Consider the following 72,089-nt stretch of genomic DNA (forward strand, 5'->3'; position numbering starts at 1 on the left):
TCTCTCTCTGTCTCTCTCTCTGCTCGAGTCTCTCTCTCTCTCTCTATGGTCATCTCTCATCGTCTCTAATCATCGCTCTGTCCTATCTCTCTCTTTCTCTCTCTCGTCTCTCTCGGTCTCTCTCTCTCTGTCTCTCTCTCTCTCTGGCTCATCCTCTCTCGTCTGTCTCTCTCTCTACGGTCTCTCTCTCTCTCTCGTGTCTCTCTCTCTCGTGTCGCTCTCACTCTCTCTAGGTCTTGTCTATCTCTCTCTCGCTCTCTGTCCTATCATCCTCTACTCTCTCTCACGGTCTGCCCTCCCATGCCTCTCTGCTCTCCCTCTTCCCCCCCATCTCTCTCTCTCTCTGCCAGCTAAGCTGTTTCAGCCCAACATCTCTGTGTCCTCCTCCATGTACGGGGTCTCCGGGACCCAGCAGCAGGGTTTCCAGGTGTTCAGAGGCTCCACTTTCAGCATCAGTTGCTCCATCCAGCCTCAGTACCCAGGAGGCTCCTTCCAGCTCAACTTCACCTCCATCAACTCAGCAAACAACTACTACTCAGAGCCAGCTGTCAATCACTCTGCCCACTTCCTGTTCCCGGCTGCAGAGCCCGCCCACCAGGGAAACTACAGCTGTATTTATCACGTCTCTGCTTTTTCTCAGGACTTCTCCTCTGAGAGCCGTCTGCTCTCCGTCACCGTCACAGGTGAGCTGTTAAGAGTTTACTGTAGGACAGAGCGTGATGCTCCCCAGGAGAACGCTGGTGAGGACTGAGTGTTTTACTGTGAGCCCTGAAGCAGTCACACCCTTACATCACATGTAGCTTTCCAGAGCAACGTACAATAAGTGCAATGAACCCTGAAGACATGAATCCAGAACAGCAATCCTCCAGTCAGCTGTAGTTTACATTGGAGTATTGCCATGAGTACTGACTGTTTAACAGATACAGCTAGCAGCTTCTCCCTACAGTCCTACTGTCTGCTATGAACAGGAAAAAGGGTTGGGGTTGAATGAAGATCTTAAGAAGATGTAGTTTATTGTAATATAACTGTAGAGAGGAGTCTCCATGCTGAAGTGGGTTCAGGTCTCTGTGTGTTTGCTGACTCTTGATGTGATGCTGTCCATGTGTTCGATCAGATCCAGAACCTTTTATCATCCGAGCCGTCGTCCTGCCACTGACTCTGCTGCTGGTGCTGCTGGTGACCGTCGGCCTTTACTTCTACTGCAAGGTACGGAAACATGTTGTTGTTCCACCACTGACTGAATGATAAGGTGCTGAAACATGTTGTTGTTCCACTGACTGAATGATAAGGTACTGAAACATGTTGTTGTTCCACTGACTGAATGATAAGGTACTGAAACATGTTGTTGTTCCACCACTGACTGAATGAAAAGGTACTGAAACATGTTGTTGTTCCACTGACTGAATGATAAGGGACTGAAACATGTTGTTGTTCCACCACTGACAGAATGATGAGGTACTGAAACATGTTGTTGTTTAACCACTGACTGAATGAAAAGGTACTGAAACATGTTGTTGTTCCACTGACTGAATGATAAGGGACTGAAACATGTTGTTGTTCCACCACTGACTGAATGATGAGGTACTGAAACTTGTTGTTGTTCCACTGACTGAATGATAAGGTACTGAAACATGTTGTTGTTCCACCACTGACTGAATGAAAAGGTACTGAAACATGTTGTTGTTCCACTGACTGAATGATAAGGTACTGAAACATGTTGTTGTTCCACCACTGACAGAATGATGAGGTACTGAAACATGTTGTTGTTCCACTGACTGAATGATAAGGTACTGAAACATGTTGTTGTTCCACCACTGACTGAATGATAAGGTACTGAAACATGTTGTTGTTCCACCACTGACTGAATGAAACAGTGTGTGTTATCGAACAGGAGTGATGCAGGAAGTCTCACTGCGTGCTGTCATGTCTCTCCAGGCCACCAGGGGGCGGAGGCCGAGCCGACAGGAGGACATTGAGCTGGATTACCTGGGTGTTCCTGCTGAAGAGGAAGGAGCTCAGGGAGCAGAGTAGCAGCTCCAAGGAGCTCCTCTCACACACATGGGTTTATCAGCTCTTATAGCTTTTAACCAACGTTAGAAAATATAGCTTTCACTCTGAAAGTCACCAGCAATGTGTTAGTGCCTCATGTTTCCTGACTTCCTGTCAGCTCCAAGCCCATTGGTTCCCACTGAAGATGAAGATCTTTAAAAAACATCACAAGTTAGTTTTATTTAGAAAAGTCAATGCAGTCGGTGCAGTTTGAAACCACAGACACACCAACCCAGGCCGCTCAGGAACTAAGTTGGCTAATGAATGCCATATATTAATGTTCAAATATCCTCTAAAAACAGTGTTACAATACCCAGTGTTTGAATCTAATGTAGTGATTCCTGAGATAACAGGAGGAACGCGTTACAGCGCCACCTAGTGTTGGATTTGTAGACCTCGAGCACAACAACGTTTTTTTATATTTTTATATCAACAAATAAGAAAAAGTGCAGTTTATAAAATGTTACGTTTTTCACAACAATTCATTGATCAGCGAGATGGGATATTTGATCCCCTTGTGGGTCACATGGGTTATTTTAGCAGCAGGACCAGATTTAGCTGAACAATATACAAATAGGAATTGAACAGAAGTAAATAATCCATACACTTCTTATTTCATAACAATGCTGATTTTATATTGAAAAATGTTATTTCAGAAGAATTCAGCTTGATTTTGGTCTGAAGAGATTGTTTGTAAAAAAAGAGAAATCCAATTTTTTTTTAGAGAAATCCGATTATATTTGTAATTTGCCAAAATGTATAAGATTTTAACTTTTCTTTAATTTTCTTATTTCACGTGTACTGAGCTCAGTTTTGTAATCATTTTCAATCATTCAGTATTTTTCTTACTTTATAAGAATTTTAATTACATTTTTGATGGTATTTGTCTGTATTTTGTAGTAATTTAGCTGTGTTTAAGAACTCCACCTATTGGAGAGCATTCCCAAATTCATAAGATATTAAATACTAACATGTTGTAATTAAAAATGTACATAATTTTGTAGAAGTTTCCTTTTTAATAGGTAATGTGCTTTGTTATGTGATCAAGAAATGTGCTTGTTTTTGTATTATTGAGGATTGTACTTATTTCACAAGATGATCAATAATATGTAATCATTACTTTTTGGACTTTTATGAAACATTTTAATTTCTTTAGAATTTCACTTTTTTCAAAGAACTCAGATTATTTTTGTGATTTAGGATTTTCCCAAATTCAGGAGACTAATTATATGGTACTTAAAATGTTAACATTGTCCGTAAACAAGTGTTGTGATTTTGGAACCGAGAAATGTTTTTGCTTCATAAGAATTTTGATTGATTTTGATTTTGTTGAGACTTGGTATTTTTTATAAGAATTTTGTTTTCGATTTTAGAAAAATATTGACCATTATTTCGTAATTTTCTTGATTTTGTTATGAAGAATGTTGCTTTTTTTAACACATTTTTTTGTTGAAGATTTTTCTTGATTTCTTGATGATTTTTGCATCACAAATTCTACTTGAAAAAATTAAGAGTTTTGACCAATTTGGTTTCCATGAGATTACGATGAAGCAAATCGTCTTAAATTCTGAACACAGCAGAATCCTCCAGAAATCATGACGATGTTCAACATCGTCATGCTGTAAAGCATGCGTAAATGCTGTCATTTGCTATGTACCAAAAAAATAATAAAACTTCTTTAATAATCCATGAAACTCTGAGAGTGAGCTGATTTCAAAAGTGTTTCTCCTGGTTGGAAAATGATGTGTTTGCTTTGTTTCTGTGTTATAACTAAACCTCAAGGCTTTAGTTATAACAGGTTAGTATTGAAGTCATCTCTGTGTCAAACAAACGTTTATGATTCTTACACGTTTAGTTCAGCAGAATAATCTCCACATATTAAAACCACTTTAGGATTTCTGAAGTAAAAAGCTAATGTTGGAACTACAGCACGGTCACATGACTTCACGTCACCACCGCTAAGCTAAAGGTGGCTAATGTTGGGCAATAAAGGAACTACAGCACGGTCACATGACTTCACGTCACCACCGCTAAGCTAAAGGTGGCTAATGTTGGGCTATAAAGGAACTACAGCACGGTCACATGACTTCACGTCACCACCGCTAAGCTAAAGGTGGCTAATGTTGGGCTATAAAGGCAACCTGGTCTCACCAGAATACGTGAAATGACCACGACTCCTTAACACCACATTACGTGGTGGAGTCACGGACTCTGCTACATTTACGTGTCTGCATCACGGAAACAACCCCAATGTAAAGTGAATGAGGCTCCTTTGTCGTGGTGGACACACACATTTCTACAACATCCCGCAGTGAGCTTTCTACTCTATAAAACGTTTTTAAAATCTACTTTATAGCCTGTAGTAACTCACGGGAGGCTTCTTTTATTTTATTATTTTTCATAATAATTTTTATTTTTCGTCAGAATGTATTATGGTGCATTAGTTACGAACTTATGTTCTCTAAAAACAGTGCATTGTTTGTAATACAACTGTGGTTTTTATGAAATGAGTTTTTAAGGAAGGCCAGAGCTTCAGCTGTGTCAAATAGATTGTTCCCTTTAGTTTACGTTATTTAAAAGACAATTATATTCCTATTTGATCATGTCCCCCTTATTGTAGGCTAATATTAGTCATTTAAAAATAAATAATGATGATAATGATGGTGAAAACCACTCCCCCCACATCGGAATGACGATGGTTACTGACTGTATTTCAAATGCTTTTTATTATCACAATGAACCAGAAGAAGATTCCGTCGTTACCACGGCAACGTTACGTCGCACTTGACGGCAATGTGACGTCACGTACGCTTCTTACCCACTATCACCTCACTTTCATTAATTTGATCTGACACCGGACTACAGTAAGTATCTCAACCCAAGGGGAGTTTATTTCTTTAAAACACTAAATAATGTTGCTTTTATTTCTTCCACTGTAGCACAGTCTCTATATCGTTTCATTCCTGGATATTAGGTTGAGTTTTGTAGTGTGTTTAGCTTTTACATACGCGCAAGCTATCGTCCAGCTAGCGGCCTCCGGCCTTCCGGTCAAAGTTTTTAGCTGGATAGCATTTATAGTTTATACAGCTACATGGCATTAGCTGTCCCCGGCACAGTTGGATAGTGGAGGTGCCTGCTAGAACAAATCTGTTTAAATGCATGTATTTGCCCATGTGTTGTGAAGACAGTCTTCAACACAGAGTTGTAATAGTGGCTAAAGCGCATCGGCGATGGAGTGGAATAAAAATGTGGAACTGGAGTTTTTCCAGAGGATGTGACTGGCCAGTGGGGACCACCCAATGTCCCACTCTGAATCAGAAATACTTCATTGGTCTCAGGGGGAAATTGGGATTGTTACATTGTAGAATTAAAATATATAGTAGAAGATATAAGAAAAACAAGTATGTAAAAAGATGTGCATAATATTACAATATGCACAGTATAAATGCATAATGTATGCCAGAGTATTGCTCAGATTAGTTATTAGTACATAGAGTATTGCTCAGATGAGTTATTATTACATAGAGTATTGATCAGATTAGTTATTATTACATAGAGTATTGATCAGATGAATTATTATTACATAGAGTATTGCACAGATTAGTTATTATTATTACATAGAGTATTGATCAGATTAGTTATTATTACATAGAGTATTGATCAGATTAGTTATTATTTAAACTTTACTCGTCGTATTTTATATTTGATTATTCCGACAGTTTTCCTAAAATGTTGGAATTGTCTCAAATGTCTTTATCTCCATGATATTGTTCTCCTCCTCTCTCAGCAGAAATCTCTTACAGAAACCAAAGCGTCCACATTCCTTCCTCTCTATATTCTGAAGCTTTCTACACACACACCGTTCACACACTCATTTATTAACAATTTATTGCAAAAAATGTGCAGAAAAAACATCTTTGAATTCAAACATAGCACGTACACAAATTATAAAGAAACCCAATTATAAATAAATCAACAGAAACTAAAGTGTGACTCCCAACCTGAACATGATTTCTGGTATATTAACTTTAATAAATAACAATGTAATAAATATGAAACATACAGGTCAATATCACCTTGCTATTGGTAGTTGAACTGTCAACACCCCAAAACATATTCTTAGATAGAAATACCTCATTTTGAGTTATTTAGACTTAATTAACACTTATAGTTTCATGTCTTGTTACATAAGAATAGATCAGATCTGTTAAGTGTTATTATGGGAGAATTACTATTCTTGTGGTACTGCTGCCTTATTAGGCCCATATTGAGCATATTAAGACTCATGTACTGTATATGCTTTAGTTTTGATCAAAGCGTTCCTACCTGCAGCTGTTAATGTTTAATTCTCATTTTATTTTTCCCTTTGTTTCTCCGTCACTGACATTATGTTTGACGGTTCTTTGATTTTAGGTAAATTATTCTCATGCCAAAGCCTTCACAACATGTACTGGTGGAGGGGGGGGAGAGTCTCTGAACAATAACACAGACTATTAAAAACTCATTAATAATCAAAGTTAAGAAAAATAAATTAAAAGTCCTCCTGAAGTAGAAAAGTATTGGCTTCAAAGTTCACTGACAGACCTAAAAATAACAAATCATTTAAATATGTGAAGCAGTGAGATGCTAACAAATTAAAAGCTCATAATTGATCTCCCTCTTCCTCTTCCTCTTCCTCCAGGACCCCATACCCTCCTCTGTGCTCCCAGAGAAGGGTCCAGCTGCCGGGGGGACGGTGATCACCATCAAGGGGGAAGACCTGGACACCGCCACGAAAGACGATGTCTCTGTTTCTGTCGGAGGAGTTCCCTGTGAAGTGTAAGCAGCTCCTTTTTAAACCTTTACACAGAGGTGGGAAGTAGTGGAGTGCAAATACTTTGTTGCTACTTTTACAATTTTCTAGTAACCTTCTTAAATACTTTAGGGATATTTAAACGTTTTCATTTCTCCCTTTCAGGCTAAAGTTCAGCTCTGAGATCTCGTGTAAAACGGGGAAATATCGGGGGCAGAAAGTTCCCTCGGAGTGGTTAGTGGTGGCGGTGAAATATGGGACAAACACGACGAAGGAAATTCCATCCGCTTACCAGTACTCGGAAAACCCCAAGATCACAGATTTTAACCCCAAGAGCAGCTTCCTATGGTGAGTGTGTGCTTAAAAGCTGGTTTGATTTTATTGAATAAAGGTGATGGTTTATTAGAGCTATTGTAGGATAAAATAAATGGAAAATATAAAGCCAAGGGAGGGGGACAATGTTCCATGAAAAAAATTTGGAATTTCCAAGAAAAAATTACTTCAAAAATAAATAATACAATGTATTTGCTGTGCTGAGATGAGGCTGCTCCAACCTTGCACTATTTGACTAACACTATTTAAATATTTTGTAATCTTTATTATTATTATTTTTCTCCTCGTGTGTGTGTGTGTGTGTGTGTGTGTGTGTGTGTGTGTGTGTGTGTGTGTGTGCGTGTGTGTGTGTGTGTGTGTGTGTGTGTGTGTGTGTGTAGCGGTGGTCGGAGGATTGTGGTGTTGGGAAGCGGTTTCGATCTGATCCAGAGAGCCACCATGGAAGTCCTGTCCGCTAACGACGAGTTCTCACAGAACACCGCACCTGTACAGGTGTGTGTGTGTGTGTGTGTGTGTGTGTGTGTGTGTGTGTGTGTGTGTGTGTGTGTGTGTCTCTCTTTTTAAAGTAGAGACACTACATACTGATATACACCTGAACATCAGCAGGAGAGGACTCTTTAAAGTAGAGACACTACATACTGATATACACCTGAACATCAGCAGGAGAGGACTCTTTAAAGTAGAGACACTACATACTGATATACACCTGAACATCAGCAGGAGAGGACTCTTTAAAGTAGAGACACTACATACTGATATACACCTGTTTTCTTCTGTGCAGTTTGTTCAGGAGCATGTGAGTAAGAACGACACGGTGCTTCAGTTTCTCTCTCCGGCGGTGAACTGCTCCGTCGACAGCACGGCGTTGAGATCTGTCCTCTGGTTGGACGACGAGAAGGAGGAGCTGAAAGGCTTCGACTATCATCCCGACCCCTCCTTCAACCAGCTGCTGAAGAACGTCATCACCGAGACCAGCATCATCATCGTCCACGTGAGCTTTTATTCTGAAAATACATCAATGTGGCGCTACCCATATTCTATTTACATGTATATAGACTCTTTGCACTACTTTTTATTTTGTATTTTATTACATATGTTGCGTTGTTGGAGGAGCTCAGGTCAGAAGAATTTCATTGCCATTTGTAGCTTTGTGCATATGACGATAAAACCTTTGAATCTTTGAATCTTGAATAAACTATACCACAAAGGGACAAAACGTACTAGAAAAGACAAGTAACTACAAAGAGGACCAAATATGACTGAAAAGAGACACAAAAACAACCACAAAGAGACTCAAAGTCACCATATAGAGACACAACTATAACTGGATAACATATCAAACAGTGATAAGGACACACAAAATGACTGCAAAAACACAACTCATAACAAAAAAAAGGACAAAAATAATTACAAAGAGGCTCAAAATGACCACAGAGATGCACAAATTGACTACAAATGGACACAAAACAACTAAAAAAGGGGGGAAACCGACCAAAAATAACAACATTATGCATATGTTGTCTTCACTCTACTCTTCTTCTTCGTGTGTTTTCAGGGTCGAGGTTTCTCTAAAGCCATGACGGCCAAAGAGGCGCAGGCGTTCGTTGGAGACGCCTCCTGTCCCGTCAACATCCTGTGTGTGTGTGTGTGTGTGTGTGTGTGTGTGTGTGTGTGTGTGTGTGTGTGTGTGTGTGTGTCTCTCTTTTTAAAGTAGAGACACTACATACTGATATACACCTGAACATCAGCAGGAGAGGACTCTTTAAAGTAGAGACACTACATACTGATATACACCTGAACATCAGCAGGAGAGGACTCTTTAAAGTAGAGACACTACATACTGATATACACCTGAACATCAGCAGGAGAGGACTCTTTAAAGTAGAGACACTACATACTGATATACACCTGAACATCAGCAGGAGAGGACTCTTTAAAGTAGAGACACTGCATACTGATATACACCTGAACATCAGCAGAATAGAAACGTTGTCTCACAGCTGGATGTTTTCTTCTGTGCAGTTTGTTCAGGAGCATGTGAGTAAGAACGACACGGTGCTTCAGTTTCTCTCTCCGGCGGTGAACTGCTCCGTCGACAGCACGGCGTTGAGATCTGTCCTCTGGTTGGACGACGAGAAGGAGGAGCTGAAAGGCTTCGACTATCATCCCGACCCCTCCTTCAACCAGCTGCTGAAGAACGTCATCACCGAGACCAGCATCATCATCGTCCACGTGAGCTTTTATTCTGAAAATACATCAATGTGGCGCTACCCATATTCTATTTACATGTATATAGACTCTTTGCACTACTTTTTATTTTGTATTTTATTACATATGTTGCGTTGTTGGAGGAGCTCAGGTCAGAAGAATTTCATTGCCATTTGTAGCTTTGTGCATATGACGATAAAACCTTTGAATCTTTGAATCTTGAAAAAACTATACCACAAAGGGACAAAACGTACTAGAAAAGACAAGTAACTACAAAGAGGACCAAATATGACTGAAAAGAGACACAAAAACAACCACAAAGAGACTCAAAGTCACCATATAGAGACAAAACAATAACCAGATAAGATATCAAACAGTGATAAAGACACACAAAATGACTGCAAAAACACAACTCATAACAAAATAAAGGACAAAAATAATTACAAAGAGGCTCAAAATGACCACAGAGATGCACAAAATGACTACAAATGGACACAAAACAACTTAAAAAGGGGGGAAACCGACCAAAAATAACTACATTATGCATATGTTGTCTTCACTCTACTCTTCTTCTTCGTGTTTTCAGGGTCGAGGTTTCTCTAAAGCCATGACGGCCAAAGAGGCGCAGGCGTTCGTTGGAGACGCCTCCTGTCCCGTCAACATCCTGTGTGTGTGTGTATGTGTGTGTGTGTGTGTGTGTGTGTGTTGTGTGTGTGTGTGTGTGTGTGTGTGTGTGTGTGTGTGTGTGTGTGTGTGTGTGTGTGTGTGTGTGTGTGTGTGTGTGTGTGTGTGTGTGTGTAGGATGATAAGTTGATCTTGGAGGCTCCCTCCTCTCAGCCCAGATCTGGATCTAAACGTCAGCGCAGAGACACGACCAACGACCTGCTGGACCTCGTGGTAAACACAAACTTACCTTCATATATATGTGTTGAGTTCATTCAGATCAAACAGAGCTGCAGAATTACAGTTTCCTTCACCATATTTTAGAAGGGTTCAACATGACTTGATTCTGCTGCTGTGGGGTTCAAACTATCATTAGTATCACAACGATTGAACCAGTGGGAAAGTTGCATGTTATTGTCTTGAAAAGCTGAAAAAAATAATCAAATGTTTTACATATAGGACAACGTTCTTAAAACATACTCTTCATGTTTCTGTTTGATTTATTTTATGATTTATTATTTTACTTTTTTGCATTATTATGTCTCTAGATTAGTTTTCGTTTTTTAATATTCTTTAAATGTTGTACTTTTTAAAATTGTATTTTTTTATTCTTATTAGTTTTTCATTTTCATTTTTTTAATATATATTTTTGATGATATATATATTTTTTAAATGTTTTTTTTACTTAATATTTGTATAACTAGCATTCTGTCTCTCTTTAGGTGAAGTTCGGTCACGGGGAGTGGACGGTGGGCTCCGTTTACTACGCTCAGAGTAAAGACATCCCTCTGGAGATCATCATCCCCTCAGTGATCATCCCCATGCTCTTCTTCATCGCCATCTCCGTCTACTGCTACAGGTCAGAGATAAACATCAATTAGACGTGTGTAGACGTGTGTTGGGGTGTGTAGACATGTGTTGGGGTGTGTAGACGTGTGTTGGAGTGTGTAGACGTGTGTAGACATGTGTTGGGGTGTGTAGACGTGTGTAGACGTGTGTTGGGGTGTGTAGGGGTTTGTAGGGGTGTGTAGACGTGTGTAGGGGTGTGTGTGTAATATATCTAATTGTGTGTGTGTAACAGGAGTAAGAGCCAGCAGGCGGAGCGGGAATACGAGAAGGTGAAACACCAGCTGGAGAATCTGGAGGAGAGCGTCCGGGACCGCTGCAAGAAGGAGTTCACAGGTACTCAAATATACACAAATATTACATTATTACTCCAGTTTTTTACAACCTGAGACGACCTTTAGGTGCTTCTCCCATCAGGCTATGATACATTCTGCTCAAAAGATACATTGAAGACATGAAAATCTAATCAAATATCAAATTATGTTTTATTTATCTGTAATTTTAAATGTGTTTTCATTTTTAAATGTTATATTGTGAAAAACCTGAATTATCTTTTAAATTATTTGTTTTTTAAGTTTAAATATTATTTAACGTATACATATATACAACTTATATCTTGGTAACTTTATTCAACATTTCACAGCAAAAAACGGTGAATGCAAAAGAAAATGTTTTACATTTGAAGAATTTCTAAACAAAAGAAACATGTTATAAAAAAAAAGAATAATAAAAAAGAATTTATAATAATAATATTATAAATTACAATAACACAATATTAATAAAAATAAAAATAATAATGATTTGCTGTTTTCCCTCTGTTCCCGTCAGACCTGATGATAGAGATGGAGGCAGGCGCGCCGGATTCATTTTAGAAGTGGGGGGGCCAAAAAAGTGCGTGTGTATGGCCCAATCCCAAACCACGCCCTACACCTACACACTCCCCCTCCGTGACGGAGTGAACTCCGTGGAGTGACACATGAGGCTCCCTCCTGTCAGATGGAGGGAGTAAATACAGCAGCAAGCTTTGGGGCAAACTCCCCTCTCTCCGGCAGAAACAGGAAATGCCGTAACTGTATCAACGGTATCAAATCAGCATCTCTTTGACAAAAAATGTAAATTAATAACTAAAATAAAACTCCAAACATCTCTAATTGTGTTACTTTTTTGTAAAGCTCTTTTAGTTTTAAACCTGATGTTTATAAGTTTCTTAGTTTTTGCAACAGTCTGTAAATATACACAACTTTATAATAAAATGCACACATTTACCTTTTTCTAGACAAAACACAGGTAGATCCTCAGTTAAAAAAATATGAGGTTATCATGAGGTTGTTAACATCGCAGTTTATCAGTGGATGTTTGCTGGAAGCACAATAACTGCATGTTTTGCATTGCTTTTAAATTTCAGTTAATATAGTGGTGAGAGACTCCCGATACATTAGATTTATAAGTTCATTAATTGTCTCATGATGCATATTTCCCGGTGAGCATGAAGCTTTTCAGAGTGGGGTTTTTCTCAGCTACGAGTTCTTTTGGAAATTGCTCTCCTTATCCGCCCTGATTATGCCCCCTGATTGCTAGGCCCTGTCGGGTTAGAAACTGCAGACAGCGCAGTTGCTCCATCATTCCATCTCTTCTTTTTTCCTGCTCAATACGCTGTTGTTTGACAAGCTGTATGTTGACTGGTGTTTGACTGAAGAAAGCGCACTTTTTTTTAATACACTCTCTGTGGAAATGAGACTTTTCGTGGCTGTCCAGGAGGCTTGGGCACTTTTTCCAGTTATTAACTCCGATATTAACAATCATCTCCACATTTTGAGAAAGTTACAAGCCGTTTGACAGCAGCAAATCTGCATATTTCACAGAAGGCCCGTTTAGTGGTTTTGCAAAGAATTAACCACTCTCTGTTTTTGTACCATTCTGCGTTGAAGTACCTTTCTCTTTGCCCAAATAATCTAGCGGTCAGTTAGCTGCAGCTTTACCCGTCTCAATGTCCCGACAACAAACCTCCATGCAGTCGGAACCAGCCTGTTTCGGTTCAACGACGGCTGTGGCGGCGGTTTTGACAGTCTCTGCGGCCGCAGAGCTGCTGCTTTTGGGTTCATCTGGCTTCGCTGTTTCTATGATTGATGAAGGTCCAGGCTCCGGAGACGTGGATGTCAGGGATGTGACCTTCCAGTTGTTAATTTAAGTTTAGATTGACTGTATAGTTTTCTTCTGCGCTGGTTCTTCTGACGTGTTTGCAAGTGTATATTTTTTCTATCTAGGTCAGGGGTCGGCAACCCCTGGCACCGTAACCAGTGGCACACTAGGAATAAGTGGAATAAGTGTACAAAATATTTATTTTATTTTCGGATCCTGAACGAGACCGCCGCCAGAGCGCGTCTCCCCGTTACCTGCAGAAGGAAGCCATGCGCGCAACGCAGCCCCACTCAAAAAGGCCGATCGCGAGACGTAACATACATGACACTTTTCTCTGTGTGCGGCAAAACAAGCTCGCCAAAATCGCTTCACCAGTCTGGCAGTATTTTAAGGTGTCCGAAAAAGACAATAAAATAGCGGTATGCAACGTGTGTGAAGCAGAAATCCTGCAGCTCCACCCGCTGTGACGGACCGGTGAGCGGAGCAGAACACACAAGAGTTAGACCTAACACACTTAGCTATTTGATCTACCTTTGGAACTAGTTATAAATATATTTATTCTTCACTGTCACTCATTACTGGATCAGTGAGCTGCATGAGATACTGACAGGCTGTCAGGAGAGAGAGAGAGAGGGGGAGAGAGGAAAAGAGAGCGCTTCCGCTCATTTCCCCCGTGTTATTATCCAAAGTTAATGTAAACTTGAATAATATAGGCTACTTCATTTGAATGTAACAATTATGTTGGTTGTTGTTTGTGGAAGCGCCAGTGAATGAGCCCCATTAACTGAGTTTTAAACATCACTTTTCACGAGTGTTTTCGTCGAGCTCTTCAACACCCTCTCCCCCCCCCCCCCCCCCCCGTTGATAATTCACGATCGTCGGCACGCTGATAAATATTTTTTTTTAGAATGGCACTTCATATCAAAAAGGTTGCCGACCCCTGATCTAGGTTAACGGCTGACACACACAGAACAACGTAACAAATAAAGTAAACAACGTAACGAATAAATAAATCTAAGCTTTTTTATTGGTTGTAATTTACATGGATACATTTGAATGGTGTTGGAACAGAACACCTCTGCTACGCGCCGTTCGTTGGATGAGGCTGGATCTCTATTAAATTAAGAAAGGAATTGAAAACACCGGAATCAAAGTTATAACAAATTATCTGAGTTTACTTCTAGTAGGAAACCAAACACATATACAAGTTATACAGAGTACTCGAGCACTCCGGACTTTCAGATTTGTGATGCGATGCGGATAAAGGCGTCAGGACCATCAAACTCATCAAACCAAAAAGAAATTGGACTTCAGGTTTGTGATGCGATGCGGACACAGATATCAGGACCAACAAACTCACCAAACCAAAAAGCATTTTTACACTCAAAAACATCAGTATTCATATGTATCTTTGGGGCGGAGATTTGTCGACTCTTCCTTCCCATTTTTCTCCCAAGCGAATTAAAGAACCCCTGGGGAGGAGCTGTTTAAACTGCTCACCTCCCCCAAGTGTCCTGATTGGCTGGATTCACTTCTGGTCGAGGTCAATCAGAGTTCCGAACAGAGAGTGAGATCCTAAATTTCACCAGGTCAAAAGTCAACGTTTATCTCCACCTTATCTACACCACATTCCCTTCCCATGCGTTCTTCACCTATTTAACGATGTCTTTAACGACTTAAAAACAGCATCTGGCTTTTAGGGATGATAAGAAGCGATGTTGGTGTGTTGGAACACAGAATCTCTGGATCAGTGAGTTTGAAAGTAAGAATAAAACAGTTCAAACCATACATGTTCACTAAAATACAATTCAAAATAATACATGTTTACTTCAATACAGTGTAGAATCATATCTTTTTACTTCAATGGTGTGACAATGTCCTATTTGATTGGGTTAAAATGTACATATTCTTCCTGTTATGTCTGCCTGCTTTATTTCACCTAATGCAAAGTGACCTGCTCCATCGAAATCAGTCGCATTGACCCGAAGACACATTTTGAGTTGTATACACTGTTGGAAAGAGGAGATTCATAACTTTCTAATGATATCAGGATTGTTGTTGTAGGCTACTCCAAATATTAAGCAAAATATGTCACATTATATAATGACTGTTACAGAGTCATCATTTTAAGAAAAAGGCCTTTAAAGTTTCCTCTTCTCTGGATCGATCTGATTGATTATTAGCGGAGCAAATGATCAAAATAGTACGAAGGGAAGATAGGGGAAGCCCGCGAGTGTGTGTGTGTATACGTGTGTGTTTGTGTATTTTTGCGTTTGTGTGTATTGTGTTTGTTTCCCGGGGAAAACACTCACGAGAAACACCGGCTGTTATGCCTGCAGTGACCTAAAGTTACTCCGTTGTTTGTAATTATGCCGTTACAAGCTTCAAAGTTGTATTTATCATCTGAATGTGCCAAAACAAGTTTAATATTCTGAAAGCCAAGACTTTGTTTATTTGAAATCAGATAAAAACAAACTGTAACGGACCCTGCCGTGTTATCTATGATTATACGCCTTACATTCATAATTTCAGCAGAGGGAGGGGAAGCGGTGTTATGCCGTAGATTGAAGCCTTGCCGTAGATTGAAGCCCTGTTCGCGGGGACGAGCAAAGTGACGTCATCGCCTGTATTGAGCGTTCGCCTAGTTTTCTAAGCGGAAAAACGAAAGATACTATTTACTTTCTCTCTTTTGAATGATATATTTCCCATCAGATTAAACAACAAACGGCTGAATAAATAATGTGCATACAATTGCGTGGAGGCTCGTTTTAAGGACACTTTTCAGATCTGTCACAATCTTCGTATTGGAACAAACTTCCGTTTTTGAGTCCACTCTGTTATGTTCCTCCTTCCTACAGAACAGACAATGACAGGATAATATGTAATTTGTCAGTATAGTCCTATTTTTTAAAACCTTCTCTGTTGTTTAAGTGTCTGATAACCACGAATAGTAAGCAATGATATAACAGTAATTATATAACATATGTCAGACACTGTGTTATTTTCAATCAAGCCTAAAAGATTATAATGTGTTCAAACTGGCTTCACTCGCTTTAATTGCTCCTTTGAATGTAATGTTCCTCTGTGGTTTCCTGTAATGCCACTCATATTTGATTTTTTATTGTATTTTAAGGTGACATTGAATGCTTTGAAAGGTGCCCTAAAATAAAGTGTATTATTGATCTTATATCTGTGCCTATATCACACTATTAATGTTCCTTATTTTAGACTGGGTTAATCCTGGTGTCAATAGGGAAGATCTGCACTGTTCTCTACATAACATGTTCAGCAGAGCAGGTATTTCTCCTGCCAGATTTGGAACCCCCCCTATCATTTTGTCCAGGATGGTCATAGACTCACCAAAATCACACTGGTGTTTGCTGTTCCCCTCTAGTTTGTGCTCACAAAAGCATTTTACTCTGGGCCCAGCAGGTGAAAAACTAAAGAGGGGCTTCCAAATCCGGCAGACCAGGTGCTGCCAGATATGGCACCCCCCCTACAACTTTGTCCAGGACAGTCACACTGTCACCAAAATCACACTGGTGTTTGCTGTTCCCCTCTAGTGTGTGCTCACAAAAGCATTTTACTCTGGGCCCATTAGGTAAAAAACTAAAGAGGGGCTTCCAAATCCGGCAGAGAAGGTGTTGGAGCTGCCGGATTTGGAACCCCCCCTATCATTTTGTCCAGGATGGTCATACACTCACCAAAATCCCACTGGTGTTTGCTGTTCCCCTCTAGTTTGTGCTCGCAAAAGCATTTTACTCTGGGCCCAGCAGGTAAAAAACGAAAGAGGGGCTTCCATATCCGGCAGACCAGGTGTTGTAGCTGCCGGATTTGGAAGCCCCCCTATATCTTTGTCCAGGATAGTCACAATTTCACCAAAATCACACTGGTGTTGCCTGTTCCCCTCTAGTTTATGCTCACCAAAGCATTTTACTCTGGGCCCAGCAGGTACAAAACTAAAGAGGGGCTTCCATATCCGGCAGAGAAGGTGTTGTGGCTGGCTGCCGGATATGGAAGCCCCCCTATAATTTTTACCCACGTTTATCCACGTTAAGCATATTTGTATAAGAACAAAGTCATGTTTCAGTTCATGTGTATGACATCATCAGAATGTGCCTGAGTGAAAGAAACGTGGTCATGCTAATGAGCATGCGCAGATTCAATAAACGGCCCGTACTCCAGGCCAAACTCTGAGCGATGTGGTCGTGTGTGTTTTTCTGTCCGTAGCATACTTACAAACTACTTTGATTGACTGCAAACGTGGAGACTTCTGCTGAATATAATGTCTCACGCAACAGGTTATGGGCCCAGTCAAAGAGGCCAAAGGTGGTTTAAGTTGTTATTCGACGGTGACGAGAAAAACTTTGAGTTATGGGAGACGAGGTTTTTGGCGCATATGGAACTGCGCGGCCTCAGTGAAGTTATCCTCGAAGAGCCAGCGATAGACTACAATGACGAACAAGCAATTGAAGAAGACGCAACAAAGAATGCAGAAGCATATGCTGAATTAGTGCAGTGTCTAGATAATAAGAGTTTATCACTCATAATGAGAGACGTAAAACGAGATGGAAGAAAAGCGTTGGCAATACTCCGAGAGCACTACGCAGGAAAGGACAAACCACGAGTCGTGAGCCTGTACTGTGAACTCTCTTCTCTCCACAAAGCAAGCAACGAGACTGTTACTGATTATATTATTCGAGCGGAGACTATATTCACGTCTTTGAGAAGGGCCGAAGAAAATATCAGTGACGGGTTGCAGATTGCCATGGTAGTAAAGGGGTTACCGGACTCATTCAACCCGTTTGTCGTGCACGTCACTCAAACCAACGACCGTCTAACGTTCGGTGAGTTCAAAGCTAAATTGCGGAGCTATGAGAGCACTGACAAATATAGGACGAGTGACATGAATGCGGATGAGGACGGCGTTATGAGGACTAGCGGGGCAAGGACACGAGGACGTGGAAGAGGGAAGAAGATGGACTTGGCCGACACTGAATGCTACACATGCGGAAAGATGGCGAGGCGAGAGGAGCGACGGTGGGACACGCCACACCGAGGAAGGGGGCGAGGCCGAGGCAGAGGGCTGGGTCGTGATCAGGTGAAGAAGGCAGACGGAGACACGGAGGATGATACCGGTGCATCATTCTTTTTCAAAATAAGTGACTGTCAAAATCAAGTAGGAAATAAGAGAGGTCTTATGGTCGACTGTGGTGCCACGACGCACATGATTAATGACCCGGCAAAGTTTAAGACAATCGATAAGAGCTTTAGACCCGAGGACCATGTGATAGAGCTGGCAGATGGAACGAAAATGACCGGGATGGCGAAGATGAGGGGAGAAGCCGAAGTTGTTCTGCTCGACAGTGAGGGACGGCAAGTGAAAACGAGGCTCAAACGAGCGCTTTACATCCCATCTTTTCCACAGGACATTTTCTCCATGAAAGCAGCGACAGCCAGTGGAGCTGAGGTCCGCTTCAAGGACGGTGATGATTGGCTGATTCATCAAAATGGTACCAAGTTTAAAATGGATGTGTATGGTAGGCTATATTACCTTAGCACAGTAGAGGATGAAAATACTGATGATGTTTGTAATGGTTGTCATGACATCCAGACATGGCATAGAATACTTGGTCATTGTAATTTTGAGGATGTGTCTAAACTAGAGAAAGTGGTTAAAGGTATGTCGATCAAAGGGAAACATGACATGTCTAACCATAACTGTGAAATATGTACGCAGGGAAAATTTACTCAAAGCAGAAACAGGCAGGCAGATGTAAAAGCTAAGACAGTACTGGAGCTAGTACATACAGACCTATGCGGTCCAATAGAACCAGCAGATAAAGATGGGTACAGATATGCAATAGCATTTACTGATGATTATAGTGGGATGATTTTTCCCTACTTTATCAAAGCAAAGAGTGATACAGCAAAAGCTACTGAGAAATTCATAGCGGATACTGCTCCATATGGATACATTAAGTGCATAAGATCTGACAACGGTACTGAATTCACCGGGCATGAGTTTCAAACTTTACTTAGGATGAAAGGGATAAGGCACGAGACAAGTGCACCATACTCACCTCACCAGAACGGTACTGCCGAGAGAGGGTGGAGGACCTTATTTGAGATGTCACGATGCATGCTATTAGAGAGTAACCTCCCAAAGCAGTTATGGACATATGCTGTACAAACAGCAGCACAGATACGTAACAGGTGTTACTGTAAGCGTCTAGAGCAGACACCATACCGTGTTTTTACTGGCAAAACACCCAACTTGTCCAACATGAAAATATTTGGCTCTGAATGCTACGGGTATAAGCAGGATAAGAAGAAGCTAGATTCTAGATGTGCAAAGGGTATTTTTGTAGGATACGACAAATATAGCCCAGCATTCCAAGTATTTTATCCTGAGACAGGGAAAGTCCTGAAACATAGGCTGGTAAAATGTATCACAAAGAGTAGCGCAGATAGTCAGACTCAGACACATCGTAATATGGATGATGACACTTATGGAGAAATTATTCCCACAACACCAGCAGGGACAAAAATGGTCAACCAGAATCAGAGAGAGCCTAATGTGGGTGTACAGTCCGATAGTGAGGAGAATATTGAGGCTAGTCAGATCCAGACAGATGGTACTCAAAGAGAACAGGGAGAGAGTGCACGACGCTATCCCACTAGACAAAGAAACGCTCCAGAATATTTATTGGAGTATCAGTGTAAGGCTGATTGTAATGATGAAGGTGAAAATGTAGATTATTTCTACAGAGTTGCTTGTGACGTACCCAAAACATACATGCAGGCTGTAGGCTCTAAGAAATCAAAAATGTGGGCTGATGCAATGAAAGAGGAGATTAACTCTTTAACAGAGAATGAGACCTTCAGTCTGACCACACTGCCAAAAGGCAAGCAAGCAGTGGGAGGTCGTTGGGTATATGCAGTAAAGGAAAGCCCAGATGGATCTGAGATTTTTAAAGCCAGATATGTAGCTAAAGGCTATAGTCAAGTAGAGGGAATTGATTACAAGGAAACTTTTTCAACGACAGCAAATATGACTTCTGTACGTACATTGATGCAGGTGGCTATACAGGATGATCTTATCCTACACCAAATGGATGTGAAGACAGCTTATCTCCATGCACCAATAGACTGTGAGTTATATATGGAACAGCCCGAAGGTTTTGAGGCAAAATCTAAAACAGGGGAACACTTAGTGTGCAAACTCAACAAGTCATTGTATGGTTTAAAGCAATCCGGGCGGAACTGGAACAAGTTACTGCATGATCATCTTACAGAGAATGGGTTTGTGCAAAATGATGCTGATCATTGTGTCTACAGAAAAGAGTCTGAGAACGAAAGAGTTATTCTGTTGATATGGGTAGATGACCTACTCATAGCAGCCAATAACAACGGCTCACTCTGTGATGTCAAAGAGATGTTGAAGAGGAAGTTTAAAATGAAAGATTTGGGTGAACTTAAACACTTCCTAGGTATCGACTTTACACAGAGTGAGGGGGAGATCAAAATGAGCCAAAAGAGACACATAGCAAAGATGCTAGAGAGGTTTGGCATGTCAGAGTGCAAACCAAGGTCAACTCCATGCGAGCAAAAGTTACATTTTGACACTGAGGGTGAAGTTATCGATTCAACAGGATACAGAGAGATAGTGGGTAGCTTGATATACATTATGACATGTACTAGACCTGATCTGAGCTGGATTGTGAGTAAACTATCACAACACTTAGCAGAACCAAAACAACAACATTGGGCTGCAGCAAAACAACTGTTGAGGTATCTAAAGGGTACTATAGACCAAGAGCTACATTACAAGAAAAGTGAGGAAAGCCTGAAGCTTGAGGGATACAGTGATGCTGATTGGGCAGCCGATCAAAATGATAGGAGAAGCACAACTGGATATTGTTTCAGCTTAACTGAAAATGGTCCAGTTATATCCTGGAAAAGTAGGAAGCAGCCAACAGTGGCGCTATCGACCTGTGAGGCCGAGTACATGGCATTAGCGGCTACTACTCAAGAGAGCATGTACCTTGTACAGCTATTAAAAGGGGTAGACCTTAATAGCCCACATGTACCAGTGAAGATATATGAGGACAACCAGGGAGCAATAGCTCTATCCAAAAACCCTGTATCCAGACAGAGAAGCAAGCATGTAGACATCAAATACCATTTTGTACGATCTGCACATGCTGAGGGGAAGATATCTATTACATATTGTCCTACTGCAGATATGGTAGCTGATGTCCTAACCAAGCCGTTGACAAAGGCAAAATTTGACAAATTCAAAGGGTATTTGTTTGGAGAGTAATGTGAATTGCAGGTGTAAAAATTGAACACTGCTAGAGAAGTTTTTTTTTGTTTATTTTGGATTCTGTGTACCACTGTAGAGAGTTATTAACATGTCTTTGAGTGGGAGTGTTAAGCATATTTGTATAAGAACAAAGTCATGTTTCAGTTCATGTGTATGACATCATCAGAATGTGCCTGAGTGAAAGAAACGTGGTCATGCTAATGAGCATGCGCAGATTCAATAAACGGCCCGTACTCCAGGCCAAACTCTGAGCGATGTGGTCGTGTGTGTTTTTCTGTCCGTAGCATACTTACAAACTACTTTGGTTGACTGCAAACGTGGAGACTTCTGCTGAATATAATGTCTCACGCAACAGAGGGGAATTATTGAAACGGGATTTGTACAGTGTTCCACGGCATCCGCCGCTGCGAAAATGTGGGGCAGGGCTGAAAAGTGGGGGGGCCAATGGCCCCCTGGCCCCGCCGCTTCCGGCGCCCTTGGATGGAGGACCACACCAGCGATCTGAGCGAGGCGCGGATCCCCTTCCTGGATTATAAAACGTACACCGACCGGAACTTCTTTCTGCCCACGAAGGACGGCGCGGACGACACCATGATCACCGGGAAAATACAAATCCCAGAAGCCCGAAAGGCCATCGTGGCTCAGGCTCTGAACCAGTTCTCCAACCTGCTGAACAGCAAACCCTTCCTCATCAACGTGAGAGGACCACGTCTTTTACGGCTTCTTTACTTACGTTTTATTCATTTATTGTTCACGTTGACATTTACTCTAGCACCCCCATGAGTTTAAATATTGTATATAAGCATCTTTGAGCACTAGGAAAAGCGCTGTAAAAATGAAATGTATTATTATATATAATACTTGTGGAAATCGGCTTTCTTAATAAAAAATATGAACCCAAAGATAATAAAATAATCCAAATTACAATTATTATTATATTACTATCACTAGCTTTTCCCTTTAATGGATTATGATCTGCATTCAGAGTTCTTCCAAAGATCACTACGTCACTTCGTTGCTCAAACCCAGCCATGTCTTTAATCTTAAACCCCTCTGTATTTATGTACCGTAGTTTATCCGTACGTTGGAGAGCCGTCCGGACTTTAACGCTTGTGCTCGGGGTTCCTTCGCCTCTCTGCTGACGGTGGCGCTGCACGGGAAGCTGGAGTATTACACCGACATCATGAGGACACTGCTGCTGGAGCTGATGGACGAACACGTGCAGAACAAAAACCCAAAACTCATGCTGCGCACGTCAGGAAACACAAGAACTCTCGCTAGAAACATTCAGTTATTTACACAAAAGTACACACATTCTTTACTCAAGTAGAAGTACAAATACTCGTGTTTAAAAATACTCTGGTGAAAGTAGAAGTACTGACTAAACTTCTTTACTCAAGTAAAAGTAAAGAGGGCTTTGAAATGTACTTCAGTAAAAAGTTCCCATAACTACCATCTGTTTTAAAGAGTACCTGACCTCCCTTTATATTAATAGAACAATAATGTCATTGTTAGCTAATGAATGTTTCCATGCTGAACAACGGCAACATGACAACGTTTTCATTGGTCCCTCTTCTTTAGAGAAGACCAGGAAATGATGGATACACGGATCGTGTTCAAATCAATAGGCACGCAATGACTCTAAATAATAATGATCATGCCACCAGACACGCATTCAAACCAAGGGCGCCGGAAGCGGGGGGGCCAGGGGGCCATTGGCCCCCCCACTTTTCAGCCCTGCCCCACATTATTGCAGCGGCGGATGCCGTGGAACACTGTACAAATCCCGTTTCAATAATTCCCCTCTACTCTAAAGTCGCATCTAAAACGCGATCTGATCTAGCTGTGTATATTTTGTTATGTTTGATTGTTATATTCAATCTCATTAGCTACAGGCATTTTTGAAGCTCGTAAAGCGAAGATGACAGCTGTCACTCGCCACTCTGCTGTTCCACAGCGCCGCTTCCCCTCCCTCTGCTGAAATTATGAATGTAAGGCGTATAGTAATCATAGATAACACGGCAGGGTCTGTTACAGTTTGTTTTTATCTGATTTCAAATAAACAAAGTCTTGGCTTTCAGAATATTAAACTTGTTTCGGCAAATTCAGATGATAAATACAACTTTGAAGCTTGTAACGGCATAATTACAAGCGGAGAACGGAGTAACTTTACGTCACTGCAGGCATTATAACAGCCGGAGAGTGTTCTCCCCGGGAAATTAACACAATACACACAAACGCAAAAATACACAAACACACACACATATACACACACACACTTCCCCCAGACCAGTAATCCAAACGAAAATATCTTCCCTCCGTAGTATTTTGATCATTTGCTCCGCTAATAATCAATCAGTTCGATCCAGAGAAGAGGAAACTTTAAAGGCCTTTTTCTCAAAATGATGACTCTGTAACAGTCATTATATAATGTGACATATTTTGCTTAATATTTGGAGTAGCCTACAACAACAATCCTGATATCATTAGAAAGCTATGAATCTCCTCTTTCCAACAGTGTATACAACTCAAAATGTGTCTTCGGGTCAATGCGACTGATTTCGATGGAGCAGGTCACTTTGCATTAGGTAAAATAAAGCAGGCAGACATAACAGGAAGAATATGTACATTTTAACCCAATCAAATAGGACATTGTCACACCATTCAAATGTATCCATGTAAATTACAACCAATAAAAAAGCTTAGATGTGTTTATTTGTTACGTTGTTTACTTTATTTGTTACGTTGTTCTGTGTGTGTCAGCCGTTAACCTAGATAGAAAGAATATATACACTTGCAAACACGTCAGAAGAACCAGCGCAGAAGAAAACTATACAGTCAATCTAAACTTAAATTAACAACTGGACATCCCTGACATCCACGTCTTTGGAGCCTGGACCTTCATCAATCATAGAAACAGCGAAGCCAGATGAACCCAAAAGCAGCAGCTCTGCGGCCGCAGAGACTGTCAAAACCGCCGCCACCGCCGTCGTTGAACCGAAACAGGCTGGTTCCGACTGCATGGAGGTTTGTTGCCGGGACATTGAGACGGGTAAAGCTGTACAGAAACTGACCGCCAGATTATTTGGGCAAAGAGAAAGGTACTTCAACGCAGAATGGTACAAAAACAGAGAGTGGTTAATTCTTTGCAAAACCACTAAACGGGCCTTCTGTGAAATATGCAGATTTGCTGCTGTCAAACGGCTTGTCACTTTCTCAAAATGTGGAGATGATAGCTTTGTTAATATCGGAGTTAATAACTGGAAAAAGTGCCCAAGCCTCCTGGACAGCCACGAAAAGTCTCATTTCCACAGAGAGTGTATTAAAAAAAAGTGCGCTTTCTTCAGTCAAACACCAGTCAACATACAGCTTGTCAAACAACAGCGTATTGAGCAGGAAAAAAGAAGAGATGGAATGATAGAGCAACTGCGCTGTCTGCAGTTTCTAACCCGACAGGGCCTAGCAATCAGGGGGCATAATCAGGGCGGATAAGGAGAGCAATTTCCAAAAGAACTCGTAGCTGAGAAAAACCCCACTCTGAAAAGCTTCATGCTCACCGGGAAATATGCATCATGAGACAATTAATGAACTTATAAATCTAATGTATCGGGAGTCTCTCACCACTATATTAACTGAAATTTAAAAGCAATGCAAAACATGCAGTTATTGTGCTTCCAGCAAACATCCACTGATAAACTGCGATGTTAACAACCTCATGATAACCTCATATTTTTTTAACTTAGGATCTACCTGTGTTTAGTCTAGAAAAAGGTAAATGTGTGCATTTTATTATAAAGTTGTGTATATTTACAGACTGTTGCAAAAACTAAGAAACTTATAAACATCAGGTTTAAAGAGCTTTACAAAAAAGTAACACAATTAGAGATGTTTGGAGTTTTATTTTAGTTATTAATTTACATTTTTTGTCAAAGAGATGCTGATTTGATACCGTTAGTTACGGCATTTCCTGTTTCTGCCGGAGAGAGGGGAGTTTGTCCCAAAGCTTGCCGCTGTATCGACTCCCTCCATCTGACAGGAGGGAGCCTCATGTGTCACTCCACGGAGTTAGTTCACTCCGTCACGGAGGGGGAGTGTGTAGGGGGAGTGTGTAGGGCGTGGTTTGGGATTGGGCCATACACACGCACTTTTTTGGCCCCCCCACTTCTAAAATGAATCCGGCGCGCCTGATTCAAACTAAAGTAACCAGCCTGTTTGGAACATGTAAGAAGTAGAAAGTACAGGTATTTGTGTTCAACATGTAAGAAGTAGAAAGTACAGGTATTTGTGTTCAACATGTAAGAAGTAGAAAGTACAGGTATTTGGGTTCAACATGTAAGAAGTAGAAAGTACAGGTATTTGTGTTCAAAATGTAAGAAGTAGAAAGCACAGGTATTTGTGTTCAACATGTAAGAAGTAGAAAGTACTGGTATTTGTGTTCAACATGTAAGAAGTAGAAAGTACAGGTATTTGTGTTCAACATGTAAGAAGTAGAAAGTACAGGTATTTGTGTTCAACATGTAAGAAGTAGAAAGTACAGGTATTTGTGTTCAACATGTAAGAAGTAGAAAGTACAGGTATTTGTGTTCAACATGTAAGAAGTAGAAAGTACAGGTATTTGTGTTAAAAAAGAAACATGTACTTAAGTACAGTAACAAAGTATTTGTACTCCACTACTTCCCACCTCTGGTTATTGATCTATTAATATAAAAAGTCAAGGCTATTCACACTGGATTTAACAGGAAATGGCTTCCACTGGATCCTAACTAAAAAACTAAAAGCTCACACTCCTTTTCACTGTTAGACGTACATGGCAAAACAAAGCAGTTTTATTTTTAGAATTTTTTATTATTTCCTTGTATTTTCTTTAGGTGACCTGAAAGCATGAGTCTCAAATAAATTATTGAATATTTTTGGTTAATAATCTTAGCTTTTTTAATATTTTTTCCAAAAGGTAAGTTCAAGGTTCAAGGTTCTTTATTTAGTCATACGAACATACAGAGTAGTTATGCCGATGAGAATCTTAGGTCACAGGCGTCTCCAACAGAGCAACACAAAACACAGATTAACAGAAAATATAGTGCAAGTAAATAGTAATACAAAAATAAATTAAAAAAAATAAAAAGTGAAATAGTGCAATAAGAGTCTATATGCAAGTTATTTGAATGATATATTAGGTGAATAGATAAATAATGACTAAGTAGCAGATGAATGTTATGGATGTTGTTTCAACAGTTCAGGTGTTTAATAGTCTTCTGGCCTGTGGGATGAAGCTGTCTCTGAGTCTGGTGGTTTTAGTCCTGATGCTGCGGTAACGCCTGCCAGACGGCAGCAGACTGAACAGTTTGTGGCTGGGGTGATGGGGGTCTTTGATAATCCTGAGGGCTTTCTTCCTGAGCCGCTGGGAGTAGAGGTCCTCCATGGATGGCAGCTCCGTCCTGGTGATGTTCTGTGCAGTTTTCACCACCCTCTGTAAAGCCTTACGGTTAAGGGCGGTGCAGCTGCCGTACCAGGCCGTGATGCAGCCAGTCAGGATACTCTCTATGGTGCACCTGTAGAAGGTCAGGATACTCTCTATGGTGCACCTGTAGAAGGTCAGGATCCTCTCTATGGTGCACCTGTAGAAGGTCAGGATCCTCTCTATGGTGCACCTGTAGAAGGTCAGGATCCTCTCTATGGTGCACCTGTAGAAGGTCAGGATACTCTCTATGGTGCAACTGTAGAAGGTCAGGATCCTCTCTATGGTGCACCTGAAGGTCAGGATGCTCTCTATTTGTGCACCTGTAGAAGGTCAGGACGCTCTCTATGGTGCACCTGTAGAAGGTCAGGATCCTCTCTATGGTGCACCTGTAGAAGGTCAGGATGCTCTCTATGGTGCACCTGTAGAAGGTCAGGATCCTCTCTATAGTGCACCTGTAGAAGGTCAGGATCCTCTCTATGGTGCACCTGTAGAAGGTCAGGATCCTCTCTATGGTGCACCTGAAGGTCAGGATGCTCTCTATGGTGCACCTGTAGAAGGTCAGGATCCTCTCTATGGTGCACCTGTAGAAGGTCAGGATGCTCTCTATGGTGCACCTGTAGAAGGTCAGAATGCTCTCTATGGTGCACCTGTAGAAGGTCAGGATGCTCTCTATGGTGCACCTGTAGAAGGTCAGGATCCTCTCTATGGTGCACCTGTAGAAGGTCAGGATCCTCTCTATGGTGCACCTGTAGAAGGTCAGGATACTCTCTATGGTGCACCTGTAGAAGGTCAGCATCCTCTCTATGGTGCACCTGTAGAAGGTCAGGATGCTCTCTATGGTGCACCTGTAGAAGGTGGAGAGTATCCTGGAGTCCATGTTGAACCTCCTCAGCCTGCGGAGGAAGAAGAGCCGCTGTCGAGCTCTTTTGGTGATGGTGGTGGTGTGAAGAGTCAGGTCCTCAGTGATGTGGAGTTTTGATGGATTTTTTTAATTATAAAATGTATAATAATTAAACGTGTTTTTTCCAGATTGTTGAACTGTCCCTTTAAAATATTGTGTGTGTGTGTGCAGGTCGGAGACGGTGGTGGAGAGGATGCTCTGTAATTGGATGTCCATCTGTATCTATTAGTTCCTCAGGGTAACGGATATATTTTTTTTTTCTCTTGTTTTTTCACTTCCTCTCCGTTTGTTTTGACTGTTCTTCGATCTGCTTCTCTCTCTTCTTCCTCTCCAGTTATAATTGCCTCTTTGAAATGTTCCTCTGTCTCTCTTTTCTGTGGAAATCAGTTTTGTTGCCCCTTGTGTTTTAGTTTGTTTGTGCTGTTCGGAACAACCAACAGCTGCAGCTCAGAGTCTCTATAATTTAACATCCTCGTACCAAAAAGTGTGTTTGTTATGTTGTGTTCAAAATCTGCAGCTGAATGTCAATGAGTTTATTCCCTAAACCCTGAATAAGTCCTGCCAGTATCCAAACATATCTTTTTTATAATTATATTTAATTGTAGTATAGATTACGTCTGTTATATTTCATTTTTTATTATTTTTAATTATTTCTGATATGATTGTGTGATCAGGACACAGCAGGGGAGCCTCTCTACAAGCTGTTCAAGGCTCTGAAGCATCAGGTGGAGAAAGGGCCGGTGGACGCCAAGATGAAGAAAGCCAAATACACTCTGAATGACACGGGGCTGCTGGGAGACGACGTGGAGTACTCAGTACTGGTAAATACACATAATATACACCCAGTACACACACAGTACACACAGTATACACCCAGTACACACAGTATACACCCATTACACACACAGTTCACACACAGTACACACAGTATACACCATTACACACACAATTCACACACAGTACACACAGTATACACCCAGTACACACAGTATACCTGTATACCAATTTCTGAACAATGTCAACATTTTGAAAAAAAGTCATAAAAATCTGAGAAAAATCAGAAACAAAGCAATAATTATAAAAACAAAATCTGAAAATGTCAAAATCTCTAAGTGAAAAAAGTAGAAGTTCAGAAAACTTTGAAAAAAGTCAAAATTCTGAAAACACACACACACACACAAGTCAAAATATCAAAACAAATATTATATTTCTAGAAATAAAATAAGTTGATGTTACAAATTAGGAGTGTGTCGCCTCCTGCTGGTTCATGGTGGAACTGCAGGGTTACTGTGAGACTTAGTGGAAGAAAGAATAAGGAAATTACATTTAATTTAAGGACTGAAATTAGATTTTCTTTAGTTTTTTTACCTATTTTAATGCATTTTTCTCTTTTCATCGTTTCAAATTGTTAGTTTTTGGGGATATTTGTTGTCTTTTCTTTGCCATGTAGTATACTTCAGTACCTTTTACTTTTTGTATCTATAAAAAACATTAATATACAACACCATATTCTGAAAAACACTCATTAAATGTATTTCCTGACATTTCCTCAGAGTGGCGTCCGGGCTCCACGGGTCAGATCCTGTCCGACCTCGACCTGACCTCTCAGAAGGAAGGACGCTGGAAGAGACTCAACACGCTCGCTCACTACAACGTGAGATACTTTGATATTTGACTGTGTTTAATGTGGTGCAAAAACACAATGTGTTGTTTGTCAGAATCAGAAACAGGTCGGTTGACACGTACGAGGAATTTGACTTGATGTCGTGGTGCGTACATAAAAGTCAAACCAAAATGAAAAACACAGTTAGAGAACTATTTTAAGAAAACTATAATAACATTAAAAAATAATACAAAATATAGTAAATTGTTATGGTGAACTGGATGTCTTTGGACTGATGGACAGAAAACGTTAAGATGTCGGGGTTTAAGATAAGATAAGATAAGATGTACTTTATTGATCCAAATGTGAGATATGTTTGCGTTGCAGCAGCATAAAGAGACATGGCATTGCACATAAGTAGAAATGAAAAGAGTATACATTAACCCAGTACACTAAATCTATAACTGTCTGACAAATAAAAAACTATTGAAGCGCCGATTTACATGAAATAGATTAGAAAGCAGGATATTATATATATATATATATATATATATATATATTTAGTCGTATGTTTCCCTGTGATTTCTTTCAGGTTCGAGATAACGCCATGCTGGTTCTCTCCAGAGTTCTACACTCACAGTCCTTCCACCAGCACCAAGACAACTACGAAGAGAGTATGTGCACACACACACACACACACACACACACACACACACACACACACACACACACACACACACACACACACACACACACACACACACACACACACACACACACACACACACACACACCACACACACACACACACACTAACACCCTTGACTCTTTATATTAATACTAAATAAATACCTAGCTGAATGTGTTTTTAGTTGTGTTTCCTGCGTGTTTCCTGACTTTCGGGCAGGGGTATCATAACCTCTCCTCCCTTTCAGAGAACGCTCTGCTGGAGGACGACCACACCTTCCACCTGGTGCGTCCGGCAGATGAAATGGACGAGGGGAAGTCGAAGAGAGGAAGCATGAAAGACAAGTCCATGACGAAGGCCATCACCGAGATCTACCTCACCAGACTGCTGTCCGTCAAGGTGAGACACGAGGACTTGTATACCTTCAATCCAATCTTAAATAGATATGCACTAATATATTACACAGTATTCATGTGTTAGTAAGCCCACTTTACAAATACATTTAGTCAATTCAAGTTGAAAACATTTTCCAACTAATCTAAGTTGATAAGAAAAAAAAACAATAACTTATTTACATAACAAGCTTGAAATGTACCCTTCATATTTCCCCTTATTATAATCAATCTGAAGCTTCTGTTCTAAGGAATGAGCTGCTAACAGAATACATGCTACCCTACGGAGAGCTGTGATGTTTCTTAAAGCATATTCAATCATCAAGAATCATTTACCCACATTTGATTGATTTAGCTAACTTATAACTTCACTTATGAGGACATGTACCTCACCTCTAGTGAGCGGCCCAGCCCTTCCTATATCTTTCTGTATGTGGCCCTCAGTGAAAACAGTTTGGACACCCCTGCAGTATATAAACGTGTGTGTGTGTGTGTGTGTGTGTGTGTTTCAGGGCACTCTGCAGGAGTTTGTGGACGACTTCTTCCGCAGCGTGTTGTGTTCAGGGGCCGTTGTTCCTCCGGCCGTTAAATACTTCTTCGACTTCCTGGACGAGCAGGCGGAGCGACACGACAACGTGGACGAGGAGACGCTGCACATCTGGAAGACCAACAGATACACAACGAGTACTGTGTGTACAAGTACCACAAGTATTATACAAGACGAGTACTGTGTGTACAAGTATTACACAAGACGAGTACTGTGTGTACAAGTACCACAAGTTGTATACCTGGTACTTATCTTATATATTCTAGTTGTATTCAAGTTAACCAAATACATTAAGGTTGTACAGTACAGGAATCATTCAATCTATTTTATAGTCTTACTATTGAATGAAAAGTGCCCAAACTTTTGATAAAATAATCATTGTTTTTCAACAAAAGTGCTAAAAAATGTTATTCATGGTCAAATGAATGTGCATAAATTGAGTTTGTGTAAAATATATGTATTTATTTGTATCAATAATACCAAATGCAACCTCTGTTAGCAAACACTTTCAAATAAATATGATTGTTTTTATCACTGTATTTATTAAAAAAAAAAATGCTCAGAATTCTCACAATCTTTTTTTGTTTTTCTGAAAATAAAGTCTTAATTCTAATAAAATAATAAATAAATAAACCTAAGAGTGTGTGATTAGTTCTGACGGGGTCTTTGTCTCCCCAGCTTGCCCCTGCGGTTCTGGGTGAACATCCTGAGGAACCCTCAGTTCATCGTAGACGTTCACGTGACGGAGGTCGTGGACGCGTCGCTGCACGTCGTCGCTCAGACATTCATGGACGCCTGCACCAAGACGGAGCACAAACTCAGCAGAGTGAGTGCAAAAAAACATTACATTTAACTCCTAGAGAAACGTTCAAGGATTCAGGGCTTTTATTGTGTACATAGCTACGGTGTGGATATCTCAATGAAGATCTGAGGTCACAGGCTCCTCCTACAGTGCAACACAATAACACAGATACAATAGTGCAAGTAAATAAAATAAAATAGAATATAGTAGACCTACTGTTTGAGAAAACTCTTAGGTCTTTTGTAACATGCATCCCATACGGAGAAACGTCCCTTTATCTTAAAGTATTTCTGTTAAAGTGATCCTTATGTCAGAAATCTGAAGAAAAGTCCAAATTCTGAAAATTGGCCAAAATCTTAACATTGAAAAAAAAGGCAAAAATCTGAGAAAAGACTCAAATCTGAAAAAGTCAAAATTGTGAAAGAATCTGAAGAAAAACCGGTACCACTTTACAATAAGACTACCCTTATAAAGGATTCATAAAGGGTTTCTAATTAGGTTATTAATTAGGTTGTAAACACTCCATTACAGTTTAGGAACTGGGGCAGTAACTATAGTAACGCAGTGTAGGCGGAGCCGTGACGTCATATTCAATGCGAACCATAAAACCAACACAGCCGTTAGCTGTTAGCACTCAGAGCTCACAGCTCCTCATATCTCTTCAGAAACTAGACAAAAGTGAAACAAGTACAAACCACAGACTGCCTGTGTCATGGCGAATACAGTCTCTGGTTTATTTATGTCTGTAGGACGTTGTTGTGAGTGTGGATGGTCGGAGCATATACTGCGTTAGCTTAGCCAATCTCCATTCAGAAAACACGCATTTTAAAAGGCGTTTCGCCTGCCGTCTGTCTGCAGACTTGTCAAAGCATTAATTCATGGTTTTTACTAACCGGTTGTTGGCCCGGAAAGAAACTGGATTTTGGAGAGCCAGAAAAACTGTGAAAAAGTACCCGCTAGCCGTAACTACCCCTTGGAAACGCAAAAAAACGGGCCGGGTTTGGCACGGCACGCTTAAACCGTGCTACGCTTAAACTGTGCTTCGCGCTGCAGTGGAAATGCGCCATTAGCTAACTTCGTCTTCTTCATCAGCCAGCATCCTTGGTATCTGTTGTTCACTGAGTTGATTGAACCCCATCCATCTTGATGTTTCTTGGCATCTCTTTATGACCATTTATTTATGAGTTACTAACATTTATAACTGCCAAAAGGGAGCCTTATTGTAAAGTTTAAAACACACATTCCCATGTATTAATGAGTTACTACCATTTCTAATAATAAGGCTTAGCAGTACAGATAAATGTGGGCTCACTATTTGGCAAGCAACCGGTCACAGTTGCCCTGTTTATCTCATGTCTTATAAAAGCTTATTAATGATTTATAAAGTGTTCACAACCTAATTAATAAATGAATTACAAACTATTTTACCTTTATACGGGTATTCTTATTGTAAAGTGAAAAAATCAAACATTTGAAAAAGACACAAATCGGAAAAAGTCAAAAATCAGAAGGAAAAAAAAGTCCAAATCCTGCACGAAGAGCGTCTTGTTTACTTCTCATTTTGCGTTTCATATCATTCTAAGAGACGATTTGCAAATAATTAAAAGATATTCCTCTGTTTCCCTGCAGGAGTCTCCTAGCAACAAGCTGCTCTACGCAAAAGAGATTTCCACGTACAAGAAGATGGTGGACGAGTGAGTGTGTTTTATTAAATACACAGGACAGATGTGTGTTTATATATTAGTGCACAGCAGCGTGGATGCATTTGGATGCATCAGTTAAAGCTTAAAATATCAACTTACAAATAAGAACATTGTTATTATTAAATATCTTTTCCCCCAGTAGTTTACAGTACATCAAAGCCCAGTTTGCTTATAGCAGCAAATGTGCTTTTTGTAAGGGTTTCAAAGGTGTGTGTGTGTGTGTGTGTGTGTGTGTGTGTGTGTGTGTGTGTGTGTGTGTGTGTGTGTGTGTGTGTGTGTGTTCTCTCTAGTTACTACAAGGGCATCAGAGAGATGGTCCCTATCAGCGATCAGGACATGAACACACACCTTGCTGAAGTTTCCAGGGTATGTAAAGAAACTCATTTTAATAACAGAACATGGGAAATGTCTATTTTTAGGTGATTTTTTAACGCGTTTGAACCTTTGTTTTGTAGCAACACACACACGAGCTGAACACCGAGTTGGCCTTACATCAGCTGTACCAGTACGCCAGCAAGTACTACGATGTGGTGAGAAACGGCTTTCTGTCAAATAGGAATATGGTGGTTTTCGAGTCAACATTTTGAGAAAAGTCAATACTTGGAGAAAAACAGTCTAAATTCTGAAAAATTTGAAAAAAAGTCAACATTATGAATAATTTGAAGAAATTCTGAGAAATTTGAAAAAGTCAAAATTCTGAGAAAAAATATCTAAATCTGAAAAAAGTCCAAAATTAAGAAACATTTGAAAAAAAGTCAAAATTCTGAAAAGAAATCATAATTTGAAAAAAGTCAACAATTTGAGAATAAAAGTCAAAATTAAAAAACATTTGAAAAAAACTCAAAATTCTGAAACTAAATTCAAAATCGGAAAAAGTCGTATTTCTGTAAAAAAAACAGTAAATCTCTAACAGTAAAAATCTTTACTGTAACGCTTGTACATTTGATACTTTCTGTCATATTAGCAAATCAATCCAATAGAGTGCCACAGTGACGCGTCCTAAAACCCGGAAGTAAGTTAGCACTTTTTACCACTTCCGGTTCCTTCGACAAAAAACAATGCAATTTCTCCATAGGGTTTAGGATAATAAGGTTTGTGGTTGAGACACATTGAAGAGACAGATCACGTTTTGTTCTACGACAATAAATCCATCAGCAGTGACCCCACTGGTGATTTCTGAAGAGTTTACGTGTCTGAAAAACGATGGTTGTTACCAAGTGGCTGAATAGGACTACAGAAGTTGTGGAGGACGTTGTACGTCATTACACCGAACACGTAAACACTCCCGCTAAGTTTGTTTGCCCTGTTCTGCTTGAAAGCAAGTTCCTGCCTCCTGCAAACTGTTCAAACAAACGCTTCAACTCGTACCATTTAGAATCTGTATGTTTGAATATGGATCTTAAGTTGGCGTGACGTTGAAGCAGCGACCCTGCTGTAGTTCGTTTATAGTATAACGTTAGCATTTTGCTTCAGGCGACTAGATTTATGATTAGAAAATTATAAAAGTAGGGTAGACATGTGGAGATTATCCTGAACAAAACATGATCCGTCTCTTCAATGTGTTTCAACCACAGACCTTATTTCCAGCTATTTTCCAAAATCCTATGGAGAAATTGGATTGCGTTTTTGTAGAAGGAACCGGAAGGAGTTTACTTACGTGTTTTAGGACGCGTCACTGTGGCACTCTTTGTAGAATGCTGTCTCTTCGATGCTTCAGTGTAATGTTTTATGTTTCTGCATTACGAGTCAAAAAGCAGAACCTGAATCTTTACCCAAACGTTACGTCATTTTGTCGTCTTTTCCAGATCATCAAGTCTCTGGACGAGGACCCGGCGGCCCAGAATAAGCAGCTGACGCTCCGCCTCCAACAGATCGCCGCCGCGCTGGAGAACAAAGTCACTGACCTTTGACCTTTGACCTCAGTGAAGGTCGGATACTAAAACACACAGGATGTTGTTTTTCCCATGAATGGACCTAAAAGGAGGACGAGCTCACGGACTCTAAGGAATGTTTTGACCATAATAAGGACTGAAGTGGGAGGAGCCACAGGAAGCTGATGGCCATATAAGGACTGAAGGAGGGAGATGTTACGAATGAATGAAGATCTTTGGACAATTTAAGGAGAGAAAACACCAAGAAGGCCATTTTAAAATGTGTGAAATCAAAGATGTGGAGGAAACTTCTGTGTAGCAATGCATGGAGTCACCGACTCAGGAAGGAGACATGGTGAGAGTTGGAGCTTTGATGTCAAACACTGATGGGTTTATTCAGAGTATTCGGCCGGAGGATTCACATCACAAATCAAAGAGTCAGAGGTTCTGACTACACGGTAGAGTTGCCACGTCAATTCTGAAGAGCCTCTCTCTATGCTAGACCTTTTAACTGGTTCACAGAGAGAAATCAACATCTCTGAAGGAGTAGACTAAACACTGAGCCACCTGCGTCCGACACTCATGGCCTCAAGGATTTCACATCCTAGAGCCCACAAACACCGATAAAGAAGTGCCTCAGTGTTCCCACAACAATTACCCTTCGTGCCAGTCAAGTTGACCGGTCACAGAGCAAAAGGTTAGATATCTAGAAGAATTATTCCTTAACAGTTCCTCTCTTTTTATCATTTTTGATAACCTTAAAACATTAGTCTAATAATAATTCTGGTCAATACTTAAATCAATAGGCGTCTTCAGATTTGAGTGTGGTCTCACCTTACATTCAATTACATCACAAAGTAGAATAAGATTGAAACATTCAATCACAATGATTGATACAGCCAATCATAATAGGAAAAATTATCTCTCATCAGTGTTTGGAGCATCTTTTGTCAATAAGTACAATAATGAACACACATAAAACACAGATACATAATAGCAAAATATTTGTTTTAAACTAATATCTTTTATCATTTTAAACCATTAGTTAATGTCATTTATCAAACTATAAAATCAAAACCAGAAACAGCTTAAAGATTTGCTTTAAGGCAATCACTAGTCAAAAGCATTTAAAACTTAGGATCATAAGAGATCCAGCTAAGGCATAAATTCACAGTGGTGATTTGATCAATCTGTAATCAGCAAAGTTGCAGTGTCTTCAATTTTAGGATTACTTTACGTTTACTTAATTACGCTTTAGCCAAGAGTAAGGCACTTAGTCTTAGTAAAATCAATACATTCATTTTAGTCAAGTACATTGTTCAAAATCTGAAAAGGAAACGTTAGGCAAATATTCAAAGACTTTTGTAAAAACCTGGAAAGGAAAGATTAAACATTCTTAAAACTTTAATTCATACATTTGTAAATGCTACAACTGATCTGTACCAAATTAAGTCTATCAATTATTCTTATTAGCCATACTTACCTGAAAATCTACTTATGGTACTTGGAAAGGGTTCTTCTGTGTTTATCTAATGTTGAATATAGAATATCAATTTCTTTAAATTATACTTCTCTAATTTGAGGATCAAATATGCTACATAATTGTTATATGAATTATTATAAATATTAATTAAATTAATCCAGTACTTGAAACATCATTGTAGGTCTGTCTGTTCATGGACAATACATTAAAGAGTAGTGTTGTTAAGCCTGATTGCTGGACGATTAAGGATATTAACATTATCTGTTATAATATTAGAAATATCTTATTATTCAATATAATCTGAGAATATTTATTTATTAATTTTGTTTAGTGTGAAAGTGTAATCTGATCTGACTAAATATATTTATCACCACTATTTAACACATCATTGGAAATATAAAAAAACAATCATTAATTGTACATCTTTCAACATCTGGACATTCAATTCAAAGTTCATCTTTGTACGAGAGCTGGAAGAACATGTCCGTCAGTCTTCCTTCTCCTCCTCCCTTTATGACACCGAGTGTCTGGTGTGTAATGGCATCCTGATACTGTAGATTAGCACTGAGGTGCTGATTGGCTCAAGCTCTTCTTCATCAGAGCGCCATATTTCAACCCCCCAATTGCTCTGCTTTTGTGTGGCTCATTCAGTGAGCACTGTAGCTGACCCCCAGTGAGACGGAGGCTCATCTGCCGGTATTCCTTCTGCTATCTGCTTGAGTACAACTGTGTATTCCTGATGCATCCAGGTCCCCCCCCGTGATGGGAGAGGTTAGGAAGACATCAAACTCCTCCAAGAAACATGGAACCTTGTATTATAGAAGCCTCTGAAGCCCTCGCTCGTCCTGCAGGGTTGTCTGCTAGAGCCCACCGAGCAGAAAGATGAAGAGAAGAACCCCCTCTTATCAGAAAGGTGAAGAGAAGCATCCTCTCATCTCGAACGACCTCGTGCTTCCTTGCACGTGGCTGGGGGTGCTCTCTGCACCTGGAGAGTGTGACCCTCTCTCTCTGACCCTTGGCCTTGAGAGCTGTCCTAGTTATTGGGTTAACACTTGATAGGGATGTTTTTCTGAGTGAAGACAACTCAAAGTAATGGATTAGCACATTATCATTTAATTACAAAAATAGGATAGGCCGCTCAGAATGATTTGGGAGCCTTCCTGACACATGCACATTATCATTTTGAAGGTTTGTGTTAGTCATTTAACATGCAAGAATCATATACTCATCAGTCCATAGCAGAGAAATGTTATTGTAAGTTAAAGGTGAGCTTGTCCCTGTGGATATAACCCCTTCTCAATGATTCTAAATGTATATTAATTCACCATTTACCTTTTGATAAAATATTAGTTTATCAGAAATATTTTGTCTCTTCCATAAAACATAGGTTTGAGAAATAAATTACCCATATAAAATAACTTACTCAATATAAATTACTCAATATAATTGACTCTTCCCTCCCTTTTCTTACATATGGTACATATGAAATAATAACTTAGGAGTCTATTTAAACATGGTATAGTTTATAATCTATTAATCGAGAAGACTCAGTATCACCTGTGTGCAGCTTACAAAAAACCATTGTGATAAACATATATTATGCAGGAAATTGATACATTTGTTGAAAAACAAAGCATATCTGATTTGGGAGGAAAAGTTTCATCCCTTTAACATCTGAGTTATTACTGATGGCATAGCATGAATGATACTGGGTGTCTGAGGGTGTCATTACTGAGAAATGTCAAACAAAATCAAAACCTTACATTTGAAAACAGGTTTGCATTCCTCCACTTAAGGTGACGTTATCATTGGAAACAATAAAAGCTAATTGTTTTGATGTACAATCTATAAATTGAATTGTTAGAGCAGAACAGAATGGTTGTATTGTAGCCTGAGTTTCGTGCAGCCTTTAGTTTTACCAGGTGGAAACATTGTCTATATAATGTGAATACATATAGAACTAGACATTAAGAGACCCCTGACATTAGGCCTATTTGAAACAATAGTAGGGGCTTTTACCAGCTCGCCAACTTACAGGCATCATAGCAGTATAAATAGCCTTAAAAACAACCCACTCTGCGGTAACGAGAGTCATGTATCTGAACCAAATGCCCTAAGTGAAGCCGTTAGTCTCATCTGACTGACCCAAGGGTTGGTGCTGGTGTGACAGGGAGGCTTCCAAGTGTTCATAGCAGATGTCATGCTTTCAGTTCATGGCTCAGTGGGGGGGAGCAGACCCATGTGAGACAGTATCAACGGCTGTAATGTTCAGTTTGAGGAGTGTCATTCTCTCTGGGAGCAGGAAATGGTGTCCATTCTCAGACCAGACCATTAATGTCATGTAGAGCAGCCATAGCATCTCTGTGACTGCACTCAGCCGGACTGCAGCAGGGCAGAACTGGGTGACTTTTAGTGAAGCCGTCCAAGGCCATAGACAAAATGGAACCACGTACTAACAAAAGGGACACAAGGTCATCAATGTCTCTCTTTACCTTTAGCCTAATTGTAAAACAAATTAGTGGAAGAAATGTGGAACCCTAATCCATCATCATGTGAGATTTAGAGTTCATTTAAATAATTACTTATGGGTTGAAGTCAAATTAACATTAACATTAGAACTAAAGTCAGTCAAAATTGGACGTGCACGGATCAGAATCTAATCAATACACCATTTTCCCAGCTCTGTAATGAAAAGGATATCAAGATTAGGTACATTACAGGAGTGTTAAAACATCCAAACATGCACACGTATCTTATTCTAGTAGAGATTAGAGGACAGGTCTAATGTTGTGAACAAAATGATCAAGTCAAAGTTATTTTATTTATTTTATCTTATGTACCACATTTAATTTAATAATTAATCTTAAATTACTAATAACTTTAAAGAAGGCAACAATTTACAATGTGGATAAGGTGACTACTTATCCAAAGTGTGTGGGTGTGTGTGGGTGTGTGAACAGCTTGTCTGCCCAAGGTTAAAACATTTGGGACAGCAGTGAGAATGTTATGAGAAACAATTTGTTGCTTAGACTGAACTCGAAAGAAGCTGAGATTAGAACATTTTAAATAAATCTAAACACTTGCACCTTAATTAAATACATTTGACATTTAGCTTGAGCTGGGTTCAATACTTTCTTTATGGTATTTAAATTGGGCTCAAGTAGAACCTTTACATGGATTTGGCTTGCAACACAAAGTGATACCGATCTCTGTCTGTTATGATTTGAAAGTCTCATGATTTAAAGTGTAGGGCTGTGAAGGAGAGGCCCTTGGAAAACAACATCTACTTTTTTTAACTGTAATTACTTATTGTAAAGAGATTGCAACATTATACTTTTTAAAGAATTGCTCAATTCATTTAACACATTTATTATGCACACTGTAATGAAAACGTCAACAAATATATTGATCCTGGCTTAACCAGCGACCTTTACTCTTTTGTTCATAAGCTCGGTTTCAGAAAACTTGTCAGTAGTTTAACACATTTATAATTTTAGTAATGTCTATGGAGACCAATTGGTTGATACGAGAAATAATTTGAAGCAGTTTAATAAAGAATGTTAAACTATAATTAAAACTGTAATTAAAACTTCAACTTATATTAATTATCTGATTCCAGTGGCCAGTTGGAATAGATAATCAACAAAGTTTCCATTTTGCAGCAACAGCGCAAAATGTTTCAACAATAATTTGTATTATGTCTCAGTCTAGTTCTGTCTTATCAGCTTTGTTTCGGAATGTGTTCCATACATAACGTTTTTTTTTCATTATTACCATACAATACATAGATTTAAGAATAAATTAAACAAATAATACAACATTGACCTAAAACAGCAGACAGATTTTAGAGGCGGTTAGACAAACCAATATAGACCCCTGATACAAACAATCAGACAAACAAACATGATGAACTCGTAATAAACACCAGTGCGACAGCAAAGTTCATCCAGCTCAATTTAGTCCGGATTAAAGAGGTTTCAGAGGGAGTAGGGATATGATCTCTCCCCAATGGGGAACCCAGTGGGGCACCTTGACTCGCGCACCCACCCTTGTATACAAGTCCTTGATCGGTGCCTGAAGACTGTCCAAGAGCAATAACTAGCTTATCCTCTTGCGACCCCACTATCCCTGTTCTAGTGGTGCTATGCCCCCCCCGATCAGGAGCACATAGACTTTTTTCTCCTCTACCCTTTCTATCCGAAACTACACAGTTAACTGTAGTCCTACTCGACCAGCCTATACACCTGCCATCATGTTCATCACAACGATGAAACACAGTTTTGTTCTACACTTGCATGCCACTGCCCACCCATGATCAATTAGCCTATAATTGTATGTATGCACCCCGGACCGGCACCAGCTCCTCCAGCAATGTAGGGAGCCTGTCGCATCAGGTAATGCACGCACCTCGCACCTGCCAGCACGTCGTAAACGGTCACAAGCCACGAGAGTGCTTTTAAACCGTCTCGTTTTTAATAGAGACGGCGGTGGTGTGAGTTAAAGCTATAGACAAAAGCTGTGATTTTCTCCCTCTGAGTTCACTTCACCAGCTCATGCAGATACGGGGAGGTATTTTACACACATTCCCCGGAGCCGCAGCTGGAGCCGTGTTTTTTTTAGAGGCGCTGGGGGTAATATCTCTGGCTGCTTGAGTTAACTGCTAGTGTTGGCCGCTGAAACCCCCGGAATCTCGGCGATTTGTTCATTACAAATCTCTATTTTGATTTCACACAGAAGTTCCACTTTACTGCTGCCCTCATTAAGGTCTTTTTAAACATCTCCGTGTATGCCTGCACGGCACATACGTCCCGAGCAGCACACACAGAGGGAACCAGCCAAGACAGAGTCCCTGGATGATCCCCTGGGGTTACTAGCCCCAAATGTTCATTAACCAAAACGAAACGCAGCCGCTTAGCTTCACAGATAATTTTAGGATACCGTCAATCACAGATTCTGGTAAGGCAATGTCCAAATGTAGATTTGAAATCACACTTACCAGTCTCTGAAGATCTGTTGGTATCCTGCCGACAACGCCAATTTGTGGAGGAAACTTCTGTGTAGCAATGCATGGAGTCACCGACTCAGGAAGGAGACACGGTGAGAGTTGGAGCTTTGATGTCAAACACTGATGGGTTTATTCAGAGTATTCGGCCGGAGGATTCACATCACAAATCAAAGAGTCAGAGGTTCTGACTACACGGTAGAGTTGCCACGTCAATTCTGAAGAGCCTCTCTCTATGCTAGACCTTTTAACTGGTTCACAGAGAGAAATCAACATCTCTGAAGGAGTAGACTAAACACTGAGCCACCTGCGTCCGACACTCATGGCCTCAAGGATTTCACATCCTAGAGCCCACAAACACCGATAAAGAAGTGCCTCAGTGTTCCCACAACAATTACCCTTCGTGCCAGTCAAGTTGACCGGTCACAGAGCAAAAGGTTAGATATCTAGAAGAATTATTCCTTAACAAAAGGGTTATTTTTTTAATTCGGTGTGATAGTCAGTCCTTTTTGCTTCTCTGCACCACACAATTTATTTTATCATTCAAGGACTAAAGAAGTGCCACTTTTTGGATGAAGAATTTACATAAAAAGACATTACCAAATATTTTCTTTATATGCGACGCAGCCCTTTTTTTTTTGGAAGTACTACCACTTGCGTATCACAGAACTGTGGATTTGAGGAGAATCAGAATCTTGATTTAAGGTCAATATTTTTTGTTTCCACACTAAACGGCAACAAGAGAAATCGGATGTTTTGTCAGTAAAAGAAAATTGTTTCATCCTAACGCGTTTATTTAATCGACCAATGGAAACCCACTACGGTACACACCACTGGCCAATCAGGGTTCTTGGTTGAGGAGAGTGAATTCAGGGTACGATGTCCAAAAAAACCACATAATTCTAACCTTTTTTTATCATAGCCAAATGTTGTTTTTCATATCAGATCATGTGATGACACCACGCAGATTATTGCTGAATATTTGTTAGTATTATTCTCTGTATGCAGGCTTTCCATATATGAGAATGATCTTTTTAATGGACTGATACAAAACCACTTAATTGCTTTATTTTGCAAAGTGTTAATCAGGGTGGTCCATATCCATGTGCAAGAGTGTGTGAGTGTGTGTTCAGCATTTGTATCATCACCGGTTTGCTTGTTTTTACTTCTGCCTAATCATGCTTAAAAAACACTTTTATCATTTACTGTGATTTGTTTTTATAATCTTTTTAGTTTCACCTCTGATTGCCCTTCATATATATAATGCTGCTTTTCGTTTGTGCGCACATGTGAGGAGATGAAGTGTCTTCTGAAGACAGGGTATCAATGCATCCTTCAAAAAGGCGTCGAATAAATCAAAATGTGAGGTGTTAAATGTATTAAATCCAGTTATTGTATGGCCTTTTCGTCCACCGTGCTTTGCAAGTGTTCTTAAAACTGCAATATGACAACAACAACAAAAGGTACGTCCATTCAAAACACACTGAAACAACAATCTAATGACATCAAATACATACACACACAAAGAAACAAAACCATACAGGAAATACATCTTAGTATGTGTATGTATTTCTTTGTTTGATTTGATGCATTTTAAGTTTTCATTACACAAGAAATTACATTAAAATACAAATTAAACCACATTTGTGCATATTAGTGTCCTGCAATGTGTCTCCTCTTCGTGTCATCGTGAGGTTTCATCTCCTAAACTACACATTCATCATCCTCACCTTAAAGATAATAATACATGTGCATTATTCTTTGCCTTCTGAGCCCAGACCACGTGCTTTATGTAGAGAGTTGATGTTACAAATATGCCGTTTGTAAGGTGGAGAAAAGGTGGTGGATTTATAGAATATTTACAAACGGCATCTTTAAAATATGAAGCAATACGACCTTCAGTTTGAGCACCACATGACCTCCAGACGGAAACTTCTCAGACCGTTTCTCTGTCAGAAATGTGTTTATTGAAGCCACATTTGTGCCGAGAAATCTAATATTGACGTGTAAATTATCCAGAAATAAAGAACTCTTTAAAGTAGAGACACTACATACTGATATGAACCTGAACATCAGCAGGAGAGGACTCTTTAAAGTAGAGACAATACATACTGATATACACCTGAACATCAGCAGGAGAGGACTCTTTAAAGTAGAGACACTACATACCGATATACACCTGAACATCAGCAGGAGAGGCCTCTTTAAAGTAGAGACACTACATACTGATATACACCTCAACATCAGCAGGAGAGGACTCTTTAAAGTAGAGACACTAAATACTGATATACACCTGAACATCAGCAGGAGAGAACTCTTTAAAGTAGAGACACTACATACTGATATAAACCTGGACATCAGCAGGAGAGGACTCTTTAAAGTAGAGACACTACATACTGATATACACCTGAACATCAGCAGGATAGGACTCTTTAAAGTAGAGACACTACATACTGATATACACCTGAACATCAGCAGGAGAGGACTCTTTAAAGTAGAGACACTACATACTGATATACACCTGAACATCAGCAGGAGAGGACTCTTTAAAGTAGAGACTCTACATACTGATATACAACTGAACATCAGCAGGAGAGGACTCTTTAAAGTAGAGACACTACATACTGATATACACCTGAACATCAGCAGGAGAGGACTCTTTAAAGTAGAGACACTACATACTGATATACACCTGAACATCAGCAGGAGAGGACTCTTTAAAGTAGAGACACTACATACTGATATACACCTGAACATCAGCAGGAGAGGACTCTTTAAAGTAGAGACACTACATACTGATATACACCTGAACATCAGCAGGAGAGGACTCTTTAAAGTAGAGACACTACATACTGATATACACCTGAACATCAGCAGGATAGGACTCTTTAAAGTAGAGACACTACATACTGATATACACCTGAACATCAGCAGGAGAGGACTCTTTAAAGTAGAGACACTAAATACTGATATACACCTGAACATCAGCAGGAGAGGACTCTTTAAAGTAGAGACACTAAATACTGATATACACCTGAACATCAGCAGGAGAGGACTCTTTAAAGTAGAGACACTACATACTGATATACACCTGAACATCAGCAGGAGAGGACCTTTTAAAGTAGAGACACTACATACTGATATACACCTGAACATCAGCAGGAGAGGACTCTTTAAAGTAGAGACACTACATACTGATATACACCTGAACATCAGCAGGATGTGGCCCCTTTAATGTTAAATATAATAAATCTGATTCATGATATCTCTTAAAAAAGACCTCTCTAGCTTCCTCCTCCACCAGCGAGTGCCTTCAAGAGAAGAACTGAAACAAGATTTGGAAGTAAAAGCCAAAAGAAATAAGTGTCACGTACATGTTTGTCTTTCTTTGTCAAGTCATGCAAACGATTAGCAGTTTACTCACTCCTAAATGACATGAAACAATAAGAAAGCTTAGACAATACAGACCATTTTGTCACTTTGGAAAGTGACATTAAAACATCCTTTTTTGGGAGAAATGTTGAGATTTTACTGAATAATTTCTCAACTTTAAATATGATTTAATATAAAAACCACTTGAAATATAGGCATTTACAAAGTGCATTATGAATCATGAATGGTGGAACATTAGTTTAGCGTAAAACCATTGAAAGATACTTCTATATTCCCCGTGCTCCACACATTTTTAAGTGTGATTTGGATGTTTAATTTAGAGTTTTTCGGGTCACAGAGGTTCAGGAAAATGTCCGTGTGTGACGACTGGATGATCGAAGAGTTAAGCGTCCACTATTTGGAGGATTTGTGTGTTTTAAAGGTCACCTATTGTGCAAAATCCACTTCTTCATGTCTCTTCTGCATCAACATGTGTCCCCTCTTCTTCATGTCTCTTCTACATCAACATGTGTCCCCTCTTCTTCATGTCTCTTCTACATCAACATGTGTCCCCTCTTCTTCATGTCTCTTCTACATCAACATGTGTCCCCTCTTCTTCATGTCTCTTCTACATCAACATGTGTCCCCTCTTCTTCATGTCTCTTCTACATCAACATGTGTCCCCTCTTCTTCATGTCTCTTCTACATCAACATGTGTCCCCTCTTCTTCATGTCTCTTCTACATCAACATGTGTCCCCTCTTCTTCATGTCTCTTCTACATCAACATGTGTCCCCTCTTCTTCATGTCTCTTCTACATCAACATGTGTCCCCTCTTCTTCACGTCTCTTCTACATCAACATGTGTCCCCTCTTCTTCACGTCTCTTCTACATCAACATGTGTCCCCTCTTCTTCATGTCTCTTCTACATCAACATGTGTCCCCTCTTCTTCATGTCTCTTCTACATCAACATGTGTCCCCTCTTCTTCATGTCTCTTCTTCATCAACATGTGTCCCCTCTGTGTAAAGAGACTCTGAAAGTTTCAGGAACAAAGATTCTCTCTCTTTTTGTCCTGATCCATTTATATAAAAACCTGTCTGAAAATGAGCTGATCAGATTTTGGCCACTTTGTGATGTCATAACGATGTTTTGTCTTGTGTAACCATTAGCCAATCAGCAACCAAGGTAACCGACCCCCCCCCCCCCCCCCCCCCACCTTATCACCTGAATCTCCTCCTAGAGCACCATTAGCCGCGTTCACACCGGAGTACTTTCACCGTACTTTTCGCGTTTTAGTTCCGTGAGTACCCCTTATGTCGCGTTCACACCAAAAATCGTACTTAATCTCGGGTACTTTTACCCCCATTTTTAGAGCCAGCTGAGAGAGCGTACTTTTCTGTGGGTGAAAAGTGCCCCAAAAGTGCCCCAGTGCTGATTGGCTGGGCGAATTGCAAACCACGCCCCGTACAACTCTGGAAATGTTGTGTAGAGCCGCCATTGTTTTGCCTCGCTACAACAACCTCAGCGCACCAACGAAGTAGTAGTTTGTTTTTTAACGCAGTGAAATAATGACAAACATGAAGAAATCCGAGCGATGGACTGATGAGGAGGTATCAGCGCTTCTGGACATCTACGCCGAGGACACGACGCAGGGAATGCTGTTGAAGCCAGTACCCAATTCCAAGATCTTCGATCGTTGTTCGAAGTTGTTGCTTGAGATGGAAATCGTGCACAGCGCCTTGGCATGCCGGCTGAAAATCAAGAAACTCCGCCAGGACTACAAGAAAACTAAAGACTGGAACAATAAAAGTGGTAACGACCGGAGGACCACTAAATGGTTTGACCGCTTGGATGCTTTGCTTGGGAGCAGACCATCATTCACGGGTACAGCATCGAGCCTTGATTCGGGCAGTATGGCATCGGAGGCCGCTCCAACGGCGAATTTAGAGGGCGACAACGACGAAGGTAAAAGCAACTACATGCACTGGGGTTTTAATCTGCACAATAATGGTCTCAGATGTACTTTTATTTGCTCAGTAGATCAAGCTAGGCTAAACTAGCTAACACTGGCCCCGAGCTGGCTAATAACATCTAGCTAGCTAGATATTCTCGGCCGCTATTAAAACGTTTTGACTAGTGAATAACTGTGCAGTGTTTCTGTAATTTGCTTCACTAACTCATGGAACTAATCATGTGTTTCAGGCGAGGAAAATCAGCAACACTCGGTATTGGAAACAAGCGAGGTTCTTGGCGTTGGAGATCAGAGCTTGCTCACTTGCTCGTCCCCCTTACCGGCAACCAAACGCAAAGGTACACACACTGTAACTTTGTCTTGAAAGAACGTTACGCATGGAACAGATGTTCACAATCATGTTTATTTCCTTCTTGGTACAATTATGAAACAGCGTGAAAGAGAAAATTTCGCGCCTTTTTACTCTCTTACAAACATTGTAAACATCCGGGCTAGAGGTCACATGACTTCCGGTAAGAAATCGCTTCCACTTGGAGCATATATCGCCACCTACTGTTGATTTATTAAATCCTTGTCCTCAGACCAGTGCTTTTGAAGAATTTGAAGATCAGCTTGTTTGCTTCATTTCTTGATTTACTTTCATATATTGACTTGAAATCCATGTCCTTGATGTTGAGTTGTTCCAGTGCAGTTATCAGAATGAGTCTTTGTCTGTTATAATCCAGGCAGCTAAAAAATACATGATGTATGTCTCTGGTTGTTGATCTTGTATCTTGCTTATTTTCCCCTCTTAGGAAAGCCGACACAGGATGCACTTTTCCTCGAGACCGTCCAGGCGTTGGAGGACCAGCGTGCCGTGGCGAATGAGTCGCTGCGCGTAGATCAGATGGTGCAGTTCAGCCAGACCCAGGAAGCGGAGGCCAGAATGATCACCTCGATGGAGCGCCAGTCAGAACTGGCGCTGCTGCAGATGGAGCGCCAGCGGCACCAGGATGAAGTGTTGGCGCTGCGCCAGGAGCTGCGCCAGGAGCGGCAGGATGAGCAACATGCGGCATTTAACACTAGGTTTCTGGAAGTGCTTTCCCAGCTAGTGAAAGCCAACAGGTCTTCCTCCAAATAGTGGCCCCTGTTAATGTCTGCTGCTGAGCCTATGCCTAGTTTAGGCATAGTTTAGTGAAGTTGAGTTTATTTGGTTTTTGTAAATACTGACACACGACACACAACTTTGCACTAAGGTGTGTATGCTGCTGAGTTTTTATTTTATATTATTACTGTTATCACTTTATTTTATACTGACATGTCCAACTGACACTTTGTCACTTTATTTACAATAAAAAATTGTTCTCATTTCATGTTATGTCATATGCTGCAATAAAGAAAACCAACATGGCGATTAAATCATCTTGCTTATTTCTGACACTGTATCTTTAGTGACCTGTGTAGCATCCTATACATCACATGTAAGTGAGTATTCTGATACCATCATGTTTCATCGGTTATAAACTGGCAAAGCTTTATTTGTCATTTATTTATCATCAATGTTGCAACCTTGTGGAGGAATGGCAGCGGCACATACACAAATATGATAATTTATATCATTTTAAAAGACCTAAACTTTTAATTCCCCTACACACAACACAACATGGAGTCCACTATGGGCCAAAAATGACATGAAAGTTTCCATTTTTTATGTTTTTATTTCCAAAATGACACCATAAAAAAACTAGGGTTGTGAATGCTAGGTTAGTATCAGCATAGGGCAAAATAAAGACTGATGCACCAAATGAAACTAGGGGTAGATGGTGACTTAGTTTGAATACAGTCACGTCACGTTCAAAATGGCCCATGTAAAAAGTAAAGTGCTCAAAAGCAGCTAGTTTACTATGAATTCAAGTTTACATTAAAAAGCAGAACAATTATCAATACATTTCTGAAGTGATTTACCGATTTCTACATTCCCCTCGTCTCCGTTTTCAAGATTTGTTGACAGCAGAGCCGTATAATAGAAGAGTTACGACATAAAAATTGTTCTATTTCATGTTATGTCTTGAGAGTGCAATAAAGAAAACCGACATGGCGATTAAACAGATCCTTATTTTATATTGTTATTATATAGTACAACTGACACTTTATTTTATATTGACAATGTTTAGTGACATGTACAACTGACACTTTACTTTTACTAACATGTATGTTAGTTTTGGCTACTATTACACGTAATGTTGCCTGTCTTGACTGCAAAATGAAAGAGAGAAACAAAAGCACCGTAGAAATGATCAGCTTTATTGTCAATGTTTACATTTATTGTTTAGAATGTACAATTTACACGCTGTTCAGATGCCTCATAAGGGCTGTGCGTGTGTCTTGCCCCCCAGCCTCGGCAATGGCTGGCGCTGGCCCATCAAGCTGGGTCGCCGGTAAGGCAGTCCATTCGTCCCTGTACTCATCATCATTACTTTCACAAAGGTTATGTAACACGCAACATGCTGCCACCTGGATTTTTATCTTGTCCATCTTGCAGTCGTTTCTTTTCATCAAGCACCGCCACCTGCCCTTCAGTCTGCCAAAAGCGTTCTCCACCACCACTCGTGCTCGGCTTGTTTTGTGATTGTACACAAGTTGCTCGGGTGTGAGCCTTCCTTGGAAAGGTTTCATCAGCCATCTTTGCAGGGTGTAGGCTGAGTCACCAAGGATATAGTAACCCACATCATGTCCACCAATATTCTTTGTTACATGAGGAAGTAGACCACCCTTATCCGCAAAACTACACAGTGATGACATGCCAAACACTCTGCTATCATGCATGCTACCTGGTAAGCCAACAAAAACATTCCAAAAGAGGCCTCTACCATCCACAACACCCTGCAGGACGAGCGAGTGCCAGCCTTTGCGGTTGAAATACTCGTTGTGGTATTCCTCTGGTCTCAGAATGGGGATGTGTGATCCATCTAGTGCACCTACACACTGTGGCACACCCCATCTGCGCTCAAAAAATAACGCCATCTCCTCTAACTTCTCAGCGTTCGGCCATGGCATGAACTCACAAAGGAGTATGCTCACAACAGAGGAGCAGAACTCGTGCACACAGTAACACACTGTAGATCTGCCGACTCCAAACAAATGAGAGATGGTCCTGTACTCAGAGTTGGTCGCAAGTTTCCACAGTGCTATGGCGATTTTTTTAGCCACAGGGACACACTCCCGGAAGTTGGTGTCGCTTCTCCCCAACGTTGCTTCCAGGCGACTACAGAGGTATTGGAAAGAGTGCTTGGACATTCTGAAATCTTGGATCCACTGCACATCGGTGTACGTCGGCACCACGTTCTCCCACCAGGCCGAGGTTCTATTGTTCACCCAGAGAGAGCGCGGGACACGACGCGCCCCGTAGTATTTGCATATCTGGAACACATACAAAGGCGCAAATTAGCTCTACATAACTCCACAAATCCTACATTAGATAGTATTAATAATTTACTGAACTTACCATTGCTGTTCTTAGGGCGTGAAAACGCTCATCGTCATCAGCCATCCTACGGTGAAACATGGCAGTCATGTGTGCTTTCCGTCGGCCCATCCTTTTCCTAAGGCTTTTAAACTGCCTTTGATGCTGAAGAAACTGTGCCATAGCATTCGACGTGTGGCGGCTCCGGATCCGAATAGGCTCAGGCCGCATTAACAAAGTTACAAAGCTGTATAACATGAGCACAAACAGCACAACTTCAGTCGACTCCATCTCCATCATGTCTGAGGTCGGAAGGTAAACAACAGACAGTATACGCGGGAAGTTTTTCTTCTTCTTCTTCTCTTGTTTTGTAGCGGATTGCAAACAACTTTAAGGTGCTTACCGCCACCTACTGTACTCGCCGTGAAGTGGTTTGTGGCCTGCCAGTAAAGCCAACGCAGAAGAAGAAGAAGTGACGTCAGCGGCTCATTTGCGTAATCTTCCCTCAGGGAAAAGTACTCCGGTGTGAACGCGATCTGTACTAAGTGCCCTGGGGTTAAAAGCGCCGGGGCTCTTAGTGCCGGAACTAAGTACAGGAAAGTACTTGGTGTGGTGAGTTATTTGTAACCAAATCTCTCTCAGAGGGGCGTGGGGAGGGGCTCCTTATTTTCATCTAAAGTAACAGACAGAGAATCAGCACTTTGGAAACAGGGCTGAAACAGAGGGGATTATGGGAAGCTACAATGATCTGTTTGGGGTTTCAGCCAATCAGAGACAGGCTCTGGATATATCTGAGAGCTGTGATATATTGATGGATGAACAGTATAATAGGGGACCTTTAAAAGGCACACAGAATGAGTTTTGAGAGGTTTTGAAAGTTACCCGACCCACTGGTACTGATGTGTTTATCCCGTTGTAAAACAGTTTGTACGTGGACTCTCCCATTGTTTATTCTTCGCTGTAGGAAGTGAATGGTTTTTGGATGGACTGGTGTTACAAAAGCAGGCAGAAAAAAGGTCTTTACTTTGGGGTCTGGAGCCCAAATCTATGAGTCTTCTGAGGGAGGGGAGACGTGGGAGAAAATCCAGACCCTCCAAGTTCAGAATATCCAATAAAAGATGTTTATACAAATGGAAAATCTACTTTTATTCCTTTATTGTTTTGGTGTCTTTCAAGAAATACAACAAAACATCATTTTAATTGAGTCCTGGAATTGTTATACATTTCTTTACATTTTGCTGCAGCTTTTGGCAGTATTTAAAAAATATGTTTTAATTTTGTAATAGAAATAAAGTACATACAAATTTAATAATATAAGAAAAATGTGCAAAAAACAATAATAATATTTACAATAAAATATAATAATAATAAATTAAATTAAAAAAGGAAACATTTGCAATAACAATAAAGTAAATACAAAATGTAATATTATATGAACATTATAAATTTGCATAAACTATAATAATAATCTTTGCAATAAAAATAATGACATTTAAAAAAAGGGAAAATATGAAATAAAAATAAAGTTAATAAATAAATTCAATATAAAATACATTGGAATTAAAGTTAAAAATCTGATATTAAAGATACATAAAATAATATATAAATAGATGGATTAAAATAATAATAACAAATAACTATTGTAAAATAAAACAGGAAAGAATTATAGAAATTCTTATTAATATATGTTTTAAAATAAATATATGACAACATGAAGTATAGCACATTAAACAGGAAAGATTCAACATCAAATAAGTGTTTTTAACCATTTAAAAAGCAGTCAAATCGATATGCATTTTTAGAGAAGCCAAAAAATTACTCAAAGGGTGCTCTTCAACCAAACCGGAAGTCAGGTGTTGTAGTTAACCCGTTGATTGACAGCAGCTACAGTGGATGTTCTCACAACTCTTGTAGGCAATTAATTAAGCCTTATAATTCACTTTAAAAACACGATACATGTATTTTTAGATTCACTTTGACTTACACTTCCTGAATATATCGTATTTTTGACATTTCTTTGAGACTAAACAATAGTAAATCCGCCCAGAAGTCATAAGGAAAAAAAGAGGCTTCAAAACTTGCTTGAAAATTATCACATTTTAACGTTTTATTTACTATAAAAGTAATTCTGCGATTTCTTTCTGCACGTATAGGTTCATTGTAAACAAGGAGATGTAATGGATAATTCGGGATAGTTTAACTGGTGAGAATTAGCTCAATTATGAAAGAAATATAGGATTCAAAGTAACACAACATTTGTTATTATCAACCAATCACAGAGCAGAATCTGGTCATTTTTGGACATTTACACATTTTAAGTATTTTTTCTGTAACTCTTTCAATATCAGAAAAAGTATAAAACCCTAACATTTCCTGATGGATTACATTTTGATGAGTGTAGAGCCACCTTTGTCCAGAAGAGGGCAGTATATACACTTTCTAAAAAGGTGGATTCATGATTTCCTAAAAGTAGAAGTACTCAGATCGTGTACTTAATTAAAAGAAGAATAACTCGGACCTTGTACTCAGGGCCGGCCCTTGGCATAGGCAGTAAAGGCGAATGCTAAGGGCGCATCCATCCATGGGGGGCGCCGGAAATTGGGGGGGGAAGAAAAAAAATATGATTACTATTAACGATATTTGATAACAAAACAATTTCCCAATTTGGGATCAATAAAGTATATTATTATCCTATCTTAACAGAACTAGGCATACATAGCGTACAGCGCCCATAAACTATGGCAGGGGACTGCAACCTTTTTGACCCAAAGAGACATTTTAACCCTTCCCTTGGCCTCCAGGAGAAAACGCCACTGCTCCGCATGGCTCAACAGCTGATCGTTGCGCAATCCATACTCTCTGTTCGCGGAGTCTCCTTCTTCCATTCACAAATATCCAAGCCGGGATTCCAGTCAGCGATGCGTCTTTCACATCAGTTATTCCAGCGGTCCGGAGTCTTTGACTATGTCGTGGCCCATTCTTGTAGGATATTTAAAACTGTGCCACATTAACAGGGATCCGCTTCTTGACTCACACGTTAAAAACAGTCCAAATAAAACTCTGTAGGCGCTGATTTCTTTGCCTTCCTCTGGCGGATTTATTGACTTCTTCCATAAATTCAAACAAACAAATGATCAGTGTAACGTGAAGACTGTACCGATTCCCCGTTCCGTGCTGGAGACAATTTCCTGTGGCTCAGTCCCACCCCTTCCTTATATAACAGCTGATTGATCACAATAATAAATAAAGTTATTATTACATAGAGTATTGCTCAGATGAGTTATTATTACATAGAGTATTGCTCAGATTAATTATTATTACATAGAGTATTGATCAGATTAGTTATTATTACATAGAGTATTGCTCAGATTAGTTATTATTACATAGAGTATTGCTCAGATTAATTATTATTACATAGAGTATTGCTCAGATTAGTTATTATTTAAACTTTACTCGTCGTATTTTATATTTGATTATTCCGACAGTTTTCCTAAAATGTTGGAATTGTCTCAAATGTCTTTATCTCCATGATATTGTTCTCCTCCTCTCTCAGCAGAAATCTCTTACAGAAACCAAAGCGTCCACATTCCTTCCTCTCTATATTCTGAAGCTTTCTACACACACACCGTTCACACACTCATTTATCAACAATTTATTGCAAAAAATGTGCAGAAAAAAACATCTTTGAATTCAAACATAGCACGTACACAAATTATAAAGAAATCCAATTATAAATAAATCAACAGAAACTAAAGTGTGACTCCCAACCTGAACATGATTTCTGGTATATTAACTTTAATAAGTAACAATGTAATAAATATGAAACATACAGGTCAATATCTCCTTGCTATTGGTAGCTGAACTGTCAACACCCCAAAACATATTCTTAGATAGAAATACCTCATTTTGAGTTATTTAGACTTAATTAACACTTATAGTTTCATGTCTTGTTACATAAGAATAGATCAGATCTGTTAAGTGTTATTATGGGAGAATTACTATTCTTGTGGTACTGCTGCCTTATTAGGCCCATATTGAGCATATTAAGACTCATGTACAACAACTTCCTTACTTACAATCAATAAGCACTAATTAGAGGGTTATTGAGGAAAAACTCTCAACTAATGGCTTATTACTTGTAGAATATGGTCATGTAGAATAAGGCATTAATAAGTGTTTTATAATGACTAATAAAGAGCCAATATACTGCTAATAAGCATGTTAATTAACAACTAGTTGATGTCTGCAGGTTATTTGTTCTACTTTTGAGTAGTTTAGCAGTGAAGTGTAGCATTGAGTGAATGCACTGAGTCCCTGTGTTTACCTGCGCTCCCTGCAGCCACCAGCAGGAGGAGCAGCAGCTCAGGACTCATGGTGCCGGGTCAGAGACAGGACCGGGGGACCATCTGCATCAAAACAAGTCATTCAGAATCAGATCAAGATGCATCTCATCGTACATGTTATCACGTCTCTCTCTGAAAGCCTGAGTTAAAGTGTGCACTGCTAACATGTACAATCTTGCCAAGTATATTTGTCTAATTTCTAGTCAGAATATGTCGTTACACTTGAAATAAGACTTAATAACTGAAGTCTTGTTTTTAGACAAGGCATCTTAAGCATCTTTTTAAGTCAAAGTCTCTTAAAAAGATCTTATTTTAGAGGAACATCTCCAGCTAACATCAGGAAACAGAAAGCGTCTGAGCATTTCTGGCTTTCTTTGTTACAAATTCCCTGATTCTGGTCAAATATAGTTCAAAATAAGTTTCCCCAGCTAAACACAAGATGTCATTTATCTAATTATCCCATCTTTACTTCAAGAAATCTCACCAAGCCATTTTGTACTTGTTCTATTGGCAGGTTTGTTCACTTATTAAAAGAGAAAACACCTTGTTTTTATTATATATTGACTTGTTTTTGGAGCTGCATCTTTTACAGTGTGTCTGCACTTTCTGACATTATTCTGTTCATATTCTGGTATTATTTGTATTGTCGTTTCTGAATGTTCTTTTTGTGTGCTATTGGAAATAAACAATACTAATGAAAACTAATCCAAGCAGCACATAGTAAACTAAAAAAGAAATCAGCCAGCCAACCATGTGTGGACCTTTTGTCGGTTGAACTATCGATGTGATGGATGTAGTAGAGAGAATAATGAATGCCCTTTCTTGCAATGTAAACAAAAATGGAAAATAATTTGTATATTCAAACCTAATGTAAATGCTTCTTCCTGTGCTACGCCCTTTTACAATTTGAAAATGTTACTTTTTTCCTCAATGGAGCTAACATTCAGACAAACCAACCTGTAAACATCACCTCCTTTGTGGAGGTAACATTACTTTGAATTATTATATATTTCCTTTAATATCTTTATCCCTCGCAGACCAAAAACCAGCAGCTCCACACAGTTCCAACAATTGGAAACACCAGGCAACCACATCGGTCTGAGTAAAATTAAACGTTTGCACAAAGACTTGTTAAGCATTTAATTTGTGTTGAATGCAAATAGAGTTGGACTGAGGGACTCCATTATAGCACAGACAGGAAACCCTTCCCTCTCTGTGTGATTATTTCATCTTCTCTCCTTTTGTTCTCCTCTTTAAAACACTCCTCTTCACACACACACACTCACACACCCCTCAATAATATCTCCCCTGCACCTTTGCTTAAACACGCACACACACACAGTACATGGTATGTTGTGTTTCTCTGTTTTGCCCTAAAGAGGTCATTTTGGACGGCCTCGTCTCAGCCGTCTCTTTCAAGACTGCAATACAACTCATGAAAGCATTCAATGTAGTAAGTCATGGAATATAAGAGGTTTTCTCATTGGTTTTAAACATGTAAATAGATTTTGAGTAACAGAGTGGCAGCAGGGACTGATTCCCCCCCCCATCACTTCCTGGTGACAGCTGAGATCTGACAGAGAGATAGCAACATGCTAACTGCGCACTCTGATGTCTCAATCAGTCCCTCAGTAAACACACACTGTTCACAGGACTCTGACACGTACATACAATCATCATATAGGCTTAAACATGTCATGCTATATACAGGTTAAGAATACCAGTTAAATATGCTGCATCATTCTATATTTACACGCTTTGCACATATGTATCTACAGTGGGGGGGGTGCTGTACCTTCTAGAGCCCCCTGAGAGTGTTCCTGGTTATCTGAGTTCACTTTAACCCTTGGATGGCGTTCATATCGTTGTTATTCAGCCGGTGTTCGGGGGTCTGGAGTCCCGCTGAGCTACTGGGTTTGTAAATGAACACAACCAAACAATTGGATGTGAACATACTCAACAGATGTTCCCTTTATCCCAACTACAAGCCGTACAAACAGCATATAAGGTTCATATTTGCCCTTTACCTTTGTTGGAGCACAATTATAAATAAAGAGCATATTTGTTTTTATTTTAAAATGCAATTGAACAAAAACATTTTCTTTTAATTAAATCACGATATGACAAATGTACAAATAAAGGGTTTTTCTTAAGTATTTTTTTAGAGCATTAACAACATTGATGTGAGTCTACACAACTCTTCAGCCCCGTAACACCAGTGGAAGAACCGTGTCTATCACAAACGGACCTTCTGTAGACACACATCCCACCGCCACCGCCCCCCCACAGGACCGTTATCAATGTCCGTCTTTTCAGCTGTTTCCAGGGTATTCTCTGAATACCTTGAAGGCCCTCGACGGTTCACCCTCTACCTCTGGTTAACACACAAAAGCCTTTCAGAGTGTGTGGGGTGCTGGTGTGGGGGGGGTGGTGTGTGGGTGTGTGGGTGTGTTGTGTGTGTGTGATTGTTTGTTTGTGTTGTGTGTGTGTGGTGTGTGTGTGTGTGTGTGTGTGTGTGCGTTTTGTGTGTGTGTGTGTGTGTGTTTGTTGTGTGTGTGTGGTGCAGTGTGTGGTGTGTGTGTAGTAGGGTTGTTGTTTTTGTGTTGTGTGTGTGTGTGTGTGTTGGGTGTGTGTGTGTGTGTTGGGTGTGTGTGTGTGCAGTGTGTGGTGTGTGTGTGGAGGGGGTGGGGGTTGTGTGTGGGGTGTGTGGGGTGTGGGGGTGTGTGTGTGGGGGGGGGTGGGGGTGTACAGTGTGTGGTCATTGAAAACGTTCTCCACAGAAAATGAGCCGGGCCAATGAGTGTGAGTTTCTAAAGTTCATAAAGATATCTTTTTATTTTATTATTTTTATTATTTTCTCCTGATAGCTTTGTGAAGCACCTTGAGATGACGTTGTTTTTAAAGTGTGCTATATAAATGAAATGTATTATTATTATAATTATTATAAAGTACCTGAAGGCATCCTCAGACCTGAACGCCTCACAAGTTGTTGTTCACACTGACAGCTTGAATCTGATAGGGCGCCCTGGTCGTCATGGAGACAGGAAACGGTTTCTGTAATCTGTAATCCATCAGCGTCTTCATGATCACGTCCTCAGAAATGCAGTTCAGGGAAGTGAGCTACACTTGAATCTATATTTGAATATATCTGTTTCTTGATGCTCTTAAAGCACTTTGAATGGCCTCGTGTTGAAAGATGCTTTATCTATAAACTTTCTTTGCCTTTCCTTTAACCCCTTGACTGCCTCACAGTTCTCTGATGTTTTTAATGCTTCTCCGATCTGTAAATTAGATGTGAACTGTGCTTTTGACTCGACATGTACCCTAATACTGGATTCTGTTGCTCCTTTTACGCTTAGACGCATCAAAGTTCTATCAGAGCCGTGGCTCAATGACTGTACTCGTGCTCTCAGACGCGCTTGCAGGCGTGTAGAGAGAAAATGGAAAAAGGATAAACTCCATGTCTCCCTAGAAATCCTTCGTGCTTGCCTTTCCGACTACCAGACGGCAGTCAAAGCAGCCAAAACAGAGCACATTTCTCTGTTCATCTCCAAAAACAGCCATAAACCTCAGGTTCTTTTTAATGTCCTCAACTCGATCATTAATCCCTGTGATGTTTCTTCTATTGTGCCATCACAGACTCTCTGTGATAAGTTTCTTACATTTTTTATTGAAAAAGTATCTGCTCTTAGGCTAGCCCACACTAGTGCTACCCCAGATCCTGCTCCTTTTCTGTGCCCTGCTGTCCTCGACCACTTTGAGCCTGTATCCCTCTCTTCTCTCTCGGATGTAGTCAAGCACCTGCGGCCGACAAACTGTACCTCAGACAGCATTCCCTCTCGCCTTCTCAGAGATGTTTTTGATTCAGTTGGAGCAAGTATTTTATTACTTTAAACACCTCTCTTACCTCAGGATGTGTCCCAGCTGCCTTCAAACGTGGTTAAGCCACTCCTTAAAAAGAAAAATCTCGACCCCTCCATTCTCGCAAATTTTAGGCCCATCTCCCAGCTACCTTTTTTATCAAAAGCCCTGGAGAAAGTAGTCTACGCCCAGCTGCAGTCTTTTTTAACCATCCATGGAATCCATGAAAAGTTTCAGTCTGGCTTCAAACCCATGCACAGCACTGAAACAGCCCTTTGAAGAGTTTTTAATGATCTACTCCTAGCCGCCGACTCAGGTAGCCCAGCTGTCCTGGTGCTGTTAGACCTGACAGCTGCCTTTGACACTGTGGACCATAGCATCCTGCTGTCACGGCTTGAACAGTCCGCTGGCATCACAGGCTCTGCCCTTGCATGGTTCAGGTCCTACCTGACAGACCGTAGCTTCTCAGTGCAGCTAGGTGCCTTCTCCTCTGCCAAAGCCCCTCTTACCTGTGGGGTTCCCCAAGGCTCGATTCTGGGCCCCATCCTTTTTCTACTGTACATACTGCCCCTAGGTTCAATTCTCACAAAACATAACATTCCCTTCCACTGCTACGCCGACGATGTACAGATCTATCTGCCTCTCAAAGCAAATGTCAAACACTCACTACAGCAGTTGATGGACTGCTTAACAGAGATAAAATCCTGACTGAGCAAAAACGTTCTCAACCTCAACGAGAGCAATACTGAGGTCATCTTTTTTGGACCGCAACCTCCAGCCTCTCCGGTTGATATTCTGGGCTCTATCAAAAAAAACATCCTCCCCTTGGTCATGAACCTTGGAGTGACCTTCACTAGCACTTTTAAATTCGACAAGCAGGTCAGCACCGTAGTAAAATCCTGCTTTTTTAAAATAAGATTATTGGCCAAAACCAAGTCGTATTTATCTTTTAATGACTTAGAAAGGGTTATTAACGCCTTTGTAACCTCGAGACTGGACTATTGTAACGCTCTGTATGTGGGTATGGACCAGGCCTCTATTAAACGCTTACAGCTAGTCCAAAACGCTGCTGCACGTTTGCTGACTGGCCACAAAAAGCGTGACCACATCACCCCTATTCTGGCCTCACTACACTGGCTTCCAGTTCGGTTCAGAATTGATTTTAAAATCCTTTTATTTGTTTTTAAAGCACTACATGGGCTGGCTCCGGCCTATATAGCTGAACTCCTCCATCGCTACACCCCAGCCAGAGCATTAAGGTCTGCTGACCAGCTGCTGCTGGTAGTGCCCAAGACCAGGCTAAAAACCCGAGGGCACCGAGCCTTCGCAGCAGCTGGCCCTAGGCTCTGGAACACTCTGCCCCTCCATGTGAGGTCGGCCCAGACCCTAGGGCAGGGGTGGGCATTTTACGCATTTTTTTCAATATAAAAGACTTGCAACTTTTCATGGCTTCTGAGTTTCCACGTGGGGTTTTCCACCATCTTCTCTGACTTTTCTTTTTGTCTTAAAAAAAACTTTAAATTAAACATTGCATATGAACATATAGATAACACTCTGGATCAGGGGTGGGCATTTTACGGCCCGCGGGCCACATCCGGCCCGTTGGCCGGCCTTGGCCGGCCCGTGTGAGGTTGATCATAAATTATAACATAATAAAAAAAAACAGCAACCTTTTCAAAATAAAAGCAACACAGCTGTATTGCTTGCATGGCGTAAATACTTTTCTAACTGTGTTGCTTTTATTTTGAAAAGGGCGCTGCTGTTTTTTTTATTTATTTACGTAAACGCGCATGCCGTGAACAGCTACGAGTGATGCTGGCCGGCTAGTCCTCGAAATGTCCGCTAAGGGCAAAAAAAGAAAGATCGATACTGAATGCCGCATTTTCAACAAGACATGGACCGCTAAGTATTTATTTACAGAAGTGAAAGGTAAAGCTGTGTGTTTAGTTTGTGGTGCGCAGGTCGCTGTGTTCAAGGAGTACAATTTGAGTCGCCACTATGCTATCAAACACGCAGATAAATACAAGAACCTGTCTGAGGAAGAGCGGGCAAAGGGGTCGGATGCTTTGCTAGCTAAGCTGCAAAGCCAACAACACATTTCCACAAAACATTCCACATCCAGAGATGCAGCTGTCAAGACGAGTTATGTCTTATCCCACAAAATTGCAAAGAAAAGTAAACCGTTTTCGGACGGAGAGTTCATTAAGGAGTGTTTGTTGGACTCTGCGAAAGTGAAATGAGAAAGTGCCGCTCTCCCGACGCACTGTTACGAGGAGGATTGAGGACATCGCGGGAAATCTGGAGCTTCAGCTGCAGAACAGAGCGGTCAACTTTGACTTTTTTTCCTTGGCTTTGGATGAGAGCTGCGATATACGTGACACTGCCCAGCTACTCATCTTCCTACGCTTCTCTCAAGCCAAATGGAGGACAACATTCTCACGCACTTGCCAACACTGAAGGAAGCCACACCATCAGCTGATCACCTCCAGAGGTACTCATCCATGTTAGAAGCACTGCATGGTGAGTTTTCAAGGCGATTTAAAGACTTCAAAACAGTTGAGAATAAAATGAACATGATCTTTTCCCCATTTACATGCCATGTGGATGATGCACCCAGTGATGTTCAGCTTGAACTCATTGACCTGCAGTCTGACACACTTCTGTCAGAGCACTTTAGGTCAGTCTCACTGCCTGAGTTTTACGCTTCCCTGAAAGAGGAGAACTTTCCACACATCAGGAGACGTGCTCAGAAGATGATGGTCCTCTTTGGATCTACCTACATATGTGAACAGACATTCTCAGTGATGAAGTTCAACAAATCCAGATACAGATCCTCTATCACTGATGATCACCTCTCAGCTGTCCTTCGCATATCCACCTCAGACATTGAACCAGATTTCCGTGCACTTGTTCAAGCCCAAGACAGACTGGATTTTTCTCACTGAACAAGTAAAATTAACTGAAAAACAAAAATCAAAAGCACTCATTTCTTTTTGTATAAAGCTGATTCATTTCTTATCTTTAACATACTGTAAAACACCTTTTCAGTATTGGTATATTGAGCAGAATTAAGTTCAACTTATTTTTGATTCGGCCCCCCAACACAGCTCGAGTTTCTGAAGTGGCCCCTTGTAAAAAATAATTGCCCACCCCTGCCCTAGGGGTTTTTAAATCTACACTAAAAACACACGTCTTCTCTCTGGCTTTCTAGTTAGAGCGGAGCACGACTCCTGACTTTTCCGTGTGTTTTATTTTTATTTTGTTTTTAAGATATATCTGTTGTAATTTATTGTCGTTTATTGTGATTTGTAGTAATGTGTTTTTATTACATGTACAGCACTTTGGCTCGACCAAAAATCGCTTTTAAATGTGTTATATAAATAAAACCTGATTTGATTTGATTTGATTTAATGGAGCGATTGAACAAAGGCAGTGACAGAGAATCAAGACGTCCTCAGAGAGAGTCTGTCTCCTTCTATAGATCTCACACTGATGAACACAGAGAGCGACTGGACGGCAGCACGACCCTCTGTTCACACTGAGATCATGGCCTACAGAAACACCTGATCACGTGACTCACTGTAGAGGCCTTCACACAGCGGGGGGGTTTGTCTGAAACAAGGGGGATTCCTGAGAGTTCACTCCTCGAATCAAGCTAACCAATCATGTTGAGTCTTTATTCATGAGGATTACAGAACCTCTCCATAGTCAGAACCAAGCTGGTTCCACCTGAACCTGTTCCTCCCCGGACTCTGGTCCTCTGCTCTGTGACTCTGATCTCTGAGTCCTTCTTCTACTTTTCTACACACTTTGTTTTTTGCACCTGCCTTTGTTCAGTCGGGCTTTTAGTTCTTTAGTTGATTAAAAATGTTAAGCAGCAAACCCCGATGTTAGTCATTCTGTATCTGTGTGAAAGAGCTTGTTATTTTAAATTGGTCTCCTACGGAACTGTTTCAAACACGTCATGTGGTCTTAATGTGATCTTATCAAAGTTAAAGAGAATTATAAAAAAAGCATGTACATCACAAACACCCACACACACACACACACACACACACACACACACACACACACACACACGTACACACCACCTATGATAAGGACATGTAGCGTATTGCACAACACCTCTCATCACATCATGGAGCTATTGCACAAACCCCCCCCCCCCCCCATGAGTGAATGTGTGTCAGTCTGAATGGAAGTGTTTTGGCCTCACAGCACCGTTATTAAAGCTTCTCTGCTATTAGACAGGTGATGTTAGGGGGGGGGGGGGGTTGGTGGCTGCGGGCTGCAACTCCTGATCGGAGCAGAGACACACGTTCACCAAGCCGAAAAAACTATATCCGGTCCCAGAGATCTGCTATTTTAAAGTAAAGTCAATACATATATATGAGGAGGCGTGTGGCGCAGTGGGTTAATGTGCTGATCTTCGAATCAGAGGATAGCAAGTTCGAGTCCCACTGCAGTCAGCATGTCGTTGTGTCCCTGAGACACTTCACCCCAAATTGCTCCTGTGGGGATTGCCCACAGTATTGAGTACTTGCTTTGGATAAAAGCATCTAACAAGTGACATGTAATGTAACATATAGAGTCTATATTAAGAACGAGGAAAGTTTTAACTTAGGCCTATATAACGTTTTTTGTAAACATATGATAACTGTGCGAGGGTGATGACGTCAGAGCATCGTCATGTGCAAGAGACAGCCCCGGCCCAATTTAACCCCTGCTCAGAAGACACACTCTCAGAAGACACACTCTCTGAAGACACACTCTCTAAAGACACACTCTCTGAAGACACACTCTCTAAAGACACACTCTCTGAAGACACACTCTCTGAAGACACACTCTCTAAAGACACACTCTCTGAAGACACACTCTCTGAAGACACACTCTCTGAAGACACACTCTGAAGACACACTCTCTGAAGACACACTCTCTGAAGACACACTCTCTGAAGACACACTCTCTAAAGACACACTCTCTGAAGACACACTCTCTGAAGACACACTCTCTGAAGACACACTCTCTGTCTCTGAAGACACACTCTCTGTCTCTGAAGACACACTCTCTGAAGACACACTCTCTGAAGACACACTCTCTGAAGATACACTCTCTGAAGACACACTCTCTGAAGACACACTCTCTGAAGACACACTCTCAGAAGACACACTCTCTGAAGACACACTCTCTGAAGACACACTCTCTAAAGACACACTCTCTGAAGACACACTCTCTGAAGACACACTCTCTGAAGACACACTCTCTGAAGACACACTCTCTGAACACACTCTGTCTCTGAAGACACTCTCTATATCAGTGTGTGGTTCTAGTCACTCTGCTCAGCGCCCCCCCTTCTCTGACTGAAGCTCAGAGGGTGGCAGGAGATTCTGAGGGGTGGCATCCCCTGGCAGAAGTATATGCTGATTTAATCTCAGTCATATCAATCAATGTTAACTTGGAAAGCCACAATGTTAATATTTTTAATTCAATAACATTAGGTGACATTATTGTGGCACATCAGTAAAGCCTTACATATAAATATATAAGGTGGCAGACAGAATTTAATGAATTTTAACTGAACAATAACTGAATGAGTTTGTTTCACTCTTAGACCAGCAGGGGAACCAAATCTATGAAGACTGCTGCAATAAGTACATTAATTAACTGTCTCATCGATGTTTGTCTGTATGAATATGATACCATTAACAATCATATTATTCCTATCAGCTGTCAATCACTGTTATAACTGCTAAAACACATCTTATTTGACTTTCTCAGGACTTAAAACTGTTTTTTGGGGGCAGACCCCCACAAAGAAAAAATATATATACACACACAAGGTCATCATCTTAACAGTTTTTTATGCTCATCGAGCAGAGCATCAAGTTGGCATGCCTATTACAGCTGAATGCGTAATAGGCAAATGAAATCGCCGCCAATCATATTTCCAAGCTTGCGCCAGGGCCGGGGGAGGGGTTACAAGACTCGCGCCTTGTGCTGCATTCACTTGCACTCGGACATTAGAGATTTTCTCTCATAAACGTCCGATGAGCCACAACTTTTCTTTCAAAACAAAGCTGCCAACTGGGGTGGCAGCTGGGGTGGCAAGGCTATTTTTTAGGGTGGCCACCCCCTGCTGAAGCGTGATGTATTTGGTTCTTGGCGGCCAGATAAGAACCGGTTTTCTGAGTCTTAATGGGAGCCTCCAGCTCTCAGGATCCTCTTCTGTGGAACCAGCCCCCAGTCTGTTGGGGGGGGGGGGGGGGGGGGGGGGGGTCCACATTAAAGAGCAGCTGAAGACTTCCCTTTTTATAAAGCTGAGTCAGGCCTGACATCAACACCCTAATGCAGGGGGGTCAAACACCATTTCATCTCGGGCCACATCAGCATTAAGCTTGCACTCAAAGGGCCGGTTGTAACTTTAAGACTATATAAATAAATAAATAAATATATAATATATGTAAAATAATGTATTATACGTTATTGACTCCCTCAGAAGTCTAGGGCAAATCATTCTCTTCAGTGTGAATATCACAAAATGAGTAAGAAACCATTCCAATGTGTACTATAGGACAGTAACAAAAACAGTTTCAAAGGGGAGTGATTAGTAAAATATGCATAAATAAAAAGAAAGAATACTAACTAGGTAAGAAGCAATGTTCAAATCATTAACCCGGACTTAACAGGTTAATGAGGATTACAGAAGCTCTCCATAGTCAGAACCAAGCTGGTTCCACCTGAACCTGTTCCTCCCCGGACTCTGGTCCTCTGCTCTGTGACTCTGATCTCTGAGTCCTTCTTCTACTTTTCTACACACTTTGTTTTTTGCACCTGCCTTTGTTCAGTCGGGCTTTTAGTTCTTTCAGTTGCTTAAAAATGTTAAGCAGCAAACCCCAATGTTAGTTGTTCTGTATCTGTGTGAAAGAGCTTGTTATTTTAAATGAGACATTTATGTTTACTTGTTCTCCTTCTAAAGACTAGCGTTGGATCATTTCCCTCAAAATAGGATCATGCTCAGCCTCTGATGTGATGATTTGACATGTAGCTGAAGAGAGAAGAGAGCGGGAAGTGACCATCAGATATCAATACCATATCAATACCATCAGATATGTTTCCAGAGAGACTCCACCTCTCGCTTTACGCTGATATAATGCGAGGACAAAACATGAGATGCTCAGAATAAAGAGAGCGAGAGAGAGAGACAGAGAGAGACATGGATCACCTGCTGCTGCTGATGATGCTACTGCTCTGTAGCTCAGGTAAGAATACACTTTATTATTTATTATATTCAAATATCTTTGTGATCTCTCAAGAAAAAACTACTTGTAAACACTGACAGCAAGATACACACACACACACACACACACACACACACACACACACACACACACACATACACACACACACACACACACACACACACACACACACACACACACACACACACACACACACACACACACAGGCCTGACACCATCACAGACATGGTGCACTTTAATGCTACGATGTGTGTGATCTTAGATAGTAATTCAAATGTATTAAATATATCCTACGTCAAATACTCTACATGTGTTGTACAGACTTTTGTGATTTGTGATTGGCCCACATTCAGACCAATCAGGAATTGAGCAGCACTGAACTTGTAGAAGCCGAGTATGTTGTGTTCGAACTGTTTCTTTGCACACAATTGAAGGCTCTGTACGCCCCGAGGTGATGGGAAATGGACCATTAATACACTCCTCACCACCTTCCACAAGACCCTGGTAGCCATGCCAAGTGTCATAGGGGCATTTAAGTCTGCCTTAACTTTCGGGGTCTCCACTGCAGAATGTGGGACCCTGAAAAGCATCACGCAGCAGGGAGATGGTTTGCATGTGGAATAAACATCGTGGTGCTTACTCTGTATTCTGTGTTTGCTGCTCGGTCAGCGGTTGCCCAAGTTGAAGGCCCAAGCAAAGCTGCTTTGTTTAGTTATTGTGAATGTGTGCCTTGCTCCTGAGTGCTGTGTTCCCAGTGATTGTGCCGCCGTGCACACGGAGTTTCAAACGTGGTTTCTATGCTGCTCTTTATTTCTGTGTCTCTACGCAGTGATGTTGGCCATGCTGTTGATCTTATCTACATGACGGGTTAGTGGGTCCTCACATGCCCTCTCTGTAGACCGGGCGCACACACACACACACACACACACACACACACACACACACACACACACACACACACACACACACAATTTTCTTTGGGTAAATATATATTTTATTGATCTCCCCTTCATCGTCTTTATATTCAGACATTACGAGTTGTTTTCTCCGGAGGCTGCGCTGACGCCTAGAGAGAGTGTCTTTAGAGAGTGGGTCAGTTGTGCAATAGCTCCCTGTCCTTATCGCTGGTGGTGTGTGTGTGTGTGTGTGTGTGTGTGTGTGTGTGTGTGTGTGTGTGTGTGTGTGTGTGTGTGTGTGTGTGTGTGTGTGTGTGTGTGTGTGTGTGTGTGTGTGTGTGTGCGTGTGTTTGATCAGATCAAATGAAGACACGTCATCAGTTGCATAATCAGCAGAAACTACGGAAAGAGTTTGTTTTCAACAAGGATGTAACTTTGGTTTGAGAAGTGGGGGGGGACAAAACAGGGGTCCTCCGCAATGAGACATTTTCTCTATTTAATTCCTTTTCTTGCCTTTCTACAAATATATTAGGGACTATGGTGTTAACAAGGCCAAGAGAAGTGTGTGGTGTATATGATGAGAGTGCAGATGGATCTAGTGTCCTCTCCATGTGAACCTGATGTGTTTCTTTACATTGAAGCTAAAGCATCAATCTGGTGCACTTTGAGGGCCACATGAAGAGATGTATGGATACAGCTCTCAACACTCAGATGAAACAGAACTGTATATATTTCAATCATCAAAAAAACATTAGAATATGCTCACAAGCAATAACACATATTTGATCACCTCCTCTCTCCTCTCTGTATCTCACCTAGTCTGCATCCTTTCTTTTTATTGATGCATATTTTACTAATCACTCCCCTTTCAAACTGTGTCTTTTATTTGTGTACTGACCTATAGCACACAGTGGAATGATTTATTAACTTGTTTGTTACAACTAGGCTTATATTAAATAGATGGAGATATGTGTTTACAAAGATGAGCAAGCCGTTTGAGAGCCACTGAGATAACTTAGACTAAAGTTTACAATCTAATCCCTCAGAGAGTCCTTTAGCTCACTGAGCGGACGTGATCTCTCTCAGTCCCCCAGGAGAGAGCTCTCCCTCTCCTTACTGTTGAGACAGCTTACAATCTCCGTTAGCTCAGAGCTAGCACCAGATGCTAACAACAACCCCCGTAACTGGTGGTGAGGCGTTCAGGTGACAGCAGAAGGTGGGAACTGGCAGCATCTCTTTCCTCTGTGGTTCCTCCTAATGTAATTGTTGCTGTAGAACATGTGTCAGTGTGATGATGGTGCACCATGACTCATTTGAATTGAAGGAGCATATTCTCTAAACTCAACTGTTGCTTTAACTCTGAATATGTGACTTCTCTGTATGAACGTGTTATTCTCAGCTTTAGTAAACTGGTGAAATGACTCCACAGTGAGTTCGCTGACGTGTTCTCTCTCTCTCTCTCTCTCTCCTCTCGCTCTCTCCTCTCCTCTCTCTCCTCTCCTCTCTTCTCTCTCCTCTCTCTCTCTCTCCTCGTCACTCTCCATCTCCTCTCTCCTCTCTCTCTCCTCTCTCTCTCTCTCTCTCTCTCTCTCTCTCTCACATTTGAATAGTGGGGGGGGAAACAAACGGGATTTTGAAAAGTGAGGGGGACATGTCCCCAGTGGAAATTACGCCCAAGTGAAAAATGATTTTCCTCCTTAGGTTTCTTTGACTGCTGTCAGAGTGTGTGTGCATGAGTGGGGTCCACATACACACACCGTCTGGTTTATAAGCATAAGTGGGGTCTATATATGTACACTGTTCAGATTTTAGGCACCATTGGGGTCACTAACACACACACACACACACACACACACACACACACACACACACTGAAAGCAAGCCATTCAAACACACACACACACACACACACACACACACACACACACACACACACACTGAAAGCAAGCCATTCAAACACACAAACACATACACACACATATCCAATCACACACACTGACCACACACAGAGACCCCCCCACATACAAGCATACACACATAATCGGGGTCACTTTACACACAATATATTACACACACACACACAGAGGTACTGAGGTGGGATCCATATATACACACAGTCTCTTTTTTAGGCATCAGTGGGGTCACTTTAAATACACACGTACACACTCACACAAACAAACTCTTACATCAAGTTTTATCACCAAATACTTTGATATTTGTTAAACACAATCACACAAATCACAGAGACACACCAACTTACATGCACACACACACACACACACACACACACACACACACACACACACACACACACACACACACACACACACACACACACACACACACACACACACACACACACACACACACACACACACACACACACACACACACACACACACTAACAGGTACAGGTCAGTTAGTTAACGTCTGCAGTTAGTGATAGGGGAGTGAGGCGTTCAGGTGACAGCAGAAGGTGGGAACTGGCAGCATCTCTTTCCTCTGTGGTTCCTCCTAATGTAATTGTTGCTGTAGAACATGTGTCAGTGTGATGATGGTGCACCATGACTCATTTGAATTGAAGGAGCATATTCTCTAAACTCAACTGTTGCTTTAACTCTGAATATGTGACTTCTCTGTATGAACGTGTTATTCTCAGCTTTAGTAAACTGGTGAAATGACTCCACAGTGAGTTCGCTGACGTGTTCTCTCTCTCTCTCTCTCTCTCTCTCTCTCTCTCTCTCTCTCTCTCTCTCTCTCTCTCTCTCTCTCTCACATTTGAATAGTGGGGGGGAAACAAACGGGATTTTGAAAAGTGGGGGGGACATGTCCCCAGTGGAAATTACGCCCAAGTGAAAAATGATTTTCCTCCTTAGGTTTCTTTGACTGCTGTCAGAGTGTGTGTGCATGAGTGGGGTCCACATACACACACCGTCTGGTTTATAAGCATAAGTGGGGTCTATATATTTACACTGTTCAGATTTTAGGCACCATTGGGGTCACTAACACCCACACACACACACACACACACACACACACACACACACACACACACACACACACACACACTGAAAGCAAGCCATTCAAACACACAAACACATACACACACATATCCAATCACACACACTGACCACACACAGAGACCCCCCCACATACAAGCATACACACATAATCGGGGTCACTTTACACACAATATATTACACACACACACACAGAGGTACTGAGGTGGGATCCATATATACACACAGTCTCTTTTTTAGGCATCAGTGGGGTCACTTTAAATACACACGTGAGTTCGCTGACGTGTTTCTGAGATGATAGAAAACTCTGTTTACCTTATCTTCTGATTTCTCCTCAGGACTCCAGGCTGAAGGAGAACACAACTCAACAGGTAAAGTGCTCAGTTTATTCACCCTGTTACTCTTTAAGTGATTCAAGTCTGTAAACAACCTTTATCATAAAACATGATGTAGTTTAAAGACTTCACCACTAACTGATCCTAGTTTCATCATTTATGATTTTACCATGTTTGTGAAACCAGGATATACTTCAAAGGTAAACAACAAACCATCATCACCTTGTCATCACCACCACTTTTCATGATTATACTTTATAAATACCATCAGATCATCACATTGAAAAGGAATCGAACTTCGATACAACCAACGTTAATATCTAGGCCGTCTCCGATACCGAGCTCCGGTGCTGATAAGGCTCCGGTGAACGGCCGTCCAATCTTTTTAGGACTAAACCCCCCAGAATCTACACGCAAGATCAACGTAATCTGCTTAGGGGGGCGCTTACAGCGTGGCCTCTAACACCAAACTGCCTGTCGTATCCCTATTTTAGGCACTCCAGCCTCGGATGTCCGACCGCTAGGATAGCAAAACGGTGTACACACAGTCTGGTTTTGGGGTATACATGGGGTCACGCACTGTCTTACACACACACACACACACACACACACACACACACACACACACACACACACACACACACACACACACACACACACACACACATACACACATACAGACACACAAAAACACAATCAAACACTCATACCATACTCACAAATACATACAGTTATACACTCACACACTCAAACACACAAACATCCACACACACACTCACACTCACACTCGCACTCACACTCACACTCACACTCACACTCACACACACTAACAGGTACAAGTCAGTTAGTTAACGTCTGCAGTTAGTGATAGGGGAGTGAGGCGTTCAGGTGGCAGCAGAAGGTGGGAACTGGCAGCATCTCTTTCCTCTGTGGTTCCTCCTAATGTAATTGTTGCTGTAGAACATGTGTCAGTGTGATGATGGTGCACCATGACTCATTTGAATTGAAGGAGCATATTCTCTAAACTCAACTGTTGCTTTAACTCTGAATATGTGACTTCTCTGTATGAACGTGTTATTCTCAGCTTTAGTAAACTGGTGAAATGACTCCACAGTGAGTTCGCTGACGTGTTTCTGAGATGATAGAAAACTCTGTTTACCTTATCTTCTGATTTCTCCTCAGGACTCCAGGCTGAAGGAGAACACAACTCAACAGGTAAAGTGCTCAGTTTATTCACCCTGTTACTCTTTAAGTGATTCAAGTCTGTAAACAACCTTTATCATAAAACACGATGTAGACTTCACCACTAACTGATCCTAGTTTCATCATTTATGATTTTACCATGTTTGTGAAACCAGGATATACTTCAAAGGTAAACAACAAACCATCATCACCTTGTCATCACCACCACTTTTCATGATTATACTTTATAAATACCATCAGATCATCACATTGAAAAGGAATCGAACTTCGATACAACCAACGTTAATATCTAGGCCGTCTCCGATACCGAGCTCCGGTGCTGATAAGGCTCCGGTGAACGGCCGTCCAATCTTTTTAGGACTAAACCCCCCAGAATCTACACGCAAGATCAACGTAATCTGCTTAGGGGGGCGCTTACAGCGTGGCCTCTAACACCAAACTGCCCGTCGTATCCCTATTTTAGGCACTCCAGCCTCGGATGTCCGACCGCTAGGATAGCAAAACGGAGTGTATAGTGTAGTAGGTGTTGGTGGGCTGGTAGAACCCCAGAGCAGTATCTAAACTGCCCCTGGAGGA

The 72,089-nt window shown here is 40.7% G+C and overlaps 2 long non-coding RNA genes and 1 pseudogene across 2 annotated transcripts in view; all 3 read left to right on the plus strand.

Moving 5' to 3' along the window:
* The first annotated feature begins 422 nt into the window (after nucleotides 1–422).
* LOC117468677 lies at nucleotides 423–3,736 on the plus strand. Its single transcript, XR_004554509.1, has 2 exons — nucleotides 423–683; nucleotides 1,936–3,736. It is a non-coding gene; the product is annotated as an uncharacterized LOC117468677 (long non-coding RNA).
* Nucleotides 3,737–6,697: 2,961 nt separating this feature from the next.
* LOC117468679 lies at nucleotides 6,698–35,614 on the plus strand (annotated as a pseudogene).
* A 30,376-nt stretch (nucleotides 35,615–65,990) lies between these two features.
* LOC117468678 overlaps nucleotides 65,991–72,089 on the plus strand; it is a 10,900-nt gene continuing 4,801 nt past the window's right edge. The window contains exons 1-2 of the long non-coding RNA XR_004554510.1: nucleotides 65,991–66,059; nucleotides 70,314–70,346. This is a non-coding gene — a long non-coding RNA (uncharacterized LOC117468678). The remainder of the gene's footprint in view (nucleotides 66,060–70,313; nucleotides 70,347–72,089) is intronic.

This window comes from Trematomus bernacchii, unplaced genomic scaffold, assembly GCF_902827165.1.
Source record: "Trematomus bernacchii unplaced genomic scaffold, fTreBer1.1, whole genome shotgun sequence".
Lineage (NCBI taxonomy): Eukaryota > Metazoa > Chordata > Actinopteri > Perciformes > Nototheniidae > Trematomus > Trematomus bernacchii.